Here is a 72,089-nt window from a genome sequence, read left to right on the forward strand (position 1 = left end):
CTGTCGCTGAGACCATGTGAACCAGTAACTCTGCCGCTGAGACCATGTGAAGCAGTAACTTTGTCGCTGAGATCATGTGAACCAGTAACTCTGCCTCTAAAACCATGCAAACCAGTAACTCTCCCGCTAAGACCATGCGAACCGGCGACTGCCACTGAGACCATGCGAACCGGCGACTGCTACCGAGACCATGCGAACCGGCGACTGCCACCGAGACCATGCGAACCGGCGACTGTGTCGCTGAGAGACCATGTGAACCGGTGACTCTGTCGCTGAGACCATGTGAACCAGTAACTCTGCCGCTGAGACCATGTGAAGCAGTAACTTTGTCGCTGAGATCATGTGAACCAGTAACTCTGCCTCTGAGACCATGCAAACCAGTAACTCTCCCGCTAAGACCATGCGAACCAGCGACTGCCACTGAGACCATGCGAACCGGCGACTGCTACTGAGACCATGTGAACCGGCGACTGCCACCGAGACCATGCGAACCGGCGACTGTGTCGCTGAGAGACCATGTGAACCGGTGACTCTGTCGCTGAGACCATGTGAACCAGTAACTTTGTCGCTGAGACCATGTGAACCAGTAACTCTGCCTCTAAAACCATGCAAACCAGTAACTCTCCCGCTAAGACCATGCGAACCGGCGACTGCCACTGAGACCATGCGAACCGGCGACTGCTACTGAGACCATGCGAACCGGTGACTGCCACCGAGACCATGCGAACCGGCGACTGTGTCGCTGAGAGACCATGTGAACCGGTGACTCTGTCGCTGAGACCATGTGAACCAGTAACTCTGCCGCTGAGACCATGTGAAGCAGTAACTTTGTCGCTGAGATCATGTGAACCAGTAACTCTGCCTCTAAAACCATGCAAACCAGTAACTCTCCCGCTAAGACCATGCGAACCGGCGACTGCCACTGAGACCATGCGAACCGGCGACTGCTACCGAGACCATGCGAACCGGCGACTGCCACCGAGACCATGCGAACCGGCGACTGTGTCGCTGAGAGACCATGTGAACCGGTGACTCTGTCGCTGAGACCATGTGAACCAGTAACTCTGTCGCTGAGACCATGTGAACCAGTAACTTTGTCGCTGAGACCATGTGAACCAGTAACTCTGCCTCTAAAACCATGCAAACCAATAACTCTCCCACTAAGACCATGCGAACCGGCGACTGCCACTGAGACCATGCGAACCGGCGACTGCTACTGAGACCATGCGAACCGGCGACTGCCACCGAGACCATGCGAACCGGCGACTGTGTCGCTGAGAGACCATGTGAACCGGTGACTCTGTCGCTGAGACCATGTGAACCAGTAACTCTGCCGATGAGACCATGTGAAGCAGTAACTTTGTCGCTGAGATCATGTGAACCAGTAACTCTGCCTCTGAGACCATGCAAACCAGTAACTCTCCCGCTAAGACCATGCGAACCAGCGACTGCCACTGAGACCATGCGAACCGGCGACTGCTACTGAGACCATGTGAACCGGCGACTGCCACCGAGACCATGCGAACCGGCGACTGTGTCGCTGAGAGACCATGTGAACCGGTGACTCTGTCGCTGAGACCATGTGAACCAGTAACTCTGTCGCTGAGACCATGTGAACCAGTAACTTTGTCGCTGAGATCATGTGAACCAGTAACTCTGCCTCTAAAACCATGCAAACCAGTAACTCTCCCGCTAAGACCATGCGAACCGGCGACTGCCACTGAGACCATGCGAACCGGCGACTGCTACTGAGACCATGCGAACCGGCGACTGCCACCGAGACCATGCGAACCGGCGACTGTGTCGCTGAGAGACCATGTGAACCGGTGACTCTGTCGCTGAGACCATGTGAACCAGTAACTCTGTCGCTGAGACCATGTGAACCAGTAACTTTGTCGCTGAGACCATGTGAACCAGTAACTCTGCCTCTAAAACCATGCAAACCAGTAACTCTCCCGCTAAGACCATGCGAACCGGCGACTGCCACTGAGACCATGCGAACCAGCGACTGCTACTGAGACCATGCGAACCGGCGACTGCCACCGAGACCATGCGAACCGGCGACTGTGTCGCTGAGAGACCATGTGAACCGGTGACTCTGTCGCTGAGACCATGTGAACCAGTAACTCTGTCGCTGAGACCATGTGAACCAGTAACTTTGTCGCTGAGACCATCTGAACCAGTAACTTTGTCGCTGAGACCATGTGAACCAGTAACTCTGCCTCTGAGACCATGCAAACCAGTAACTCTCCCGCTAAGACCATGCGAACCGGCGACTGCCACTGAGACCATGCGAACCGGCGACTGCTACTGAGACCATGCGAACCGGCAACTGCCACCGAGACCATGCGAACCGGCGACTGTGTCGCTGAGAGACCATGTGAACCGGTGACTCTGTCGCTGAGACCATGTGAACCAGTAACTCTGCCGCTGAGACCATGTGAAGCAGTAACTTTGTCGCTGAGACCATGTGAAACAGAAACTCTGCCTCTGAGACCATGCAAACCAGTAACTCTCCCGCTAAGACCATGCGAACCAGTGACTGCCACAAAGACCATGCGAACCGGCGACTGCTACTGAGACCATGTGAACCGGCGACTGCCACCGAGACCATGCGAACCGGCGACTGTGTCGCTGAGAGACCATGTGAACCGGTGACTCTGTCGCTGAGACCATGTGAACCAGTAACTCTGTCGCTGAGACCATGTGAACCAGTAACTTTGTCGCTGAGACCATGTGAACCAGTAACTCTGCCTCTAAAACCATGCAAACCAATAACTCTCCCGCTAAGACCATGCGAACCGGCGACTGCCACTGAGACCATGCGAACCGGCGACTGCTACTGAGACCATGCGAACCGGCGACTGCCACCGAGACCATGCGAACCGGCGACTGTGTCGCTGAGAGACCATGTGAACCGGTGACTCTGTCGCTGAGACCATGTGAAGCAGTAACTTTGTCGCTGAGACCATCTGAACCAGTAACTTTGTCGCTGAGACCATGTGAACCAGTAACTCTGCCTGAGACCGTGCAAACCAGTAACTCTCCCGCTAAGACCATGCGAACCGGCGACTGCCACTGAGACCATGCGAACCGGCGACTGCTACTGAGACCATGCGAACCGGCGACTGCCACCGAGACCATGCGAACCGGCGACTGTGTCGCTGAGAGACCATGTGAACCGTTGACTCTGTCGCTGAGACCATGTGAACCAGTAACTCTGCCGCTGAGACCATGTGAAGCAGTAACTTTGTCGCTGAGATCATGTGAACCAGTAACTCTGCCTCTGAGACCATGCAAACCAGTAACTCTCCCGCTAAGACCATGCGAACCAGCGACTGCCACTGAGACCATGCGAACCGGCGACTGCTACTGAGACCATGTGAACCGGCGACTGCCACCGAGACCATGCGAACCGGCGACTGTGTCGCTGAGAGACCATGTGAACCGGTGACTCTGTCGCTGAGACCATGTGAACCAGTAACTCTGTCGCTGAGACCATGTGAACCAGTAACTTTGTCGCTGAGACCATGTGAACCAGTAACTCTGCCTCTAAAACCATGCAAACCAGTAACTCTCCCGCTAAGACCATGCGAACCGGCGACTGCCACTGAGACCATGCGAACCGGCGACTGCTACTGAGACCATGCGAACCGGCGACTGCCACCGAGACCATGCGAACCGGCGACTGTGTCGCTGAGAGACCATGTGAACCGGTGACTCTGTCGCTGAGACCATGTGAACCAGTAACTCTGCCTCTGAGACCATGCAAACCAGTAACTCTCCCGCTAAGACCATGCGAACCAGCGACTGCCACTGAGACCATGCGAACCGGCGACTGCTACTGAGACCATGTGAACCGGTGACTGCCACCGAGACCATGCGAACCGGCGACTGTGTCGCTGAGAGACCATGTGAACCGGTGACTCTGTCGCTGAGACCATGTGAACCAGTAACTCTGTCGCTGAGACCATGTGAACCAGTAACTTTGTCGCTGAGACCATGTGAACCAGTAACTCTGCCTCTAAAACCATGCAAACCAGTAACTCTCCCGCTAAGACCATGCGAACCGGTGACTGCTACTGAGACCATGCGAACCGGCGACTGCTACTGAGACCATGCGAACCGGCGACTGCCACCGAGACCATGCGAACCGGCGACTGTGTCGCTGAGAGACCATGTGAACCGGTGACTCTGTCGCTGAGACCATGTGAACCAGTAACTCTGCCGCTGAGACCATGTGAAGCAGTAACTTTGTCGCTGTGATCATGTGAACCAGTAACTCTCCCTCTGAGACCATGCAAACCAGTAACTCTCCCGCTAAGACCATGCGAACCAGCGACTGCCACTGAGACCATGCGAACCGGCGACTGCTACTGAGACCATGCGAACCGGCGACTGCCACCGAGACCATGTGAACCGGCGACTGTGTCGCTGAGAGACCATGTGAACCGGTGACTCTGTCGCTGAGACCATGTGAACCAGTAACTCTGCCGCTGAGACCATGTGAAGCAGTAACTTTGTCGCTGAGATCATGTGAACCAGTAACTCTGCCTCTGAGACCATGCAAACCAGTAACTCTCCCGCTAAGACCATGCGAACCAGCGACTGCCACTGAGACCATGCGAACCGGCGACTGCTACTGAGACCATGTGAACCGGCGACTGCCACCGAGACCATGCGAACCGGCGACTGTGTCGCTGAGAGACCATGTGAACCGGTGACTCTGTCGCTGAGACCATGTGAACCAGTAACTCTGTCGCTGAGACCATGTGAACCAGTAACTTTGTCGCTGAGACCATGTGAACCAGTAACTCTGCCTCTAAAACCATGCAAACCAGTAACTCTCCCGCTAAGACCATGCGAACCGGCGACTGCCACTGAGACCATGCGAACCGGCGACTGCTACTGAGACCATGCGAACCGGCGACTGCCACCGAGACCATGCGAACCGGCGACTGTGTCGCTGAGAGACCATGTGAACCGGTGACTCTGTCGCTGAGACCATGTGAACCAGTAACTTTGTCGCTGAGACCATGTGAACCAGTAACTCTGCCTCTAAAACCATGCAAACCAGTAACTCTCCCGCTAAGACCATGCGAACCGGCGACTGCCACTGAGACCATGCGAACCGGCGACTGCTACTGAGACCATGTGAACCGGCGACTGCCACCGAGACCATGCGAACCGGCGACTGCCACCGAGACCATGCGAACCAGCGACTGTGTCGCTGAGAGACCATGTGAACCGGTGACTCTGTCGCTGAGACCATGCAAACCAGTAACTCTCCCGCTAAGACCATGCGAACCGGCGACTGCCACTGCGACCACGCAAACCGGCCACTGCTACTGAGACCATGTGAACCGGCGACTGCCACCGATACCATGCGAACCGGCGACTGTGTCGCTGAGAGACCATGTGAACCGGTGACTGTCGCTGAGACCATGTGAACCAGTAACTCTGCCGCTGAGACCATGTGAACCAGTAACTCTGCCTCTGAGACCATGCAAACCAGTAACTCTCCCGCTAAGACCATGCGAACCGGCGACTGCCACTGAGACCATGCGAACCGGCGACTGCTACTGAGACCATGTGAACCGGCGACTGCCACCGAGACCATGCGAACCGGCGACTGTGTCGCTGAGACCATGTGAACCAGTAACTTTGTCGCTGAGACCCTGTGAAGCAGTAACTCTGCGTCTGAAACCATGCGAACCAGTAACTCTGCCACTGAGACTATGCGAACCGGCGACTGCCACTGAGACCATGCGAACCTGCGACTGCTACTGAGACCATGCGAACCGGCGACTGACACTGAGACCATGCGAACCGACGACTGCCACTGAGACCATGCGAACCTTCGACTGCTACTGAGACCATGCGAGACGAGGAAGACCACTTTTTAGTTTTAGACTTATCTTTTCTTTTCTCTTTGTTTTTACATAATTTCATATGAAAAATACTATGTATCAATTTCTTTAAATGAGATTTGAATTTAAAGTAAAAAATAAATATTTCACCTGAAATTAATATATTATTAATGTAGGCTTATTAAGGATGTTTAACCCATCATTTCAGGACTGTCAATATTTTTTTTATTTTATCCAATGAGACTTGAAGTTTATTATTGTGTTTGTGGTAATCTACATTTGAATGTCATTATAGTTATGTTTTAGAAGATAAAACTAATGTTAATTGCAAAATGAATGTCATTGAAAATAATGTTAATTTCATTGGAAGGCCTTGAAAATCTACCATTGCTTTTTTTGTTTGTTTGATGTGCTTCTCTCTGGGTCAGGAATTGCAAAACTATCGTAAAATTTTGAAGCAACCAAGTAGATTGATACTTGTGTATACAGATAGCTTTCCCCTGAGACACCGGTGTTGGTCTCTTGCATGCAATGTTTAGACTTACCCTCTCCGCCCCCTCCCCAGAAACAACAATCACAAATCTCACAAAAGTTTTGTTAATCTAAAAAGTGACCATCAAGATGCAACCTCTCCTTGGATGGAAGTGCGTGCAATGGTTGGTTAAAAAAAAAAGATGATGTTTAGTATGATTGATTTGCATTAAGTTATGTATTGAAATATACATTTCATGTTTGTGTTTGTTGAAATGGAAGACATACAATGTTTTGTGTATCACTTTGTGCAGAATTAACAATTGAAGAATTTTTTAAAAAGCCTATCTTTTCAACTGGTGAACGGGGGCAAGTGGGTCCAGAGGTCATCCAGCTGTTCTTGGACTGTAGGGGTGTCTGTATTTTCAGAACCAGATGACACACAATACCAAATTTATTCATACATTATAAATACTCAATTGTGAATTAATATTTTATTATTCAAAGGAAGTAGTTAAGACAGCAGATTGTATTATCAAGCCATGTCTGTGTCCACTGTGATGGGGAAAAAAACAAACCCATACCTTGTAGACTGGAGAAGGAGTTGTGGGTGCGTTATCCATCATCCACAGCCGGCTGGTTGACGGAGGTCTTTGAGGTATCCCATGGTCGGAAGTGGTTGGGCTCAGTGGGGCAGGATCTGCAAGGTCGAGACTTGTCCAACGCACTTTCTGAGCGCGGTATCTTGGAAGCAGTGGTCTTCCTCGTCTCACTTGGTTCTGCAATATACAATAGCCTGTACAACAATAACTCACAAAATAACACAATTGTAACAATAATATGCAACTGTAAGTGATCTGAACTAAATTAATTTGCTAACTTAACTGTCCCTAGACCAGCATAAAAAGCTAAACTATACAAACTAAATACTCTACTATAAACCTAACCTAAATATAAATGTGCAAAAAATATGAAAAGTTAGCTTAGTCTGTCTTGAAGATGCTGGACACAGGAAACCTGGAAAAGTCAGAAAATACAGTGACTTCTATACTATATATTGAGGACCACATGCTGAAAAATCTGCATCATGTGAAATACTTATTCTGATGTGAAAAAACAACATGGTGATGGCTTCGGGCGCAGTAATGTGCTGCCCACTGCTCCTTGCATGGTGTGTTCACTTGTGTGTAAAAAAGGATGGGTTAAATGCAGAGGTTGAATTTCCCCATTGTGGGATTAATAAAGTAATCTTCTTCTTCTGCTCCTCAGGTTTTAGCCGACAAAATAAATAAATACATTAATGAGACAGCAATACTTAATTAGATGAGTTTGACCAAGCGTCAATTAATGAATGAACATTATTGTAACCAATTTTTTTTTTACTAGTTACTAGTTTTTGTACTAATAATCTATTTTCCCCCATTCTCTGATTTAAAAATGAATAAATACATGAATAATACTTATAATATTGATTATCCCAAATACACCTTTCCTTCAGATATATTTGTATATCACTATACGTGACATCACAGAACAGTGGTTGAAAGTTCTTTATGAATAATAATTTCAGTGTTTCTCAACATTACAAAAGCACTTTTTTTAAATTGCTTACCTGAAAAGGTGAAGACAAACAACTGAATGCTGAAGGTCAATGAAGAACTGGATACTCAAGTCTCTTAGGTGAAGCAGTGTTTATCTAGAACAGGATGACAACCGTGAGCATTGCAGCAATGTAATAATAATGTGTAATTAATGCTTTAAATAACTGAATTAATGCATCACTTATCCATAAAAATCAGTATAAAGCTGAATATAATCATTAGAATTAAAAACACACATAGCACCTCTAGAAACCTATAGATAATATAAATTTTAACTTTCTTCATACATTTTTACATGTTTTATACATTTTTATAGCACCCATGGTCCTCAGGGGTCAAAAAGGACCTCATGACATAAAACTGGTTTTAGGAAATGTAGAAAAAAATTTTACCAACTTTTTTCTCACCTTTTAAGGTAACTCATGACCAAAAAAATGTATATTTCATTTTCATATTTTTTTCATTAATATTGGTCAATTTTATTCAAATATACAAATATCAAAACATAAGCTTCACTAAAAGTTGACATGACCTACTCCGTGCATTCCCATCAAGAATTATTTTTTTCCATTACTATTGAAAAAAGTATTCAGGGTTTTTTTAAACTTTTTTCTCTCTTGAAATGAGGCCTAATTTAAGACATTAATGGCTATGACTCTGGTATTACAAATACACCTTATTACATAATAACCTCTATTATCAAAATAGTACTGCAGTATTAATATCAGAAGAAAACAGGATTAAAGCCTACAATGAAAATGCTTCACAGCACCACTTGACACACACACACACACACACACACACACACACACACACACACACACAAATTAATCCAAAGCTGTTTAAGCCTACATTTTCAACTTCCAATCTTCCAACTTTTTAACCTCTCATTACCAAGTGACATGAGTTTCAGTTTAATATTATCCAAATACACCGAATGTTCAAATTTAGCCATTGATGAGTATGACATTGGTATTACTATTACACCTTATTACATAAGAATACCAAAACATCCTCACAAAAAACAGGACTATTATAAAGAAGCTACCATCAAAATCCACATACAATTAGCTACATATCACAGTTTAAAAAAAAATTAGTCAGGCCAACATTGTACACAAACCCTACATTAAAAATGGCATTTAGACAACATTAATCAAGGAAAATAGCATAAGATGGCAATTTTTTAGCATTATTATATTATTATTAGCATAATGACACCTTCCCAGATAGACACAAGACAAAACACAGCAATCATAAACTGTTGTGGCCTAGATTATCAACTCACAATGCATTATAGGCTGTCTGTCAGTAGCATCAAATCAGTCAAACCATGCAATGCACTCTTAGAATCAATAGTGTTTGCTAACACCAGACACATCTACTGTTAGCATCATGGTAACTGTAACATGGAGTAACTGTGAAGATATTCTGCCTCGACGGACCATTTATAAATTGCTTCGACATGATGCTAAAGCTAGCTCGCTAGAGAGCGCTAGCTCAGACCTAAGACCAGTAGCCGCGAAGAAATTAGCAAAATAAAATGACAAACATCGTCCAAATGAAACTCAAATAACTTGCAATTACATTTCACAAAATTTTCGACAGTAGTTTAAAAGTTCAAATATGAAAATGCTAACATTATAAGGCACAATTGTAACGGTAGTATGCTAGTAGTATGTCTTCTTACCTCGCCGAGTCCCGCCAGCTTTGATGTAAATCCGACAGGATTTACATCAAAGCCAAAACACAAGAAGCCAATCAGATTCGCCCCATAACTGTGCTCCAATCCTGTGATTCCCAACAGCTGTTCCGCGGCACAAGAAATCATCAGGTGTGCCGTGGAAGATTATCCAATCTCTAAGTGAGCGGCGTGAAGTGAGAGGCAGAACAATTAAATGCTCTTCCAACAGAGTGCAGTGTATCAGTGAATCTCGCGAATTCACGCGTAATCAAGTGATATAACCGGAAGAGAATCAACATCTCATTAATGACTGGAGACAAATCCAGGGACTCTGCTCTATGAAATCTTCCTCCAGAAAATGCTAACTACAGACGCTGGAGTGTTTTTAATTTCACCGCCGTTATAACCGGAGCTCTACTGAGCACAACACTCAGTACAGTACAGCGGCATCAATCCGCCGCAGTGACAGACAGGCAGTGAGACAGGTCAAGTGAAGTCAGCAGGTATTAAGTCATCAACTATGTCCATACTCCAAAACAAACCGTATACACAAACACAATAATTGAAACGCAGCTGTCCGACTCTGTCCCTCTGTGAGCCTCTTATTAAGCCTCTTAACACACCTTTCACCTCAAACAGCAGCCCTCATAAATACCCTCACCACTCTGAGCCTAAACATGAACATATCTGCAGCTCAGGATTGGTCTGAAATGACTGTCAAAAATGAAAAAGTAACCACAATAATATAAAAAAACACCTGTCTTAAAACCCAAATAATTCCACATCAACATCATTTAATTCCTTGGCCAGAGGAGCTCATCACAGCTGATGCAAACCTCTAAAGAAATGATTATTTTTACTTATTATTTCTTACCGTGACTCCACGTTCTCCACGTCAGTCAGTCGGGTTATCCTAAATTCCGCGACCTCCCTCACCACATCTTGCAGGCTATATTCTTGTGATGTGTGCAGTTTAGCATGCGCTATTCCTTTACTTGGCCTAACTGCTTCAAATGCGTCTCCATGTGTAGTGGCAGATTTTTAAAATAACAAAAGCAGCTTCTGCTCAACAGAAGTATTGACAGTAGCTAGCCAAAAAAAAAATCATGTTGTCACCCAGACTTCTCAGACATGTTTTGCATCACACTCTTTCGTCCACAAGAAAACGTGTTCTTTCAACCTAGCCGGCCATTTGATGTCATTGTTAGCTAACGCTAATGTTAGCTACTAATTCGCTATTACCGTTAGCATGGAGCGACATAAACTAAAACGTTTTCGTCTGATAACTATTGAAAATGGAAACATTGTTCGCATCTTCTCCATCATATTCCTGTCTCACGTTTAGCGTTTATTTATTATATTTTACGTTAAACCACCGGCGATTACTGACGTTAGTTAGCTTGACCTAGTTACCTGCTGTTGACAGGACGCTCCGGTGTCTCCGCTCGGTCATCCTTCAGCTCGGACATCCTTCCGCTCGGACATCCTTCCGCTCGGTCATCCTTCAGGGACAGCACGTCCTCTTCCCGGCACAGTACTCCAAATATGCGAACATTTGTTACACATGCTTCACCACGCATGGTATGGTCCAGGTCAGCCTCCTGACAGCAGATTCAGACTCAGGACACAACGAACCCAGGTGCTGCCGAGCTCCGCCCCCCAGACGAGCTCCGGCTCCACATCCTCCTCTCTCCGGACCACCGCTCCAGTCTCTGATCAGAAAGTCTTCCAATGTTTGTGGGCTGTCTGAGAAGACTGACATAAATTAAGACGACCGCCATCCTCTGCTTCAGAGAGACAGCCTGCACCGCTGGACTGCAGGTCTCTGCTCGGTGTCACGGCAAACCCATGGATCTAACACTTTAACTACTGTATGATCATTTAGAAACAAGAAACGGCATTTTTTTAACCTTTTCATTATCAGTGATGAAGCGTAGAGTTGTGGTCGTGAACGTCATGAAACAACCGTTGTTGTTGTTTAATAGATGCCGCCGCTACCAGCTGTCAGCAGTAAACTGAAAAGGCACCCACGTGGAGGGCTGGAAAATGACCAATCATAAGAGGCCTGGGGTCAGCCTTGGCCCCGCCCCCAATGTGTAAAGAGGCCTCGCTCCGCGGGAGCAGAGCTCCACCGCGAGCGAGCACGGAGATGCTTCACTCAGTTGCTGAATATGTGCGCGAAGATCAAACAATGACTCAAATATGACGCTATAGTCCACCTCTGCCTGCTCACTGTGGCGGAACTGTCTCCACCAGCAGTTCATTTCAGTTGATTGCTCTGCTGTGATTGGTCAACTCCATCTGGCCACCTGATTGCTTAGCTACCAAAGCCTCCCTCCTCCAAGACAGACATTCTAATTTAAAGGACATGGCATTTTTTCATAAAGCATGATACCTTATAACTTGACCATACATTGTCCAATCTGCCTCAAACTTGTCATGCATGATGATGGTTCATCACTGACCAGTTCTACATAACAATATTTAATAAATTCCCGCCCTTTTTGATTAGCCACGCCCCCTTTCATAACTAATAAACTGTTTGTCCTAGAAACTTGTATAAGGTGTCAGATTACTCGGCATAGAGTTCCTGTTTAATAGGTGGTTGATTACCCCGCCCCTTTTGATTAGCCACGCCCCCTTTTACTAACTAATGAACCGTTTGTCCTAGAAACTTGTATGAGGTGTCTGTGAACTCAGGACAGAGTCCCTGTTTAACTGCTGATTTAATCAACGAGAATCAAGGGCCAGAGGCAAGCACACAATCAAAATTTCTTTAGAAATTTTCTAGTTCTAATAATGGCCCCATTTAGAAGAAAATAGAAGATAAAGAATCGTATGATTTGGGGTGTGGCTACAGGTCACTGACAAGGGGAGCCGTCACCAGGAGAGAAGCAGAGCAATGCGTATCCACGGCAACATGTCAATAAAGTTATATATAATGTTATATAGATAGAAAAGAGGACGTTTAGCGATTTGGTCTCATAACTTTGACCCTTTCACACTGTATTTTCACCTAATGACAGTTTATTTGAACGTTTTGTTCAGTAAAAATGTCTTGTTCAGTGTTTGGTTGGACTAACAGACACTCCAAGAAGTCGCTGCTCAGTTTTCTGAGGTAAGAAAGATACATTTTGTTTTTATTTTTTTGCTAGCCAAAACTAACATCTCAGTTAATGCTCCAATTAATGCTAACATGAATTAGCAGCGGCTTCTCTCAGTTGGGTTGCCGGTGTAGAGAGGCTGTAGTCAGTGTCGTCAGATCCCTCGCGCTCCGCCACAGTCCAAATATGGTCTGCTCCCCGTATCAGAAACAAGATGGCGACGCAAGATGGCGACGAGTATAACGATGAACTCGAGGCTTCCAACGGGCAGTCCACAAACCAATGGGTGACGTCACGGTGACTACGTCCATTATTTATATACAGTCTATGGATGGGACAAGACAGAAACTGCTGTTGAACTGGTTATAGTGCAGTATGCTCTTGTTTTGCACTTGGGTTGTTTTTTTTTTTTTTCAAATATGTTTAAATAATGTTCTTGCAAAAAAAAAAAGTTTTGATGAATAAATACAGATTTTAAAGCATACACGATCCGTGTAAATATCATTACTCTGTTGTTAAAAGGACTCGAAGCTCAAACTGTAGGACTTGGGACTTGACCTGAGACTTGAGGGCAAAGACTTGAGACTTACTTGTGACTTGCAAAACAATGACTTGGTCCCACCTCTGCTTCCAATACTACTGGTTAGGTTTTTTAAAGATCATAGTTTGGATGACAATACATATGTTTGTTAGGTAATTCGGGTTGCAATTAAACCATGAAAAATGACCTGATGACAATTCAACACTCATTGAATAAGCAGAACAGATTTTTTAGGTATGTTTGATCTGAGAGACTACAAGTGAATTTTTATAAACAATCTAAAAACAGAAGCTGTATATAACTGTTTAGCCGAATTGGCATTTCTAGTAATTCTGTTTTCTCTCTTGCACTGTAATTAAAAGGTACTGTAAAGCACTATTGATAAGGCACCAGGCTGTTAAACAGGATCAATCAGGATGGTTGTATTGATAAGTCCTACAAAGAGTGAATGCTTCGCTATACTCTCATTTTTTTTAAATAACATAAAACATTCAAGCAGTAAAATTACTTTTAAAGAAGTATTGTTATTGATTTTGGCAGGTGTGATGGGAAAACATTTCCTCAGGTACAATCAGAGCATCAATCACTATCACTGAGCACAACTGCAGAGCATAATATTAAATAACGTTATGCAACATAAAAAATGATCGCCGACTTCTTTACTTTCTGCATCAGTTGTTGCCAACTTGTATTGAAAGTTTTACAAAAGGAGAACACTAAGGCAGTTGGTAGCTTTATGCACACTGTATGGGCGTGTGTGCATATCCAGGATTTCTGGGTAGCAGGGGCTTTGAAATTAGATTTGATTTTTAATAAGGAGTTGGACCTGGACCCAGTGTGTCTGTTGTTGGGATTACCACACCCACAAATAAAAGCATCCCATTGTCAAAAATTGTGGAATGTATTAACATATGCTGCAAGAAAACTATATTGCTGAAGTGGATTTCAAATAAGTCACCTACCGTTTTAGATTGGATTAAGGTAATAGTTGACCTCTTACCCATGGAATATTTGACATACTTGTCCAGAGGGGAAATTAGTTAATTTTATCATGTACGGACCCAATTTCTCGATTATGTTGGACCTAGAATATCTAACATGTTTTTGAAGGCGCTTTCCAGACCAAGGAATAAGGAGAGGTTTTGCTGTCCGTTTTGCTCTTTTTTATTTCTTATTTTATTTTCGATATCATTTTTTAATTATTGTCATGTATACTTGTTTCTCCATTTTATATTATTTTTTTTTATTGTCGTTACTACAGTAATGTCATATGAAGTTCTTTCAAGGGGGGGGGGGGATAAGTGTTTAAAAAAGAAAGAGAAAATGTTGTATATGTGAATAAGTTGTGAAGCATAATTACTAATAAAGATATACTACACCTACAACACCTCTGATTACGTTACACCACATAGAGCAGGGAAATAATTGTTATCGACTCCCTGGTTAGTCCTCGCTCTCTCATTTTACTTCTGTTGCTTGCCTCTTTTTTTCTTCTTCTTTCCTTTATTCATCTGTGTTTACCTCCATTTTTTATTCTGTCTTGACCCTTACCTTACTACTTATTTTTCATTTTCTCCTCTCCGTCTCGGCCCGCTATTTCCTCCTCCACCCACGACCATTCATCTCCCGTCTTGTCACATCCTCCCATCCTCTCTCTAGCCATCCATCCCTTCCTCCCTCCCATGCGGACAGGCCGCTCTGACCTGTATCTGTCTGGCATGGATGAGTCCCAGGTTTGGTTTAAATGCCCCAATTATTCTCCTGAATTATGATGTCCTGCTCTGGGCTATGTTGCTGCGTCTCTGCGGCTCTCTTATGAAAGCTGGCACGGCACAACAGAACCATTTACAGAGGCCACATTAAGGGCGCGCTCACATGAGCGGTTCTCCCCATGCACCAGGCCAGGGAAAGCTGACGGTTGGTGTAAACTGACCACATGGAGACACAGGACTGACCTGGAAACACTCTGATCTCCTGCCTTGTACAACAACCCCCTCTTGTTTTAATGGATATCAAAGTCAACATTCCCTTTTATACTTTGGTACAAGGTGGGACACAACCAATACGCTCTCACTATTACTGTTTACACGGCGCAAATAAATGTTTCAGTGTATTTAAAATATGATGTATATGTAACAAAATGAAAGTATATATATATATATAATATGATGGTGGCCTACTGAGATCATTCACTGTGCTGGTACAGCAGTTCAGCCTGGCTCAACAGCAGTTTTGGAGAAACCTCCAAATCAGAAATCTCTTCTACAACTGCATTTACGTACAACAAAACTGCATTCTCAAGTATTGGTGCATCTCAATATGTTAGAATGTCAAAGAAAAATGTATTAATGTCAGTAATTCAATTCACAAAGTGGAAATAACACATTATATAGATCCATTACACACACAGAATGAAACATTTAATATCTTAATTTATGTAATTTCTTCTAATTATAATGATTATGGGTTACATTTAATGAAGACCTAAAGTTCAGTGTCTTAAAAAAATGTAATATTACAAAAGACCAATTTTAAAAAGTGTTTAATGTGGAAATGTTGGCCTCTGAAAAGTATGTCCATCTATATGCACTCAATACCTGGTTGGGGCTGTTTGAATATTCTAATTTATTGAGATGCACCGGTATGTTTTGAGGAAAACATTTTTTTTTCCTGGATTACAGCCCAATTTTAACACTATGTTTTGACACAAAACTACAGTTTTAAACACATTAGTGTTGTGAAATACTGCTTATACTACTTTGTTAAGTTTATTATTGATTGATTGATTTATTATTGGTGACTTTAAATTTTACATTTTTTAAAGTTTTTTAATGTAATTTATTTTTGGTTTTTATTGTTGTTGTCAGTAAATTGTATTTTATCTGATTTATTTCTGTTGTACATCACCTTGTAACTTGTTTTTGAAAAGGTGCTATATAAATAAAGTTATTATTATTATTATTATTATTATTATTATTAATAATAATAATAATAATAATAATAATAATAATAATAATAATAATAATAATAATAATAAAAGATAGTGGTTTGGGTGAAAGGTAACTCTGTTAGCAGTAAAATTAGGCAAAATGCCAAACGGACAGAGCGTGCATAAATGTCACTGAATTTAATCCAAAATCCACAATTCAATAGGTTTTTTAGAAAAGTGCTACACCTGGGACGCTGCATTTTTTTTTTTTTTTTATCTAAAAACAAAAGCTGTATAGAACTGTTCAGCCTGGTTGGCAAAAAAAAAAAAAAAAAAACTAAACAATTTGACAGACTGGCAATCAGCCCATTCTCCCATTTCCAGTATTACATGCTAAGTAGTAGAATTTTATTTATTCTGTTGTTTTTCTTGCACTGTAATTAAAAGCACTATTGGATAAAGCACCTGCCCCACATGTGCAATGTCCTCTGTCGTGTTGTTAAGACATTTGGCACAGGGCTCCAAATATTACTCCCCTCTGTATGAAACCTCCAATAGTAAGGGCTCTACTTTGAAGCCAGTCTGGAAGATTGATCTGAGCCGTTCATTCACAGAAGAGGAGTGGAACAACATTTTAAAGAACTATAAGAAAACATCTTGTGAACTTGGAACAAGATTAGTGCTGTTTAAAATAATGAATAGGATTTACTGGCCCCCCTCGGGGTTACATAGGGTGAATTAAGAGACAGCCCAAACTGCTGGGGAATGCATTGGTGCAGTATTTTATATGCTGTCGTCCTGCACAGTTGTACAAACATTTTGCTCAGCCATACATGAGAACATCACAAAAATGCTTATATCAGACATCATATTTTGCACCAGTCTATTTGTTTTGGGGGATCCTCTCCCATTAAAACCCCTCCCAATAGCACAGGGACATCCCTCATGCTGGGGAGAAAGCTTAGAGTCACAGATTGGAAGGCGTTAACCCAACCACCAACCAGGATTTTCTCAGTTATCGTGGCAGCACACGAAGGCCTCTCTTTTAGGTTTATCATCAACACAAGGACAGCACATTTGAATGTCTAAAACATGCACAATGTGACATATATTCCTTAGAGGGGTTGACTTTATAATGTTTACAGTCAAGAACTGTGGTGTATTTTCTATAAATACAGTCATGGAAAAAAATATTATACCATTGTTTTCTTCAATTTCTTGTTCATTTTAATACCTGGTACAACTGAAGGTACATTTGTTTGGGCAAATATAATTATAACAACAAAAATATCTCATAAGAGTTTAATTAAAGAGCTGATATCTATACATTTTCCAAAATCTAGATAATAACCAAAATCATTATCAATAAAACCATGGAAAATGGCTAGATATCAGCTCTTAAATGTACCTTTAGTTGTACCAGGCATTAAAATAAACAAGAAATTAGAGAAAACATGGGTGGTCTAATAATTTTCCATGACTGCAGATGTGAAGCACGTGGAAGTAATATGACAACAGGATGAACGACATCATCCATATGATCAAGGATATTTAAACTACAAGCATAGCTGCTGCTGACTCTGTAAATTTGCACATTATTAATGATGCATCCTGTCTCAGATACTGTAGACGTGTCTGCTTAGAATCAGCAGCTGTCACTACTTTCTATGCACAAAGAGATTTGATTCGGTTAGATCGTGCAAAAGAGGACACCAAGACTGTTTCAGCAGAAGAAATAGTGGATTCACTGAATAAAAGCCACCAGACAGTGTAAAAACTAGTGTAAAATCTGCCTTAATGCACATTGGGATGTACAGATTCCTGCACCATTAATTTGCTATGGACAGTTACATGTAGCAGTCAAACTTTTAGCTGATTTGAAAGCACATTGACCATATTTTTTAATAGTTGAACCACAACACAATATCCAGAAGTATCCACAAGCACTTGTACAGAAACTGTTATATTCCACTGTGTTTCAGTGTGGCCTGCAGTGCCCACAGTCCCTACTTCCCACGCCAATGGTCAAGATTATATTTCAATAGTACTGATTGATGTAAAGTATACTGCTAATGTAATACCCTATTAAAATTCCACAGACTGGTGTTAGATTTTTTATAAGCTTGAAAATTGGAATAACATATTTGCCTCAAACTGTTGAGCCAAATGAGAGAGCAAGTCACATGCAACAATTGTCACCAGTCAAATGCTCCTGGACACACAACCTGTGTATTATTGCTGCCCGCTCAGTTTAATACTATCCATTTAACAGTGGTGCTTCTTTCTTTCTTTCAAAATTATTTTTATTGGATTTTCCTTGGGTGTATAAATATATCAGCTGTCAGAGCACACATTTTATCCAATACATCCATAGATTTGGCAAGTACAAAATAAATATAAACACCAAAATTACATAGTCAAAATCTATCTATAAAGCAAGAAGCATCTGTGTGTGTGTGTGTGTGTGCATACTTTGCTGGCCGTTAGTCAGACTGACCTGAGATTTGGTATGTGGCTCGCGCATGGCACGAAGGTGTGCATCCTCGATTTTGAAGATTTTTGAATTCATTTTTCAAAATATTATTATTTACGTAGGACTGTCTCCGCCCCATTGTGTGATATTCCTACACCTGGTCAGTAACACAATTCACTCTGGATTTCCACGCCCGACTCATCTCATCTGTAAGTCTATTTAGCCTACCTATCTTTTGGAGTTTTAAAGTGCGCTACAAGGTTCAATTTTCCAATAATATTCTAACAGTTTCCAGCGAATATCAATGTTCAATGCGTATGTGCTGGGTGGTGTGTGTACATTATGAAGAGTGTTTTATGGAGTTGCAGACATTGTAGTGTGGCATGTAATGTACGAATACATACTTCCTACTGGCACTGCACTAGTATACAGAAACAAAGCAAATAGAAAATAAATAAATAAATAAATGAAGATAACCATATATGAGAAAATAAATAATAAAAAAAAATAATAAAATGGAATAAAATGGAGGATAAGACACACATATGTACAAACAGACAGGAAGGGACAACATAAGAGGGAAGGGAGGGATTGGGAATGAGGATGGGTCCAGTTGTGCATAAAGTCAGTCGTCCTCAGCCAGAGTACCTGAAGTAATAATGGATCAGATGGAGGTTTATCTCTCTAAATGAAGCCCATCATGTTGCTTTACAAATCCAATGAAGTCATCCCATGTCTTGTGAAAGTTCTGTAGAGCACCATTAACAGTAAACCTGATTTTTTCTTAGTTTAGGATTGCACATAATACTCCTGATGAGATGTGTGTAGGTGGGTGGAGCAGTATTCTTCCAGTTCAACAAAATCGAACGCTGTGCTAATAAGGAGGAGAATGCCATAACCTTGCGTTGACAGGAAGTCAAAGACTGTTTTCTGAGGTTACACCAAAAATGGCAATAAGGGGGCAGGAAGTAACACATTTTTTAAAAATAGTTTAGAGAATAAACCCAAGAAAGAGGACCACAATCGGTCCAATTCAGGGCAACCCCAGAACATATGATATAGAGTCGCAGGAAGCATTTTGCATCTGTCTCACAAGGAGTCAATGTGTGGTTACATTTTTGTCGGGGAAGTCTTACAGTGGTGCTTCTTTGTCAGTTATTTCCTTGCCTAAAGGAACATTCATCATTTAACGTGAAAGACAATTGGAATAAAGAAGCGAGGCAGGTGGCGTCTCTGAAGGTGACGTGATAGAAAACCCTGGGCGTCCCCACATGTGGTGCACTCACACTGCTCTTCCTGTTGCAAAGTACAGAGCACATTCACAGTTGGATGAGCTCAATATAGCCTTACACTCCCATCTTTTCAAAGCAAGTGTGTAATCCAGCCTCCATGGTTACTCTCCCCATTTTTACCACCAGTGTAATCCTACATTACGACTGAGCCCACTAAACCTCGGCTGACATATGTTCCACACTCTGAAAGGTAGTCTAATCATCCAGCTCTTTTTCTTCACCCTATAATTGATCATATCACATGTGGCCTTGATTAAACACCCACTCGCACTTCAGAATTAATCATGCATTGCATGAACTTAGCATTAATCACGGTATAACCCCCGCTCCATCTCCATTCCTCAGTCGGACTGTAATGGGATATTCATCTCTGAAACAATTAATAACATCGGCATGGGGGCTCCTGCACACTAGCCCCATTCTCTCCGTTCCCACAGTGTTATTTTAGGCTGGTCGCGGGCGATGATTGAGGGGTCGCAACGAGAGCTTAAATGGGATTTATTAGCGTAGATGCCAGGGGTGAAAAGAAAAGAAGAAGTGCAGTGGGCCGACTGTGAGATTGGAAGAAGCGGAGAGAAGGAAATAGAGAGCAAGAAAGAGAGAGGACCTAAAGGTGATGGAGTCATTGGCATGTTTTCACACGTGTGCCCGCTGGAGAGGCATCAATCTTCTTTATCTCCTTCAGATTTTTTTATATCTCTGTGTTTTTCTCTCTGTAATAACCCCCTGCCACCTACCAGGTGATTCATCTGAAACACTCCGCGCCAGAGCTCCTCTGGGGTTCATAGAAAACCTGCCACTACGATCCACAACAGCACATAACGACACACGCGCGCGACGGAATAAGAGAGCTGGAAAATAGATTATTATGCTCTTCTCAGAGATTCACTTGACCGTAACAAAATGAGAGTAGCCTATCATATACTGGAGCCGCTGTAGAGCATAAAAAGCACCATAGAGATGATTGACGAATGCAGCAGCCGCCATCTAGAACTCATTCCTCCGTGTTGAGGTCACATATGTCTGATGAGGTAATGATAGATCACTCTGGAACTTTTTGACTTTTTGTTTTTACAAACTTTAACCTGAAAGTAATGATGAAAAACATTTATTCACTCAATTTGTGGCTAGAAGAAAACTGCAAATGAACACAACAGAGGCAACACAGTGACTAGAATTGGCCAGATATTCCTTCTAAGACTCTACAACAAATTAAAGCGACTTTTCAAATGTAAATTAAAAGTATATATAGGGAAATGCACTTTTTCATTAGTTAAAAGGTCGATACCACTCTTAACAGTGCATGCCATTTGAACTGGGAAATCCACATTACCCAATTGGAAATTTTGCCCCCGTAAAGATGTACAGTACTAAGCCAAATTTAATTGAATAATAATCCCTTTTAATAATCTCTAATAGTGTTGGGAAGATCAAATCTTTCTGCTAACTCGGATAAATGACTCTCAAACGGTAAATAGAACAAATCTTTTTTTTAAGTAATTTTGTTCATTGTAACTAGTGTGGCGCCCACAGCCTTGTGGCTGAGCTGTCTGTCACGTGACAAATAAACAAGAGACTCAAACTTGAGGACGCAAAGTTGAGTCTCAAACAAATAATTTCTGTTTCCTGTCCTGACTGAGCCTATGCAGCTGCCATGCGACGAAGCAACGTACTTGTATTAAAATCATAGACTGATTAAAATGAACGAATCACTAGGCGCATTCCCATCAGGGTAAAAAGTGGCCGGTGGGAAAGTCTCAGGCCACGCCCTCTCAAATGGACGCTCACTCGGTGTGTCTCCATTACATAAAAAGGCTCCATAGGGATTTATGAGACTCCGGAGGTGACACATGGTTTTCGATCGTCGCATAATGGCTTAGCAACAGTCTCGACCGTGATGTCACATACGCGGTGGATTTAACAACGGAGACGTGCCAAATGTAAACAATAAGGAAGGAGACGCCATGATGGATGCTGTGTTTGTTTTGGCTGTTTTCATGCAAATGGCGGCCATGATTATGGACGAGAGGAGACGAATCCTTGAAGTGACTACAAGCTACTTCACGGGCTTTTAGAAATGGCGCGCGTTGATGTGGTGTCGAGTACTACGTCACATCCCGCATAGCGTTCTATCCAATCAGCAACCAGGCTTTTTTCAGCAAAGACAAATGGCCCTGCTCTTCCACAGGGCCAAAAAACAGCCTTTCAAACGGCCACTAGAGCAGCTCACATTCAAAGTTGAGGCGTTTCGGCAAGGGAGACCCACCTCTTTTCGAATATTCGACTATAGTGGAAACACACCTACTAGCTGAGGCTACTCATTACTCCCCAGTTATATAAAAGATTAGTTCAAAGTAAACAAAACGCTGACAAAAGACACACCACTAATCACTAATGACCCACTAGAGCTGTCTGGCTGTCTCTGTTCCTGCAGAGTCCCTGGTTCTGTACTACAAAGCAAGTTCGACACACACAGGTTATGTTCTCGTTATCTGGCTTAACTAAATCTAACAAATGCAATCTGGCAAAGTGGTCCAACAAAGCTAGTTATCATCTCAGTAAATGAATCCAGGGTTTCTGCGCCTGTTCACATGAAAGGGACAGTGTTTACAGCATATGACCAGTCACAAACATTGCAAAGTGTATCATCTTTCACTAATGAAGAGAAAGACTACAACATTACAAATGCAAAGACAAATAAAACTCTTAATCTAGATTTACAGCAATACAGCTGCAGCTTCTAAATGCAGGAAGGAGTGTGTGAATGGATCAATAATATCTGTAATATAGATGCACATACAGGCAAAGGTGGGAAGAAGAACATGTAAAAGACAGGGGGAAAAAAGAAAATGCTCAAAATGTCACTGTATGGTATTTAAATAAAATATATGGGAGTGTCCTTTGGGTAGGATTATGCTACATAAAATAAATATTTTAATATCACAAGAGTAAAATAAGTAGTTCTGTACCTTGGCAGAAGACCTGCTTTTTTGTGTCCCACTTTTAATGCTGTTCCAGTGGCCCTTGCTGTGCTGTCAGGGGTTCTTTCTCCTCTTTCATTTCTTCAGTTTTAAGATAGATGTCTGGACAGCACTTAGCACATTAGGTTGGTCCACAAACATAAAACAAGTGATGCTTAAAGTAACTAAATCAACTCCTGAAGCCCCTAAACTTCTCAGATTCATTTCTTTCAAACCATGCCTTCTGAGCTCTGTCAGTCACTTAATGATGACATCTTTAAGGCACTGAGTGATGAGAATCTTGGGAATTGTAGGAAAATGTACCAACACTCTGTAATGACCACTTGTGGCCACTTTTTTCAACAGTTCATTTTCTTTTTATGTATTTCTATTATCTAAATACCTCTGCAAAGGTTATGTTATCTGTTTTGATGTGTGTGTCTGTTTGTCAGCAGGATTACAGAAAAAATAAAGGCCCTGATTTCATAAAACCTGGTGGAAGGCGTATGTATTGGCCAAGGAAGAACTCATTGTAATTTGTAGCGAATACAAATGACAAGGCAGGTACATTAATTATTTTTCACCTTTGTTAACATTGCAAGATAGGGCATAGCCTTATGGGTAATCTGCACTCTCTTGGCGCCCCTTTAGTTGTTTATTTAATAGGGATGATGCACAATATATTAAATACAGCAGATAGAGCTAAAAGCTCATTTTAAATTCCTGTTTAATATGTGTTGCACAAACAGAGTGACTCACATTGCTGTGGGCTCTCCATCCATTTACATATTTGAAGCAAGTTTGCATTCATAAGTGACATTTATCTAAACACACACATCTGTCAGTAAAATAGTATTTCCATGACATAATTCTCAGATGATGTGAGAAAATTTTTAAACGAAGACATTCATCAGCTGAAAGCACTCAACATGTAACTAGGTCAGTCTCACAAATTTTCACTCACCCAGTTTTAAAATTGTCGTGTTTCAAAGGACACTCCAAAAGAACATTTTGTTGAAATTAAATGAAGAGTAGGAGGATGTTATTATTAAAGCAACCTCTATAGCCAGATATGTGAATATATTAAATAATGTGAGCTAACAAGCACAATGACAAGCACCTCCTGCTGTTGGGACCTCCTCTCACATGCTCCCAGATATGGATGCATCCTCTGGCGTGTCTGCTGTGGCACCTGAAGCCAAAATCTGGATTGGTTCTTGGCGGGAACAGACAATGTGAGCGAGCTTCAAAGGGTGCCAGGTTCTTTGAAGCTTCTTGGCACTGGTCAACTAGTCCAGATGTGCTGGACGGCGCCCCCAGTGGACATGTTGGGAAACTGGGACAGATGTTTCACCTCCTGCTGCGGTGTAAGGGTGAAAATCCAGGACAACATACATCATACATCTTTTTTTAAAAACCCATTATATCCATAAAGACAATGACTAGTAATCAGTGGTGGAAGAAGTACTCAGATCCTTTACTTAAGTTAAATTACTAATACTACACTGTGGTATTACTACAGTAGTAAAAGTCCTGCATTCAAAACTTACTGAAGTAAAAGTACAAAAGTATCAGCATCAAAATGTACTTAAAGTATGAAAATTAAAAGTACTCGTTATGCAGATTGAACCCAGTCACTTTTATATATTCTAAATATATTATTAATTATTTGTATTGATGCATTTATGTTTTATTTATGTTGAGGAATTTCAATTTCCTCAAGATAGTGCTCATTGTAACTACTTAATATACTGTTATGAGCTTTAATTAAAAAAACATCTTATCACTTTAAATTTATCATAAGAGATAAGATAAGACAGAATTGTATTAATCCCGAAAGAAATTATTGTTCAAGAATGCTCCAAGTTACAAAAACCACTATAGGATAATATAAGGAAAACAATAGGTAACTATAGCAATATATAATATACATATGACTATAAATATGACAATAAGAAAGGATTTTCATGTCAGAACTAACTAAAGCTGTCGGCTAAATGTAGTAAAAAGTACAATAATAAGCTTAAAATGTACACTGCAAAAAAAGAAAAGTTGGGTGAACTCAAAATTTCAAGGCAACAAACTTCGATAAAATTTTAAGTTGGACAATTAAACTAAATATTTTAAGTTTTGTTTTTGAGTCTGCTCAACTCTGAATTCAGATTTTTGTCAACTCAACTGTAAGTTGTACTAACTTATAGTTTTACATTGTAATAACTTAATCCTTATTTCTGCTAACTTCTGCAATGTGCTGAATTGGCACGATAGTAACGGTGCTATGAAATGTCAGCTAACGTTGCGACCACAAATTTGAGTTAGCATTGATACGCTAATGGCTACTCTTGTAGCTGTAACAAGCAGCACCGCTAGCATCAGTTAGCTGCTGACATCAGTTAGCCGCTAGCTTTCGCTAATGAATTTCATCGCTTTCCTACGGTGGCCGACAAGGGTCAAACGGACGGCAACGGCCCAATACGTCTCAGTTTGAGAAAACAGCTTCAAGTACAGAAACGATGCAAAATCACAAACTCAAACACAAGTCTAAACGAGGTACAAAACAAGGAACGTGGTGCAAATTAAAAAACGTGCTGCAAAAAACAAAGACAAATGCATCATCATCATCAAACGCGCTGCAAATGGAGAAACGATCTGCAAACCGAGAAACGATCTGCAAACAATACAGCGGGAAAGGTAATGTGACTTTTACTTGATTTTATATATATGTATATATGTGTTTATATGCCTAACTAACGTTATTGAGGTGAGTATTAATACTCTTCACTACCTCTTGACACACAATGGAGATAATCTATGACTGCTTACAAGTTAACTGCTGTCATTAACAAGCATACTGTAACACGTAATGTGCAGCGTTGTATGGTATGGGAGACTGTGATAAGAGGGCTTTTTAATGTATTATTAAAACGGGTGTTTTATGTCAAGCAGGCTAATCTACATGCAAACATATATAAACACATATATACATATATATAAAATCAAGTAAAAGTCACATTACCGTTCCTGCTGTATTGTTTGCAGATCGTTTCTCGGTTTGCAGATCGTTTCTCTATTTGCAGCGCGTTTGATGATGATGATGCATTTGTCTTTGTTTTTTGCAGCACGTTTTTTAATTTGCACCACGTTCCTCGTTTTGTACCTCGTTTAGACTTGTGTTTGAGTTTGTGATTTTGCATCGTTTCTGTACTTGAAGCTGTTTTCTCAAACTGAGACGTATTGGGCCGTTGCCGTCCGTTTGACCCTTGTCGGCCACCGTACTTTCCCGCATTTCACAACAAAGAAATAAGAGTTAGCAGAACTATTGTCCCTTGTTGTGAACCCCAACTTAAAGATATAAGTAACAACAACTCACAAACTTGTTTTGAGCATACAACTGGCTTCCTTTGTTGTGCTAACTTACATTATTGCCCTAAATGTCAATAATTTATATTTCCAAGTTTTACCAACTTAAATCACTGTTTTAGGCCAAAAAATACAAGTTGGCTTTTTTGCAGTGTAGTGAAGTAGAAGTATAAAGTTACATAAAATGGAAATACTCAAGTAAAGTACAAGTACATTAAAATTTTACTTAAGTACAGTACTTGAGTAAACGTTAGTTACATTCCACCACTGTGATTATGTATTTCTTCTTTCCCTTCAGCACAGTGGAGATTTTAAACATCTGAGTCTTAAATGATGTCTTTGTTAGAAAATAAAACCTCCATGACACATGAACCACCACATAAAAGGAACTATCCTCAACTGACCGAGGCCAAACTTGAGCAAAGGCAGACACAGTAAAATAATTACAGACTTGGAAAGAGATGGTGCAAAACTAAATCCGTGTACACTTGAGAATGAGTTGTACACAGTAAATTGAACAAATCAACAGTGGACCCACCAGGTGGGAACAATAAGAGACACGTCTTCTGGTCTTGTAGATGAAATTATTGAGCATTTCTTTAAAGTTTGTGCCAGTCAATAACACATTGTTCCTGCATGCACTTATTTTCCACCATCCGTCTTTTTGCAGAATAAAAACAACTTCCTTACTAAAGGAAAAAAGTTGTTTGAGTTTAACAAAAGATGACTTTTAATATAAACCCATAATTTATCAGCATCAAAGTTTGTTGTATTGTGGCTTCATTTGGCTCACATTGACTGCTTTCATGCCATTTTTCACTCTGTTCATTGTCAATAGACTGACATCATGTCCACAAGTGCTTTTTACATTAGAGCATGGTTAAATATTGTCCAATCCCTGTGAAAGTGTGACTGTGCTGGTCTCTCTTTTTTCATTTCTAGACCTCAGACAGCAAAACAGGTTGAACAAGCTGTCTCATGCAGCCAGGAAATGTATTGTTTCTTTGCCCAAATTTGGAAGACACACATGCATCTTTTTGAGTCCCATAATTCATTGTACACTGGTAAATTATTCATGGCCACCTGAATACAAATATGCAGTAAATATATATGCTACGTTAACTAAGAAGGACATTAACACCACTTCCACTATTTACGTAAAAGTATTTACTGTTTAAAGTGTCTTTTATTATGCCTTACCAGGAAGATTTTGGCCATACTTACAGGTGCATCACAATAAATTAGAATATGATGGAAAAGTCCATTTCCAGTAGTTCAAGTCAAATAGCCCCAACCAAGTATTGAGTCATATAAATGGACTTACTTTTCAGAGGCCAATATTTCCATATGAAACATACTTTTTAAAATTGGTCTTTTGTAACATTAACATTTTTTCGAGACACTTAGGTCTTCATTAAATGTGAGCCATAATCATTACAATTAGAAGAAATTAAATAAATTAATAAATTCATTCTGTGTGTAATGGATCTATATAATGTGTTATTTACACTTTTTGAATTAAATTACTGACATAAATAAACTTTTCTATGATATTCTAATTTATTGAGATGAACCTGTGCGACATTTTAATAATGCTCCGCTCTGTACCGCACACTGTGAAACACGACATATTCTGTCGTTTATTTAGGAGATCTTGTTGGTTTTTTGTGTTTGCAGTGAGCCCAGTCTACTGGGAAAAAAACTGTTGGCATTGAATGATTCTGCAAACCACAAATACGTTGATATGAAATGTTTTCAGTACCCTTTAGCTTCAGTACTACCAGAGGAGGTCAGGATGGGTCAAAGGATGGGTGTTTATGTCCTGTGTAAAACCTAATGTCAAGTGACTTTTACTAAGTTTTTGGTAAATCTGTTATGCACAGAAGTATTTTTGCCTTGTTTTTTTTCTCCTAACCTTAACCAAGGAGCTTTATTGCCTGGAATCAACAATTAGTTACCAAGCAGCTTTAGAATTAATTCTCAATGTTAGCCATGTGTCTGATGCTGCAACCCAGTGCGTCTGTTAGTCTTGCTCACACTATAAACTTCAACTTTCTTGTCTACCAGGGGAAATTTGCCTTGCAGCAAGGTGAAATGGATCACACAGATTTAAACTTAGGATACGTAAAACATCTAATATGCTAAAACACCATGCAAGCTAATAAAATATAACATTTTACATTATGTGACAGCATAACATTAAACAGAACCCAAACATTCATTGTTTAAAAAAAAACCCTAACCCACTATTTGGTAAATTTACAATGGTCAGAGAATGAGAATTTAACAATTTGATTACACAGTTTTTTGCATATGATGTCACACATCAATGCATTTTTCAGATAGGGGCCAGGAGAGTGGAGGCAGGTCCTGAGGCGACTACAAAGCCTGAACAAATTTTAATTTGCTGTAATAAATGATCAAATTGGGAAAAGGCAAGGGCAACTTTTGATTCCCGAAAATGGTAGAACATAAAAAGGAGATGTTTAAAAATGGTTGCCAATCTGGATCAAAAACCTGCATCTCACATCTACAGGAGCAGAGTCATCTACATCAAAGGTAAACATTACCATCAAGCCCTTGCAGTAAACATGCCTCAAGGTGGTACTGCCAATTCATTGGTAATTTGCCTCATTCTAATTCTGAATTTCATGCATCACAATAGTCACGATTGTAAACAATTTCTTACAGGCCTGAGCGAAACAAAGTTATAAAAGTTTTATATTTACACTGACACTGACCTGGACCTATATGAGCATGGTCATCAGGGGTATCCAGCTCCTGAATTGAGATAAAGCTTTTATATGTTGCCGGGTCCACAATGTTTGCTGGGATAGTCTCCAGCCACTTAGACCCTGAAGCAGTGTGGAAAATAAATGCTCACGCAACAGACATTTTATTGAATAATTCACTCTGAGGTCAGGAACACAGCATTGGACGCACATTTGTTGTCTGCATTACGTGAGAGCTATCGTTCCCTCCTTTTCTGCATCTTTACTCTATGCATTATATATGATCCGCTAAGCCCTTTTGTTCATCAGCGCGTCTCCATGGAGAGAGGAAAGACACTGAGTCAAAAGGTAGGGTAAACCCACAAGTGTGTTCAGTATTCTCTGTCGGATGTTTGGCTGTGTGAGACACAGAGCTCCCATTGCTCTTCACTGTGTCGATGGCACTCAGAACAGCAGCCCACGGTGATAGCACTGCGCACTCCTTTTCATGCTTGCTGCTATGCCACAGGGGGAAAAGACATTCCTCGGAAATTAATTCAGCAGAGATTTAAGCGGCTTGAGGTATTCCAATTTAACAACATCATTCCTGGGAGAAAAAAAAAATCAGTGCAGGCGTTTGTGTGCCATAAATCCACACTGCTTTTGACTGTGATAGTAGCATTTTAGCATATCTACTGAGCAGGCATGCCTGCGCTTTATCTGTGAAACAAAATAACACATTTATCAAACAAGTCAGGATTCTAAACTTCAATACAGTATTATTCCTTGCTGCTACATTAGTATTATCCCACTAGACATGAGAGTATTATAGCAATTATAGAAGAGAAGATGTTCTTGCTTTGATTAAAGGCACAGCGTGATATAGCAGTAGGTGTATATGTTACTAAGGGGCAGTCATGCAACAGCAGAACGCTATAGAGGTCTTAGCAACCAAGTCACAATGGCATATAATGCATGCTATGATCAAACAGTATTCATGGTAATTAAACAGAGGCAAGGATAAGGACTGTTGATCTTCATCGTTTCAAGGATTCATCTATATTTTAAAAGTAACCAGAACTTCCCTGCTGTTTTGCAGCATTAGCAGATAAGTGTTGCTTTTTTTTTAACCTTTAGATTTACCCTCTTTCATATTTATGTATTTTCACTCTGTGTGCATTTCTCCCTCTCAAGCAATTCATTATCTAAACAGACGTCAACACAACAGAGATACATTCATACACTACATTCAAATCCAGTTCAATGCATTTAAACATAGACTGTGTGGAAAAAGACGGACATAAGTGATTGTTTCTGTCCTTTTAGGTAGTTGCTGCTGCAGGTTTAATTGTTATACATTTGGTATTAATCAGTAATTTTATATACATCGGGGTCGTAATGCCACGATAAAAAGCTCAGATCATTGCGCTCTGATTGGGTCAGACAGGTTTTTTGGGTGGGAACTCGATATTGGGGTTCATTACTGCGCAGTCTCTGGCTCTAAATGATGTCACCAGGACAAGATGGCGGTATCTGGGATATTTTCGCTTCCCTTTTGTACAGTGGAATGAATTGAAGATCTATCTTCCATTTTTTACAGAGCTGTATGGTTAAAATCAGCCACGGTGGTAGGAACGGACAAAAATTCGCAAGGGTTGTTAGGCTAAAATACATTTATTTGGCATTTATAGATCTTTATTTCCCAATGTGAGTCTATGGGAAAGTCTTTTTTGGGTCCCATGGCATCACGTAACATTGTAATACCACAGTTTGGCCACTAAAAATTAGCTTCAAAGTCTGGCACTCTTCCTGGGTACTTTAACAGGTTAGGGTGTGGCTTAGGCTTAGGCTTAGGTTTAGGCAGACAGTATCCCCGAACACAAAGCTTTTAATCGTTCTATCATTGAGCCACTGGAGTTCAGCAAGTAGACTATATTCTCTGTATCGTTTTTTATAATTTTATACAAAAACTGATCAGTGGAGCCAATTATCTAAACTGGTTAGTTTTCCAATGCATATGGGTTCATCTTTCCATTCTAAAATTTCACATATTCAAATATAGAAGCTTCCCAGTCTAACCATAGACATCTGTTAGCTGCCAAGCAGTTCTAGTGAAGCAGTAGGGTTAAGTGCCATGTTCAAAGGCAATGCAATTTTTGGTTATCAGATCACACGTACTGTTCTGAGATTACAGTAATCTTTTATTCCCTCTAACCCTCAAGTTATTGGCCATGTTCCCCATCCGTCGTGGCTGTACTGCCATTCCCGGTGTCAGTTCTGTTGTCAGCCAGCTCTCAGTAAGTAGGTCTGATAATGTCTGCCGCAGATAACAACGGAGGGATTCCCTGAGCTTGTGTCTCTCATGCCTTCCCAGTCCATTAGCCAGCCATACTGCCTATGTGGCTGACAAATGACTGAATTAGATCTGAGTGCCATCCGATGGGGAAAAATATCATCCCTTTCCTTCTAGATCCTTGTCACATGCTCTCTTCCTCTGTGGTGTCTGAGTTGTGCTCTCTCCCCATGTCTCTCTTTCTGTCTATTTCTTTCTTACATCTTTTCTTGCTGCTTCTCATCCCAGCATTTTCTCATTTCATGACACCCAACCATTATTTGAGTGCGGGCCAGTATTATTTGAAACTTGTTTCAAGTGTGATGTTGGGTTCGTTATGAAACACCACCAGGGCCTACTTTGCTCCTGCATGTTGTAGCTTCTGTATGATACATTTTAGAGTATGCATAATCCAGATGTGAATCGTCTACCATATAAATTCAAAATGTCGAGACATTTCCTATAGATTATTACATGTGTTAGCAACCTGTCAATTACAAGGTAGCTACGCCCCAAATCATAAGCTCCTTTATCATCTATTTTCTTCTAATTGGGATTATTATTCACACAATTAACATTATATTGTATTGGAGAGGACTTGAAACTTGTGATTGAGACCATAGTGTTGCCACAAGATTTTTTTCTGAGGTAATAAATCAAGTGAGAGGCAGTCTCATTTTGTATTGAGATCGATAGGACCGGAGTTCTTTGCAACCGCCTGACTCAGCTTTAAGGCACTTCTGGGTTTGCTTCACTGCTCAGACCAGGAGGTTGCCGCCTGGTTTCATCCTGTGCAGAAATTGTGTCATTGCGGGCGAACAGGAAACACCTGTGAGATCATGAAAATAGCCTCTGATGATTCAAACCACTGTTTGTTCACGGGTTAGAAATAACATTCATTTTTCTCCTAGAGTTTGCAAAGGGAATGCTACGTGATCAAATCCCAGAGTGATGAATGTCATAAATGGGGCTAGCTTTTCGCTAAAACACGTAGTCGATATTGATTTGGTTTAATTATAATTCTTGCATGTTTGAAGTTCTGACAGAAATTCTCGGCATAAGGTCAGAATTTTCTGGGAGATTTGACCCTCATCAGCAGTAGCTCAGTTGCCATGGAAATAATACAGTGTGGAATTTTGTGTGATAACAGGTGGCCATATACGGCGGATAATCATTACTCGGCAATCTCCATCTGCTTAAAATGTGGCGGAAATCTTCAAAAGAAGTGACCTTGTACTGAGGATTTTTTTTTCATCAAACCACTCTCTCCAAGGTCAATAATGAACCTTCAGCTCAAAATATCTTAATAAGAACAAGTATGTGAACTGAGCCAGACTGGAACATTCACACTGTGTGGTCGAGCCTTAAGGGATTTCACACTTCTCTCTTTTACTCCAGACAAAGGTATTCACAAAGCCACCTCTCCTGTCTAAACTCTTACCGGTGCCAGCCTGTATATCCCAAACTTTTAATTATATTTGATGAGCTGCCATAAAAATCCAATTTTCCACAGTGTCTGCAGGCCCTTTATTATTGCTCTGTTACAGGAGACCTCGCATTGCATGTAGACTACAAACGTCCAGCTCTCGGAACAGCACGAACTCCCTCAACATCTCTTCATCTTTATGTCTTTCTCACTGCTCCACTCTTCTTTTCCCTAAAGTTCTTTTCCTTCTCCACCCCTCTTTGATTCTGTTTTTTTTTTTAAACTTCCATATCGTACACTTCTATCAACTCCTCTTATGTTCTGTATATCATTCTGCACATCTCTCTCTCTCTCTCACTCTCTCACTCTCTTGGCCCAGAAGCAAATATGGTTCATTACATTTTTAATGTTGTTTGTAATTGCTTGGCACTCTCAACATGTCAAGAGCAAATCATTTTTCCAGAGCGTTCGTTTATGTTTTCGGTGTGCAGGGATCTCAATCAGCCCTCTGCGAATGTTGCACTAAACATGTTTTCATCGGTGCTAACTGTGAGCATCTCGTATCATTTTAGATCTTAATGCAAGGCGTTGCGTTACAGCTGGAGATTATTCTGCTCTAAGGGAAAATAATATATTCTATTTGTGGATCGTATCTGTATATCTTTAAATCCTATGGCTGCAGTGCTGTATGGTATCCTTTACGTACATGCAGTTGAGAACATTTCATGCATCCAGCCTATCAATAAGCAATTCATGAGTGACAATATAACTGTTTTATTCTTTTCTACAGTTTATCACCTCTGCATCGATTTCTTTTTCGTCACCCCCACAGCTTGCCAAGGTCAGAATTATATTGCATATTTTCTCAATATTACTTTGCTTTAGAGACATGGTGAAACAAAGAAAAAGTTATTGTGGTAGATTTGTGTTTTTGTATACAAAGATAGGTTTGTATTCTATCAACTGCTCTACACTGTGCTTTGTGAATTTGCAAAAATGAACAATATTGGCGAGTCTTTTTGTCTCATTTAGATTCAGACACTCCTAGATCCTAACGTCCATCCCAACTGTGTCTTTAACTCATACTTGCTTTATTCCCTCGAGTGAGAAGAGAACATCAATAACACTACGGGAGCCTTCTCATGTGGACTCGAGTCCCCTGACTTGGACTTGAGTAAGATTCAAAGTCAAAATTTATGATTTGATTGATATGATTTTTATGATATGACCAATGACTCCTGATTTCACCTAGACTTTATACCTTTTCCCAAGCCATGCTCCATGCTATGAAAGTGCATGGCACCACTACTTTTTAATGAATTGCCATTGTTTTCACAAATAAATATGCACTTTAAAAAGCTTTAAATTATTTATTTATATAATATAGTGTTACTCTTGTTAAACTGACATTACATCTGGTGAGGAGCACATTTATGACTTGTTAAGGACTCAAAAGTCAAAGTTTAAGACTTGAGACAAGAGTAAAAAGACTTTACAGTAAGCTTTTTTCCCCTACTCGGTCTTTTGATTGGTGAGCACTCGTTGCTTTTATTGGTTGGGGTTGGTTACGTTAAGGCATGAGAAGGGAGTTTGGTCAGGGTTAGGATAAGTATGTCAGGGTAAGCCAATCAGAGGCAGAGTAGGGCTGCTCATGCCTTCGCCCTCTTAGGAAAAAAACAATTGTGTTCGATAAATATTGAGCTACAGCCAGGAGACAGTTAGCTTAGCTTAGCATACAGACTGTAACAAGGGGTAAACAACAAGCCTGGCTCTGCCAAAAGCAACAAATATGCCACCAGCACCTCCAGAGCTCACTAATTAACACATTAAATCTCATTCGTTTAATCTGTAGGGGGAAGGGTAAAAAAAGAGACACATTGTGGTTTAACAGGGGGTTATGTGCCGAACTATTTCTTCGATGGCTGCAGGGAAGAAGCCAGGAAATGACTGCACCCAGCCAAGATAAAACATATAACTTGCTAATTAATGAGCTTTAGAGGCACTAGCAGGCAGATTTTTTTCTTTTTTTTTTCTTTTTTTTTTTACCTTTGGACAAAGTCAGACTAGCTGTTTCCCCCTGTTTTTAGTTTTTATGCAAAGCTTACTGTCTCCATGAGCCAGCTTACAGTTACACTCAGTGGACAGATATATTTGTGTCCCAAAATGTCAAATTATGCCTTTAACAAGGCCTGAAGACAGTTACCACCCTTGACAGTGTGTGGCTGGCATGGTTTTCACATTGTGTGTATGTGTCACTATGACAAAATGTGTGACACACCTACTGCAGCAGTAACTACCACAGGAGCAGATCTGAGTGTTTTGTCAGGTGTTTATGTCTGTCTGTTGACGGACTCTGTCACTGGGATATCGTCTGATCCATTCAAGATGTAACCAAGTAATTTTACTGGTATTCAGTTTAGATCCAAATAGTAAAGTAGGGTTGGGTGAAGAGTGGAGAAAGAGCCATTGGCCTACCGTAATTTACACAGATGACCCACATTAGTTTTAAGTTGCAGAATTTGAATGTCGGTTATCACCGTCGTCCATTCTAAGACATGAAGTAAAATCTTGTGAGTAAGTGTGTGTGTGTTTGTGCGTCATCATGGCTGAATGTGGTAGCAGAAAAAGTTACAAAATGCTCACAAACACGTATCAATGCCTGCTGTCTGCAAATCCACCCAGCAACTCATGTCCTAATTCTGAAAAACACACGTCAATATTTACATGGGTCATAAGATGAACCTGCACTGAAAAAAGAACCAACTTAATTGAATTGTTTCATTTGGTAACAACTAAATGAATTAAGTTCTTTCAAATTAATTTAAAATCAATTGTGTTAATCTAACTTATTAAATTAATTTGAAAGAACTTAATTAATTTAGTTGTTACCAAAAAAAAAAAAAAAAAAAAAAATGAATGAATGGTTCAACTACTTTCTTTTTTCAGTGTGTGCAGCAATATTTAGTGTGCACTGTGTCATATTCTCTCTAAAAAAACATGTCAAATGGAGGGTAAAACAGTTGATTCCACAATTTGCAGAAATGAGAGTGCTGAAATGGTAACAAAATGCATGCATGCAAACTTTAGACTGAAGCATGTCAAAAGATTGTTCAAACAAGCTAATGTTAGCTATGTGTTAGCAAGCTAATGCTAGCTATGTTTTAACAAGCTAATATTAGCTATGTTTTAGCAAGCTAAGGCCCATGCAAACATAAAACTGTATAGCTTCTGAATTATCCACATTACACTATAACACAAGTTACATACTGTGAAAATGCTTAAGGTTAACTTAAAGAAATATGGTTAGCCTAAAACTGACAATCACATATTTGACTTGGTGACAAAATGCCTGCTCATGTCATGTGTTCCGCTGCACCGTACACACTGATTAAGCATCACAGCAGGCATGATTTGATCACAAGATTGTCCCGAGACATTTCTGCTGATAATCTTTAACTAAAATAGTAAACATTTTAAAACTCTTTCAAAAGGTGCAGTATTTCTATCTTATGCCCTTTACATAAAAGGGTTAAACAGCTTTTTAATATAGCTTTTAAACCGGGCTGAAGGATCCCCGCATGAGACTAAAGTCAAAACATAACAAACTGTTCCCCATGTTTCTGCTATCTACCAACCTGCCCGGGCGTCTCAGCAAAACACAGCCCCTCCTACCCGTCAGAACACAAAGCTGCTCAGTAAGCCCACAAGAGGAGCAGGGCTCTCGCTGCGTAGTGGGCAAAATCTGCCTTTTTTCTCACTACAATAAGCGCTTAGAAACACCCAGCCCCAAACAAACAGATGAGAATCAAACAATGCAGGAAGACAGCCGAAGCATAAAAAAGATGTAAATAGAATGGAGTGAAATTAAGCAAAAGTCAATTTATACTGGTGAGTGTGCTCTCTTATTCACCTGACAGCTCCCATATTTTTCTACTCACCGACATGCATTTGTACTGTTACTTGTGAAGACCCTCATTGACACATTCTTAATACAAATGTCCTTACTCATATCTACAACTCTAATTGGTCCTCCTAAAGATAGAAAAACAAGAATACACACACCTTGTCAGTGCAGTGCTTAAATTATGTAAAAGCTTGCCAATTAAATATTGAAATGAACACACAGGGACGAGGGGAATCATGAAGAGGAAAGACAAAAAGGAAGGGGATATTTAAAAAAAGGCCGAACGGAAAGAATAAAAACAAAAAGAGGAAAGTCTTGAACTGCAAATGATTTGCAGATTTTGTGTATGTTGTAATCACATAAGCAGTTTTCCCTCATATCCCCTCCATACATAATTAAAGTGCCAACACTCAGTCAGAGCTGATTTCTTTTTCCTTGCTCAGCAGGATATTTTTGCATTGGTAATTGTCAAACCTACAGTAAACACCTTGTATCCTAGAAACAGAGTTTGTCTTAGGGACTGCAACATTTCTGACATGAGTCTTCAAACCTTATAAAGGCTGACAAGTCTTTGCTTTCGCTCACTTGGACTGGAAAGTCTCAATGGACATTTTCTTGGGACAGGCGTCATTTCAAGTAGTCTGTACAACAGATGATTGACAAATGATGTGAGACATCTGACTGAGACATCCACAAGAACCCCGTATACACAATATTGGATAAATATGGTGCACATATATCTTTTTTTTGGTTCCAACATAAACCCACACTTATATTTCTACCTCATACTGAGGTAGAAATTATCCACCAAAGTCTCATTACATGTTGAGCAGCATATTTGCAGAATCAAATGTAAATAATACTTGCAAGTATAGGTTGACAATTAAGGAAATGCATCTGTTTATTGCTACAGCCAGCAGATGACTATGTTAGCTTAGCTTAGCATAAAGACTGGAAACAGGGGGAAACAGCTAGCATGACTCTATCCCAAGTCTACAAATACACAGCATCTTTAGAGGTCAGTAAGGCAGGGATTCTCAAAATATGGTCCGGGGGCTCCCAGGGGTCCCTTAAAATGTATGAGAAATGATATATGGATGTAAAGTTTGTTACAGCTTGAATTTATTTAATGATTAGACTTTTATCAATTTATAAACTACATATTCAGGACCCAGACTAGGACTGTTGGACTATTTTATACTTTTTACTTTTTATTTCTCAAATATATCTCTATTTTTTAAAAAGCCTATACATGAACTGAGAGCAAGAGTGACGCCGGGATTCCACTGGATGCGTAACGACTCCGAAAGTGGTCCGTCCGCAACGGCTGCGTATCTACGCAGTCCGTCAACACCCACCGGATCCGTCTGTGTCGGAGCTGTTGCGGACAGCAGAGTCCCGAGGATACACAAGATCTCGCGAATTCACGCCTAATCAATTGATATAACTGGAAGATAATCAACATCTCCTCGTTAATGACTGGAGACAAATCCAGCGACTCCGTCTTAACGAGCGCTAACGAGGTCGGCGGGCTTGTTAACAAGAGCCTCTTGTTAACAAGCCTTAGTGATCTCTGTTTGTTTACAACAAGCACCGGAGTGAGCGGTGTCAGTGGGGTGAAAAGACGAGTGAAAACCTCTAACCTGTTGATTTCAGGTCTTCAAGTTATGAAATACGATCCGCCGTGAACCCGAGGTACTTTATTTTGAAAATATACCGGATGTTTTATTTTGTGTCTGTGCATGACTTCCTGTCCCGAACGATCTGCTCTGTGCTGAATTTATGCGTAGTGCTCCGTCGTCCGACAAAAATAGAAGCTCTGCGCAAGTGTTGCGAGGGCTGTCGGATGGCCATGCGTCGTCGGACTCATTACGCAGCGGATCTGCAGTCGGTGGAATCTCACACATTGATTATAATGGGTGCGTAACGGCTCCGACGACGGATCTGCAGCCGTTACGCATCCAGTGGAATCCAGGCGTTAAACACTTGATATGTGTGTGTACAAGTGCATGTCAATAAATTTGAATATATTGGAAAAGTCCATTTCCAGTAGTTGAAGTCAAATAGGCCCAGCCAAATATTGAGTGCATATGGACATACTTTTCAGAGGCCAACATTTCCATATAAAAATATACTTTTTAAAATTGGCAATATTAATATTAATATTGGTAATTGGTAATATTGAAATTTTGAGACACTGAATTTTAGGTCTTCATTAAATGTAAGCCTTGGGGATAAATAAAGTCATTTTGATTTGACTTGATAATCATTTTAATTAAAACATTTAAATACATTTAGTCATGAAATGTTTCATTCTGTGTGTAACGGATCTTAATAATGTGTTATTTCCACTTTTTGAATTGAACATAAATGAACTTTTCCATGATATTCTAATTTATTGAGATTCAGCTGTATGTTCTAAAATGCCATTTGGCTACGTCAGTTATTCCAAGGGACGTATGTACGTGAGAGGATCCCTGATATATTCTCTGTCTTGTAAGAGTTGAACAAAGGTTGAGAACTTCTTCAATAAATTATTTATCATGTTATATTTCGATGGAGAGACTGAACTAGAAAAAAAGAGAAGAAAAAAGACAGTTTTCATCCAAAAACCAACAAAAAAACAAGAATCCAGGATCAGACCAGCACCCTATGTTGGTTCTAGATGTGAACCCAGATGAGACTTTAAGCAATGGTTGATCTCCTCCAACAGGCTTGGGGGTGGTCAACTACGACAACTACAACAAAAACACCCACATCCCTTATTTTACACTAATAAGAAAATCCATAAATGACTCCACTAGTACGTAGTTGTTTACTGCTATTTTTTTTCATCATTTTCAGCATCATCCAATTGTCCCGTGTCTTTTTGTTATGTTACACCAATTAAAAAGAGAAGTTACATCTTGTTTCTTTAATCCCTACACAGACCAAAGTATGAAATAACAACTTGTAGATTTATGAGTAATTATCTTCCAGTCAACATAGAGTGTTGGTGTCACTATTTTCTCAAGTTTTCTGTGTTTATATTGCACAAAGCCAATTATCACTAAACTGTAGTCTTTCATTTAACAGGCCAGTTTGTGAATGGTATCAATGTTCTCATCCAACTTTTGTTCAGAAGCAAATAAGTGCATTTCCCAAATTGTCAGATGATTCCTTTCATTTAAAGTTTTTTCCACCATCTATAGCACGCCATACTTTTCCAGCTTGGCATAGCCCAAAACCTCAACCGATTTCAGTCGAGATTTCCAAGAAAATCTCCTGCTAAAGTAGGAATTTGCAGGATTTAGGTAGGCTTTGTAAAATGTGTGGTCACTCAAACCTGGGGATCCTGAGGGTCTTTTCTCCAAGACTTTCCAACATCCCAGTCCTAACTGCCCACATACAGCTGTCACACACACACACACACACACACACACACACACACACACACACACCAAAGGCTTCAATAAATATTTAGTCACATGCAAATTTATGGCCTTTGTAGAATTTAAAGCTGATGTACCAGTCTGATCTCATGACAAATTGGCACTTGTTTGTATGAAATAAATGTAAAAAAAGATTGTCTGATATGGACATGAAGAGATGCTTTTAAAATAAATCAAGCAAAAACATGTCTTAAACCTTACTCTTACATGAGCCAAGGTAATTTAACACAACATTAACTTAAAAGAAAAACAAGCCAATATAATAACATTTTCTGTACCAACATAATTAGATGAAATCCAAATAAGTTCAAATATTATTACACACGGCAATATCACTATGCACAGTCATTACTGTATATAGAAACTGGGGGTTTGGCCACAGAAAGATCTTGAGTTCACAAGTTCAGTATTCACCCATGCAATTAAAGTGGTAACATTTGGGAAGATGTCCCCGGCCTCTACTTAACCCTCCCTATTTCGAGCGTACGGGTCCAGGTCATGTCCCCTCCGCTGCATTACACATGCACATGTCCTCAATATCACACTCAAACACATGGCCCAGTGGGACTGTGGACGCTAGAGCAAGGAATAATCTGGAATAATCAGCTAATACAGTTCTTACGTTCATGTAGAACACGGGTTACAGTTTGGCAGAAGGAGTGGAAGTCCCTTACCTTTATCGAAATATAGTACAGAATGCTATTTAAGGAGATATATGCAGATTTTTGTGCAAAAGCTTTGTTCCAGGAATATTCTCCAGTGCTGTGAGTGTGTCTGTCAATCACTTCGGGGAGGTATGACAGCTTTTGACCCACTCTAGTGTTGCAGCTCATATAACCAGCTTACTAACAGGGAGATAATAACATTGAAGCCTATCTTCTACGTGTTAGCGGGCCTCCATGTGTGAGCCAAAAGAGAAAGAAGACAGAGATTGGACGGTGGGGTCACAAGGCCCCGAATATCCACTTAAGTCTCGTGAAAATGAAAATTGTTCAAAGCACTCAAAGAACCCGCCTCACGCATCCTTCACCGGTCTGTTTTTCCAGCATTGGCAGTGACTCAAACTTGGATTGCCAGTCATTTTTTTCCTCCTCAGTCGAATATAGTTCTAGACTTCAGAGGCAGTCGCTTGATGATCACTGACATTGAGAGAACCCTGCTCACTGACCCCTGTGACCCAGAGCCTTAAATCTCCAAACGAAAAGAATGGAGAAGAAAAAAAGAGGAGAGGAGGAGCAGTTTATGATATCGCACTTCAGTGAGCAACGGAGAAGAGAAAAATAAGTATCAATTTTACGAGGGGCTCTAAATCAGGATGGGTTTGCAGAGACGACTTCATCGTTCAATCTGGCCGCCTGCTCTGGAGGTGTTAGCGAGGTTAGACAAGCGAGCGGCGAGCACGCCCGCCTCGCCATAACAATAATCATCGAGCTAAGCCCGTGGCTCACGACCTGTAAATTGATTAAGGAGAGGATGGTGACAGAAAGATTCTCTGCGAGGTTCTACGAGACGTTGCGCGGTGAATTTGCGGGCCTTCATTAGATGGACTGTCTGTCCGAGCGTGCCGAATCCAGAGTGGAGATGATGAGAGGGTGTGAGGGGGTAATGGGAAAACTCCAAACTCATTGGCAGTGTTTATACGAGCTGTCTACCATGAAGAGAAGGGCCATGGCCCGCTTTGTCCCGAGATGAATAAAAAAATCATCTTCTCTGTCTGTTTCATTACGGGGAATCATTTCTCCCAAATCAGAGCAGATAAATCATTTACTGAAAAACGAGGGAGGGTGTGTGAGCATTCTGAGCGCCCTTTTGTGGATGTGTTACAAAGCCTGTGTGCGTGTCTGCCTATTGTGTCTATCCACATGTTTTGTGTGTTACAACACCCATGTTTGTGCATGTGTCTGTTTGTGTGATTGTCAGCTTGAGAGTCAACAGAAGGCATGAAGATTATGTATTGGAGGGGGCTTTGCCCGAGGAAGCATGAGTAAGACGCTGAATCAGACTTCCTGCTCAAACATCACAGCAGAATCATGCAACTTTAACTTCTTCCGACCCGTTGACACAAACAAGTTAGACATGACTCCATCCAACATTAATCAGCCCCTCCAGGAAACTCCAGGATGCTGCAACAGAGGATTTTTTTTATGTCAGATAAACAGTTTCCATGCAAATATTGCAAGGTCTTGCAGCTTTGGCCCATCTTTTACAGCACAAGTCATCATTTCACGAATGACGAAGGCTCTACCTTTTTCATTAATTAATGACAGTCAGCTATTTTTAGCAAACAGTTACGAAGCAACAGAGCTGTATCTCTGTTGCTGTATCTTTATTATAAACACCAAGGTTCAAAATATGCAATATGTATAACACAAGGTATATTTTTTCTACTGCTAAGTAATACATATGGTCAATACTCCAAATACTCCAAAGTAGTATTGGCATAGAAGTAAATAAAAGTAAATGACTAAAGGTTTTACCAAAGGAAAGAACTTAATAAAACCAAAACAATCACACTGACTGACTTTTTATTGATGGCAGTTGGGCAGTCCACCACTTTGGTTTCCAATCTTGGCGGCCATCAGCTATCAGTCTAATGATTATTTAGCCTCTGGGGACATGGGCCATTATTTCTGGGGTGCTGGTGTGTGTGGCCAAGACTTCCTCTTCCTCTGAGATTGCATTTCTGCCAGTGTGTTAAGCCTCTCTTGCTCCCCACACAGACATGCACCCAACATGCACCCAACATGCACCCAACATGCACCCAACCGATGTAATATTGCTTATTAGCAAATGTTAGCTAGCTAATCTGCTAGACTAAAATGGTAAACATTATTTACTAAACATAAGTATGGTAGCCTTGTCTTGTGACTCATGACTAATGTTGGGGAAACGCCACTTTTGCCAATTTTATCCACACACACACACACACACACACACACACACACACACACACACACATTCTTGTACTTCTGTCTTTATGAGGACAATTGTCATATTGCATCCACTAGCCACCTTAACAACCACAACTCAATGCCTAACTCCAACCCTAACTTAAACCTAATTGTACCCTAAACTTCAAAACCAGGTCTTAACCAACAAAAAGGCTTGGACTGGCCAAAATGTCCTCACTTCCCCGAAATGTCCCCACTCTGTTGGTTAAAAACTTGTTCTGGTCCTCAATATGTACAAAGTACAAGAACACACCCACCCACACACTCACCCACCCACACACACACACACACACACACACACTTAATTCTTTGCATTTTCTTGCTTCTTTGTGTCTGTCCTTTCAGTTTGAAGTCTAATATGACCCCCAGTCCAGTCCATCTACTGCAGCCTTTCAACTCAGCCTAAAACTTCTTTCACAGCTACACGCAGTGGCCAGCTAGCATCCCCTTGTTGGCCTGATTAGCTGCACCTGTAGCACACACCTCCGCCACCTGATCATTATATGAACACATGATTTTATTTTTCAAGCTACGTTTGGGAGTAAAGATGTAAGGCTCATTAAATACTCATATTCCGCTCTTCAAAAAAGTATTTCTCCCTCTCTTTTAATAACACCTCTCATTCCACTTAGAGTAATTACTTTCCTCCAGCACACAGCCTTTTAAAGGCTGTGCTAGCTGAAGCCACGGATGAAAATATCAAAACAAAAGTTGTGACTTAAAAACCATCTCCAGAGGCGACCCTACCCTCAGGCAGTAAACTGAAAATCCCTAATTTAATCTTTTACCTACAGACATGTTTCCTTTGATTCCTTGTCCTCCCTGCACACCAAAAGACACAGCTTTTTGTTCGAGAAGAAAAACGAAACAACAGGCATTGCTCTGTTCCTACAGGTTTTTCTTCCTTTGTTTGTTTTTTTTAAATATCCCTGGGGATGTCGTGTTGCGCTGTTACAGTTGATTCCTAGTGACACCGAGCCACAGGAGCAAAAGAAGCGCGTAGGGTGGCTGAAGAGGAGCTTGGGGAACAGTTCACTCTAAATTCAGCCATGTTTCTAAACCATATCAAAGGAATTTCCAAGAATTTCCTCCAACAATGTTAAAATAGTGTTTTTTCACAAACACATTGCCCAAAAATACATTAAAATGTAAAATGTCATATAATGTGTAATTTCTCTAAACAGCTTGTGCAGCATAATCTCAATGTTCTACCCACAGTGCTGTAGTTTGAGTTATTACATTGTACAAGCTGGTTTGAAAAAATTTGCATTTGACATTTAATACTGTGAATAACTGGTCCCTGATAACTTCATTAGCTGGGGAAATGGCTGCAATGAAACTACAGGGAATAACTCACTGGTAGGTGATCTTACAACTTGGATTTTCATGGAGATTCAAGTGACATCAGGCTACTTACTGAATAAATCAGTGGTGGAAGAAGAAGGGAGATCCCTCACTGAAGAAAAAGTAGTATACCACAATGGAAAAGTAATAAATTCATAATTTAACTCAAACACACAGTGTTTTTTCCTTTCCTTGGATGTATTTTCAGAACTGGATACTGGACCCAAAGATGGCACCTATTCAGTTTATTGAGAGTTGTTTGCCTGGAGCATATGCTTAAAAAGGTTTTATGGCTTCAGGGTTTACAGTGAGCTTGTTCACAGTTTGGGGCACCCTGTCAACAGTTTTATTCTAGTCTATGGGGAAAATGCTTCCTGGGCTGCATGGGGATTTTTAGTTACAATACCCTGAGTGGCAGTGGGAAAAACTGTCATCAAGTCTGAGTGGTGGAGGCTATGCAGTTCTTATAATACATTCATGGTCATACTTTCCAAATCAAAACAATAACAAAAGACAGGCTTTGATGACATTGTGAAGCTGCATGGGATCATGGGAGTTGTTGTCTTCATTGTTAAAAAACTTCCACTGCAGATAAAAATCTATCTGACATGACTCAGGCAGTTTTAATGTTCACAGTTGAGTAATAATATAAGTATGCAGTTCAACTAGTCACTTTTAATGTGGACATTTTAAACACTACAGTTTTAAATAGAAGTACAAAAAAGTTAAAGTAGAATTATTAGTATTATAACTTTTTACTTAAACATTCTGTATCAACATTGTATAACTAGCCAGGTATGGTACTTCACATATATTTCCTAAATATGTTAATAGAAAACAGGCAGCATCACATATCCCCCAATTGTGTTGGCTAAAAAATCAATATAAATATAATTTCTATGATACAGGGTTGATCCTTTAGCCCTAATAAACATGATGCATTTCCTTTTTTATCAAACATTTGTTAGGCCGATTTTCTTTAAAATTCTTAACCATCTTCACCGTCTTTTTCTTTCCTGCTGTCACTGGGGGTCGTGCATCTTTGTTTGCATGCACAGAACAAACTTAACTGGGTCCCAGTCATAAAAATACTGCTCCACAATGCTACTAGTGATCAAGAACTCCACAATGATGAACTTGTCCATCACCGCATCATGTTACAAGATTCAAATGTATATTATTAACACAGAATCAAGTAGACAAAGCATCATATAAGTAAAGAACCCCAAACAATCCTAGCCAATGTCATCCTCTAGAACTTTCTTACAGTAATCTCAAGGGTAACCCCTTAAACAGAAATGCTAAGAATTCAACAAAATATTGCTTTTCCCCCAACTTGGAAAAATGGAATGTGGCATATGTCGATATGTGATTAAAGTGCATTGATAAAGGGCATTTTAATCACACACTCCCAGGTCTGAATCTCTCATTAAGTGATTGATCAATGAGAGCATGCAGGGTTAATCCAGTATTTTCTCTGCTCTCCCTTTTTCTCATTACACTCACATATATTCCCACTTTCTTTAATGCTTTATTTTTATTAAATTTCCTTAACTCTTCACTCGTTGACATCCTATTCTTCCTTACTGAGTTTATAATCTGTTATCCAATTAAACCGCACTCCTGCTTGTCATCTATTTTTCTTATTTTTTCCTTTGAGGTGTTTTCTTTTTTTGAAATGCACCTACACAACTGGAACTTCTTTCATGCTTTGTAATTTTTTATATGTGGGGGAAAAAAAGATCCACACAAGGCAAAGCAGATGCTGTCACACAACATGCACATGCACACACACACACACACACACACACACACACACACACACACACACACACACACACACACAAATAAAGAGTCATAAATACAACCAGCCCTGCACATGCCCCTATTCACACCCTGTGCACCACATGGACCAATGGAAAAAGGAAACCTGAGCAGCCGGGCATCTCCTCCACTTAAGGACTGTATTAACCTTTCCACAGATGTCAGTATATAATAGGTGGTACTGTGTGCAGCACACTGACATTTGTCTTGGATAAGGTGCAGAGGTCCCGCTGCTAAATGCCACCAGTAATGAAGCAGCTCTCTGTATGTGCCTGTGCTTTCTCTAATCTGCAGTTAATGTCCCTCTAGAGTATATGTATGAAAATGTGTGTATGCACCGTACTATGCGAGTGTGTGAAGATAGCAGGAAAAGAATGTGTGAATTTGGGATGGGATGCATATATTAACATGGGTCATCAAAGTGAGTTTATATACTGCAGATGGCTTCTGTTCTACACAGTGAGTACAGTCAGGGCGTTTTTATACCAGTGGTCAAACCGGATTTTGGGTAGTTTTCCTTCTTGCTGCGGTTCGTTTAGGCAGGCGTAAACACTGTAATCACTAGGGCTGTCATTGACTAAACAAATTCTAAGTTAACTTTTACTCTTACATTTTTTTGTCAACTAACCGATGAGTTGATTTAATCTACATATCTGTAAAACTGGGTTCTTTCTCAAAGGATCATGCAAAAACACCACTTCTTCATAAATCTTGTGTTTACCAAAGATGTGCGCATAAGTTTCATAGTCACAAAAAAACATTTAAAAAATGACAAATTGACTGAAGACATGTTAGTCTACTAACACCAAAACCACCAGTTAGTTGACTTATTGACTACACATGGGCAGCCCTAGTAATCACACTCAGATGCGGATCAAAACAACTGTTTTGGGAAGGTTGTATCAGTCCAGTTCCAGCTCTAAAGGAAATCCTGCCCCATGGCACATCTGACTAATAAGTGTGCATCTTGGTTTGCTGGGATTTTTCTCTGTACACTGCAAAAAAGCCAACTTGTATTTTTTGGCCTAAAACAGTGATTTAAGTTGGTAAAACTTGGAAATATAAATAATTGACATTTAGGGCAATAATGTAAGTTAGCACAACAAAGGAAGCTAGTTATATGCTCAAAAACAAGTTTGTGAGTTGTTGTTACTTATATCTTTAAGTTGGGGTTCACAACAAGGGACAATAGTTCTGCTAACTCTTATTTCTTTGTTGTGAAATGCGGGAAAGCGGTGAAATTCGGTCATTAGTGAAAGCTAGCGGCTAACTGATGCTAGCGGCCAACTGATGCTAGCGGTGCTGCTTGTTACAGCTACAAAGTCAAAGTCAAATTTATTTATATAGCGCATTTAAAGACAGCTGAGCTTGCACATAAAAGTGCAAAAAGTGCAATAAAATACAGAATTGACAAAGGTAACAAAAAAAACAAGCTAATGGCTACAAGAGTAGCCATTAGTGTATCAATGCTAACTCAAATTGTGGTCGCAACATTAGCTGACATTTCATAGCGGCTTTTCAATCGTGCCAATTGAGCACATTGCAGCAGTTAGCAGAAGTAAGGATTAAAAGTTATTACAATGTAAAATTATAAGTTAGTACAACTTACAGTTGAGTTGACAAAAATCTGAATTCAGAGATGAGCAGACTCAAAAACAACTTAAAATACTTTGTTTAATTGTCCAACTTAAAATTTTTATCAAAGTTTGTTGCCTTGAAAGTTTGAGTTCACCCAACTTTTCTTTTTTGCAGTGTATGAAATGGGAAAATGCCCCAAGTTCACAAACCCAACTACTGAATCAGACCAGAGTAATGGAACTATAAGTGTAATTTTTGGTGCCATTACTTAACATTTCTCAATAGCTTGATCAGTTAATTCATTCATATCTAAAACTTTTTTTTTTCATTTTTCTTTCTAAAATATAGCTATATTGAGATAAAATACTACCCCCCATCAGCTGGTCAAAGCAGTACATAACACACATTGCAGAAGATTATGGCTGATGATATACTGGCTTTTTAACCACGTAGGTAACTGGCTGTGTTGTGAACAAAATTCTTCTACTGGAAGATTCCACCAAAGGGCATCCCAGAGACATATAGAACTACCAGATTCACAGGATGCTAACAATAAACATGGCAACACTTGAGGATTCTATGTATACGGCAGAGAAATAATATAGTCGCGCCATCATATATGGTATGTAAGGCCCCTAAATCAAGCATGTTTCGAGTACTGCTCCTACAATGCCTCTACCATTAATGACTTTTGCAGCTTTGAGTGAACTATTACCCATTAGCTTACTGCTGTTATTATATGAAAGAAATCAGACCTGACAGAAAATAAAGATGAGAAATATTGTACCTCCACAGCATAGTTGCTCAAACCACCACATTCCCTGACATTTCAGATCTTTCATCAGAGTTAAAACACAACACCACAGGTTATTACTATTTTCTAGTACTTCTCTCTAGTACTACTCTCTTTCTGTATGCGCCTCTGCTTTGAGCTCTGTTTCATCCACAGCGCTCCCCAATGCCATGCGAACTTATTTTTGAAAGAGGTGAATCGACTTGACTCTTCGCCCTCAACTCACTGGATCATTATTGATTCTTCAAAGCTCTGAATCAAGTATGCGTAGTCTCTGAAGCCAGTTTGCTTCAGCTGGTGGGGCGGAAGATTGATTGAGAAAGGGATAGACAAGTTATTATTTAAAATAAAAATCATCATTAGATTAGATTAGATCACTAGAAGTTAAGACTATAGCACAATTCCCAATATAATACAGTGATTCTCAAAAAAATACAACATGCAAGATTTATTCAATTAAGACCACAATTTCCTGTGGAAAGTTTACAATAAGTTAATAATTAGAATTTCAAGCAAGATGTTGACACTAATTAATTCTTTGCACAGTGCAATCAGTTCTCTCAGAACAAGCATTTACTGGCCATTAGACGGACTGTGGTGTAGGCGCTCATGCACTGCCTTCACCACTCAGCCGTGGTAGCAGGAGCCGCTTGGGATGAACATACACAGAATACATTTTTTATGGTTCCAGCTGTGTCAGGCATGCAGAACACCCCAGGAGGTTGGAAGGTTTGAGCGCAAAATCAAAGGCATGTGATTCTGGGGTAATTTTGAATGGTGATCATAGATGTTTTAACACAGCTTGATATGAAACAGAAAAAATAACGGATTAGACCTGGTAATAAAACTATCTGAGTAGGAGAAAACGTGTCTAGTTTCTTAAAACCAGTTAAGGGAATCGTATCATATGGACGGACGTTTTATGTGGCATTATATGGATAAATGTTGTCTCACATGTTTGTGACCAGTACCCCGAGGACCCACAAAAGAACACTTAGGCTATGTGGTGAAGGTCTTTTCATTATCAACCACTCTTTCCTCTCGCTGTCCTGCTCCCTGGTTGCTCAGCTCTATTGACCAGGCAGAGCAGAGGAGAGGACCTTGTGGGGCTGACCACGCACCGCATACGCACTAAATAGGCCAATTCTGCTTCATACAAGGAGGAGCTGCCCATAAAATACTATGTGAAAGAAAAACACCTTGGTCACACACAATGGTGTCAAAAGATTCCAAAGGAAGGTCAAAAGGCTTGACCCAAGCTAGTAATGTGGTGATGGGATAGTGAAGAACCTTGAATTAAAACATGTCCTCAATGGGGAAAAAAAGCTGTATTTGTACATTTCAATTGGATAGCACTTGACGGTAAAGTACAGGTGTTAATGCCCCTGAAATGTTTTAAGTTAGGACTGTGATCCGATTGGCCAAATCCCCTCCCCCAGGGCTGATCTAAGTTTAAATGCATTTACAATCTCAATCCACAAACAACAACCAACCGGTACCGACCTCCGTAGGTCCGGACGCCGGCAGCAGGTATTAATTTAAGCTCCGTGGAGATGAAGCGGATAAGCCTGATGCTCAGATACTTGTCTGCTTTATTACTCAGTTTTCACATTTTTATAACGTTTAATTGATTGATCAAATCAAGTTCTACCAAGGGAAACACTGAGTTCAGCAGAAGAAATCAGCAATGAAGAAAAGGTCATTTTCATCAGGTTGGCCCACAAACACCTTCTGATAACCAAGATATCATATTCATGGTTAGTTGTTCCGATAAAGCTGCCTCTAACTACTATATAAGTTCAAGGGTGTGATGGCATTGTAGTTAAGGAATGCTTAGGTTTAGGCACAATAATCACTTGGTTAGGGTTAGGGGAAGATCATGGTTCGGGTTAATATGATCACATGTTTGCCAAAATCCACTATGAAGGGAAAAAAACATCCTGGGAGGATGTGTATATTCGCTGCACTGGTCTTTCAGGTGGTTGTTTTTTTCTTTATTTTCTGGATAATGACAAATGGGATTTCAGCCACAGGGAAGGTTTTCAGACTATTGGTCTTTGTAAGGTGATGTGTGTACTAGCAGTCACGCTCCCCATCGTCATTCTGGGACAACAGAGGGGTAGCGCAGTTTGGAAAGTTCAGTTAGCATTATCGAAAACGCCCAACTGAAGAAGCACGAGAAAAAAAGACAAAATACCATATTGAGACAAACTTAATAAGGATGCCAGCGATCTTTATTTGTCTAAGTTGTCAACAATCAACGACAGATCCATACAACCTGACAGAAACAACTGGAGTGCTGACTCAAGACTACTGCCTTCAACTTGGCTCTGGATATAACAAACTACCCTGTTTATGGTACGTCCAAAGTACACCCAAAATGTCACCGTTCCTATACAGTACACTCACCTGACTGAGAAAGACCGATTGGGCCATCAAAACAATGGCATGACACCTAGAATCTGACATGCCCGCTGTGGTTCGCACTCTATCTTTTGGTTACTACAAGGAACCAACATTCGGTTCAAAATTAGATGCGCAAACCTGAATGGAAAAGTGAGAAGAGGAAGAGATTGTAATAGATAAACTACAGTATATTACAAAGTGCAACCCTATGTTGTAAAATAACAAGCCATTTAACCTCATAAAGACAGTGAGTAACCTCATTATCGCCCTACTCACCCCCTCTCAAAATAAATTTCATCTGCACCACAGGGGCAGCATATTGTAACAGAAGATTAAAACTACAAGATTCAAGCAATCCTTGATTTCTGCCATGATCACATTGTTTTACAATCACGGGGCAAAGCGACAAGAGCAATTTTTAAGATGTAAATATGAAGATGTAGAACTTGTACATTGAACAAATAACAAGACAAAACAATTTGCTGAGTGACAAGAACTCCTGCATTATTCCTCATTTTGGCATGCAACAAGATAAGAGTAGAAGGAACAGCATTGTGCAATTAGTGATTGTACTTGCAGCATCATCTGCTTCCTCCACTATGCAACAGCATGAGAGAACAGGAAATAATGAGACACAATGAGAAGAGCAAGAGAGAACATCCTCCTTCTGTCTCTAAATATACAATTAAAGACTGCAGGATCATGTTATATTACAGCACAGTCAGAGTATCTTAGTAGAGAAATGTGGCAGATGCAAGAGTTCACTGGCAGGGCAGCAGAAGCTGTCAGTTCAGAAACACAGGAAGCATGAAGAGGCCACAGTCTGGTTCTACGCGCCAGCCCCGGCTCTGATGCCCACATAGTCTCAAATCTTTTCCTCCCAGCTTCTCTGGAGGTGAAAGCTACCCAGTCAGTAAGAGCTGCACAGTCAACCCCCATCTGCATTCGTTAGCAGAGATTTTTATTTTCCATTTTGTATGGATGTTTAGATAACACGCCAATAGCTCTCCCATATTTTACTGCTCTGTTATGATGAGTGATTGCGCACTGAGATATTATATGATTTATAAAAAAAGACATATTAATAAATCAATTAATTAATGATTAATTAATGAACTGTTAATTTAGTAGTTTGATGAACTAAGAGTGTGAATAGGGAGGTTCACTGATTTGATTTCCCACAAGACAACTACATTAGTTCAATATTTTGTCCATAAATGCTACAGGGGCTACCTCAGAGAAAATCTTTTCTGATATACATTTTTTCTTTTACCTGATGACATTGTTTGAAGAAATAGTTCAACATATTGTGCCAATGCTTCTCCACTTCCCCTACCTGTATAAAAAGAAAGCCAGAATATCTCAGATACTCTATGTTGCATTTTTTATATAACTTGAAGTCACATATCACAGTCCCATAAACTTCCCTGACTAATCTTGAGTCAGTCACTACTGTTTATCATGTCCTTATTATACCGTCAGAATATAAAGTAATAAAAGTAAAAAGAACTTATTAGAAATATAAATCTGGTCATCACTGGAACATAAAAGTGATAATAACTACCTAAAATGACAGAAACTAGTTTGACTTTTATTTTTTTATTTTGAGGCGGTGGGGTTTACGACCTATCCTGCAGCCAGCCACCAGGTGGCGATTGTGATGTTTTGGCTTCACTTTTGTGAAGCTGTCATGTTGGCCAAATTTAAATACAATCTATGCTAGAGTGAGAATTAGCTTAGCATAAAAACTTGAAGCAGTTTCCTCCTCCTCTGAGCCGACTGTGCTTTATATCTAAAAAAAAAATGTTGAGATTTGAGAATGGTATTGATCTTCTCATCTAACTCCCAACAGGAAAACAAATAAGCGTATTGTACAAAATGTTGAACTCTCCCTTCAAAAACCAATCCTATGCAGACATTTACTATTTACAACTTAACTTAATATGATGTCACACTGTTGACTAGTTTTATATTGAGGTCAAAATTAGCTTAGCTTAGCTTAGTGTAGCATATAGACGAGAAAAAAAAAAAAAATGAAACCAACAATATGTAATAGTCTTAACAAGCTCCATTAATAACAAAGTTGTTGTGTTTTTTTTTTCTATATTAGAGCTAGGCTAGCCATTTCCCTGCTTCCAGATATGCTAATGTGAGCTAAGGGAAGCTAATTGCCTGCTGGCTCCAGCTTCATATTTTTGGGGTATACATTTTCTTGCACTTTATTTGTAGTCTTGTTAAGAATTGGACGACAGGACAGATATTTTAAATATTACATAAATCATAATAAGAAATCAGCCTTGATAGTCACTCTCCACCTGTGACAACAAGATATTAATGTACAACACATTTCCTCAACCTAGATGTGGACTTAATTTCATGTTGGTGAATGATCACGTAACATTGTCTACCAAACACCAAACTTGCCCTTTAGTATTTATGTTGCGAGGATGAGAACAGCCTGAGAGGAAAAGACTCACCAGCTAAAATGCAGTGAAATCTTGACAGGAAAGAACATGAATAGCCTCCTCCCTCCGGTCTCTCAGCAGCTTCTATCAAGGTGAGAAAGGCAACAAACTCCCTCAACAGCACCAGTGGAGCATCACTGTGTCCAGCAGCACAACACCGCTGTCACACGGGGCAGCTAGCAGCTGTGCATGCCTGTAACAGCATTTAGCATGGTGCTACTGAAAAAGAGAAATGGTGCTCAAACAAACCAATATTAGGGAGGAAAAAACACCAGAAAAAGTAGTTGATTTTCCCCCAACTGCTAGGCTGTCCATTATTCCTATCCTGTGGCAATGAAGGGAAGCCAGCTGGCTAGAGACCTCAACAATAAACAAACACAACATTGTCTGGCTTGAACAAACAACCTGCAGTTTCCCCAGAGCCAACCTTTCCTCCCAAGCGATGATGAATATTCTCTGTCTTCCGCACGCAGTCATATTTTTCTGTTGGCTGTGGCGGGTTTTTTGGCTGCAGGGCCGGATATTGATAAAGCTGGAACAGGATTTTCTGCACTGTATAATGTGGCTATCGCTCAGTGGTGTGTGAGGAATGCTCTGTGCCACTGTGGATATAGATATCCAACCTCCGGCTTTGACATACAGGGTGACGGAGGTTTATGTGTAAACAGTAAAGTGTGTGTGTGTGTGTGTGTGTGTGTGTGTGTGTGTGTGTGTGTGTGTGTGTGTGTGTCACTCAGCAACCACTAATCTCATACAGTCTCTGACCTCTGAGCTGTCCGGCGAAGGCACATGTGTGTACTGTATGCGGTCCACATTTACACACAACAAACAGGGAAAAAATGACAAAGAGCCCAGCTCACACTGCTCTATTTGAGCTATTTACCCATTTAATCCCAGTGTGTGTGCTGCGCTCCATTTCAACCGGCAGTAATGAGCTGTGGCTCGCACCTGCTGCGTGTGTGTCTAAATGCGTCCTGCAGCGAGGTCTATAGTCTAAACCATGTCAAGTCACCCAGCACAGCTCAGCATAGCGGCACCTCACTGCGGTATGCGTTTGTAGCGTAAGAGCCCACTTTCTAGCTCTCCTCCTGTGCCTCATTGAGTCCATAAAAAGCAAATACAAACACACACATGCACAACTACAGACACAGTACACGCACACAATGTTCCGCTTTTATTATTTCAGGAGCACAGGGCTACCAGTACTGCTCAAACAACATCGCTTTCGCTGCTGGAGGTTAGTAGCAGTAAATAAATATAATTACTGTATAAAGCAACATTTTCACCCAATACACAAGCTAAGTTACTGTGGGGGTAATGTTCTGTATTAGTGCCTCCTTCATTATTAAGTCACTTAATATAAATGCTGCAGTCAACAGGTTTAAAACTGAAATATGAAGCTAAATGGCCCCAAACTTCTAACGCTATTCAAAGAGTAATACGCCACAACTATCAAAAAAAGAAAAAGAAATTGTGCTTAGCTTTTAAATAATGCTTTAACAATTTAAATAGGGATGTATAATTGGTACATATTATAATAAAACTGGAATTACCACCCCATGGTTGTATGCTTCAAACACACAAGTTGCAGTTTACAACCATTTCCGTCCAGACTCATGTAACCATGACTGTGGACGATACTTCAACCATGGATGCAAAGAAGCTACAGATTCTAAACGTGGATGCCTCCGACACATCTTCAACACGGCAGCACAGAAGAGCTATACAATCACCATAGTTTCTAGGTCAACAACCAAGATTAGTGTCACAAAATCAGTGTCCGACCAAATGTAAAATATGGTCATAATCATCCTTGAGTCAAAGAGTCATCTATGTTTGTGGCAAATTTGAAGAAATTCCCTTCAGGCCATCCAGGAGATATGGTCACAGTCTCTACTTCTGTTTCTGAGTTATGGTGTTTAAATAATGGTCTGAAAAAATAAGTCAGTCTAAGATGACATTTTTGAAGAAATTTCCTCAAGGCGTTCCAGCGATATCACGTTAAAGAGATTGGGAGGTAGGAACAGATATATATATATATATATATATATATATATATATATATATATATATATATATATTGTATGTTGTATGCGGTTTGTTGTACTTTCCTTGAATGTGAAAACCTACTTGCCAATAAAAATTATTCTGATTGTGTTTATACATATACACATTTATATATAATGGGTGATATTATTCTGAGCATAGTTCTATATGGTAAGAACTGTAGACCTGCAGCAGTTAAATGTTGCAGGCAGGCATGGTGCAGTGCCCTGAAATACCAGCAGTAAGCTGTCAACCTCTACAAAGTCCTTTCAGGGGGTAATTGTTATGCAGGAAAAACTTGCTTTTCATCAGCTAACATTAATCCTTTATCAGAAAACAATGAGAGTGTGCTTCCAGAAATTATCTGTGTGGATCTGTGTATATGCAGAAGTGATAATGTTTCCACAAAGCAAGAAAGTTCAGTGTGAATCTCATGAGCTGTTTCAGGTGTGGAACGAGGTTCTTCTGGGACTGTAGTCTAAATGCTAACAAGCCAAGATAGAAGCATACACAGTAACATTATGCAGCCAATACACCTCAACACGTTCAGTGTTTGACCCAGGATTATCTAAGAGGGGGGTAAAGCTGATTCCAACGTGATAACTCAACAACAAACAATGAAACAACAACTTAAACACAACTAAAACTTCATATAGACAGCAAGAAACAAACAAACTATAAAGCTGTTAAACACAGACTATCGTTCTTAAACAAAGCAAATTTACAGATTATTCATGCAGTCCACGCTGTTTAAGGAAGGGGCTTCCACATGAGGCCTGCTGATTCTTTGCTCAGCCACAAGTGAACTGGTTCCTGCACAGATTTTGGGGCTCCACCCACACAGGAAGCAATTCAGGCCAGGAAAGGAGGGTTAGTGTGGGAGTAAAGTTTCCACAGAGCTAATCAATACTTTACGGTACAGTATTAAACAGTGTGAAAACTGTACACTGGTTAAAGGCTATAAAATAATTTTAAATTGATGAGAATGACATTACACATTTTGATTTCAATTATACTAAACAATTGAAAACTGTAAATAATATGAACCACAGATACAGCAACAAATTATGTACCTTTGTTTCCCTTTGGCCTACGTTTACAAGGTAATAATTACTTTAATTGTGTAGTTTGGCTCAAAATAAAAAATCTTATTGCATCCTAGTGGAAGCAATGCTTTGAGCAAAATGCTATTGTTAGCATGTTAACATGGTCACAGTGACAATGTCAACAAGAAAATGCTAAGCCGATATAGTTCTTAGCATATTAATATATTTCCTAATTAGCATTAAATACAGAGTACAGCTGTGTCTGATGTGAATTAAATTAGTTGCAGTTATTGGACTATGTCCTGACTCCTGTCAGTGTCTAAATAATGTTCAGTGGCCCCCTAGTGGTGTGTCAGGGTTTTTGCGTATGAAAGGTCTGGCTTGAGAAGTGGCCTTCATAACACACGCAGGCTGTGCTCCACCAGGTTGTTGTCTAGGCCTTGGAGTAGATCCATCAGTAAGTATGGCTTTTGTTAGCTCATTTAAGTTGTTAAAGGTTACAGTAAATAATTAAAGTTACAACCTTTTATGTTTAGTTGGTAAAATAATGCTTACAATGCAAATGCTAACGGTTTCGTAGCTATTAACATAGGCGGATTCAATTCATTGTCAGGCCTCATTCATGTTATACGTTATGTTTATGTGTGAATCATTATCACCATTTACTGTGTTTACACTGTTACTTACCTGTAAGAGCATACTGTAAGAAGATGTGTGTATGCCTTATGTAATATTGTGTTGTACTTACCCGGTTTATAACCTGAAAGGAAAGAAGAAAAGTGTGACCAGTGTTGTTGCATATATTTAATTTCAATTGTAACATTTTGTGTATTTTCATTGTGTTGCAGTTTTACAAAAAAGTCTCAGAGGATTTCAGTAAATCGTTCTCAACCTGGAATCACGCCTACTGGGTCTTTCTTGTTAGCTATCTGTCTACAAATACAGCTCACGTATAAGCCAGGACAGAATAGTAAAATGATGACCACTCAGCAGGAAAACGCGACAAAATACCTGTGAACAGCACGCGGAAGCATAGAACTTCAGACGCTGACAAAATATACGGCAAGATGAGCTACCGCGAGGAACGTCGGTCTCAGCTGGAGACGAGGTCTCGAGAGACAGCTTCGCACAAATCCTCCAGAGCTTCAACCCGGACATCTGTCAGCGCCGCTGCGACAAGGGCCAGAGCTAAGGCGGAAGCAGCAAAAATTAAGGTATCCTTTGCAGAAAAGGAGGCAGCCATGATGAAAGAAAAGGCTATTTTAGAAGCAAGTCTTCACGTGTTAAAACAAGAGAAAGAAGCAACTGCAGCATCAAAAGAGGCAGCAATATACGAAGAAGCAGCAGCGGCAGTCCAATATGAGGAAGAAGACTCTCTTGGTGAGTTACAGGATTTAGCTCTTGAAGATCCAATAAAACGCACTAAGGACTATATAGAAACGCAGCCATTTGATAAACATGCTCCACAGGAGCTTCAAGATGCTACGCCACTTCCACCAATCCTACAGCATAAAACAGTGAAAACCCGACCCCCAAGCCACAAGGGACAAGATTCACTGTATGAGTCATTTAAGGAGGAAGATGAGCACAAACCCATTGCTCGGGAAGGCTACGCACCTCCCCCTGCCCCAAGGGTATTTTTCCGAAAGCCAGAATACTCATCTGTGACTCCTGACACCCAAAAGAAATATACAGATGCTACACTTCCATCTCCTCACCTGGCACAGAGTGATAAACACTCGCCTTCAATTCCTCAGACCCCTGATTTAGCCCAGTATCTTATGAGAAAAGAGATGGTGAGCTCTGGACTTCTTGCCTTTGATGATTGCCCAGAAAATTATTGGGCATGGAAAGCGTCTTTCCTAGCAGCCACAAGAGAACTAAACCTATCAGAGCAGGAAGAGCTCAACCTTCTGGTCAAATGGCTGGGACCCGAGTCATCAGCTCAAGCCAAGCGGATAAGGTCAGTACATGTAAATAATCCTAGAGCAGGTGTTTTTATGGTATGGGAGCGCTTGGAGGAAACATACGGAAGCCCAGAGGTGATTGAAAGTGCTCTACTGAAAAGAATAGATGATTTCCCAGCCATCTCTAACAAGGACACACACAAGCTCAGGGAATTAGGAGACTTGTTAAAAGAGCTTGAAGCTGCAAAGGCAGAGGGGTTCTTGTCTGGACTCATGTATCTAGACACGGCAAGAGGTGTGAATCCAATAATCGAAAAGCTTCCTTTCTCTCTGCGGGAACGCTGGATCACACAGGGATCCAAATATAAGGAGGATTATCGTGTCCCTTTCCCACCATTCAGCTTTTTTGTCAACTTTGTATGTTCCCAGGCTAAGACCCGCAATGACCCTAGCTTTGCATTTAACTTCTCCTCTCCCTCCAACCAATTCAAGGGGGAAAAAGTGCCAAAATACTTTCCAAAATCAACTGTGACAGTTAGAAAAACTGAAGTCAGTGCGCCACAGGCTAACACAGCCAGCAAGAAAGAAGAGCCGGACAAGCAATGTCCTATGCATAATAAACCTCACCCGCTGTCAAAATGCCGTGGTTTCCGAGGAAAACATCTCGATGAGAGGAAAACATACTTAAAGGAGAACTCAATCTGTTTTCGATGTTGTGCCAGTACCAAGCATATGGCTAAGGATTGCAAGGTCACACTTAAGTGCAAGGAGTGTGAAAGTGACAGACATACCTCAGCGATGCATCCCGGTCCAGCTCCTTGGTCGTTTAGCCAGCAGGCTGAGTACACACCTGAGGACAAGCAAAGCGGGGAGCGTGAAGACCCTACACCCCCTATAGTTACTTCCAAGTGTACAGAAATATGTGGTGGCGCCCCCAAGCCTAGATCCTGTTCAAAAATCTGCTTGGTCAAGGTTTACCACGCCGACATTCCAAGCAAGTCTCACAGGGTGTACGCAGTACTAGATGACCAAAGCAACCGGTCTTTAGCAAAATCACAATTCTTTGATCTATTAGACATTGAAAGCAGTGCATCGCCCTACACTCTAAAAACATGCTCCGGCACAGTGGAGACTGCAGGGAGGAAAGCAAGTAACATCATAGTGGAGTCACTTGACGGGAAAACCAAGGTGACACTTCCCACCTTGTTGGAATGTAACTACCTGCCTGACGACAGATCGGAGATCCCAACCCCTGAGTGTACCCAATATTTTCCTCACCTCAGACCTGTGGCTGACAAGATCCCTCCACTTGACACCAGTGCTCCTATTCTCCTTCTGTTCGGCAGAGATATTTTGAGCTTGCATAAGGTTCGTGAACAGCGTAACGGGCCTCACAACTCACCGTACGCCCAGCGCCTTGACCTTGGCTGGGTCGTAGTTGGAGAGTTGTGCTTAGGTGGTGTTCACCAGACAGAGGAAGTCAGCGCCTACAAGACACATGTCCTTCAAAATGGACGCTCCTCTTTCCTTAAGCCATGCACCAGCAGTATCCATATAAAGGAGAAGCTTAAAGGTCCGACCCAGCAAAGTCTTCAAGTGCTGTCACACAACAAGGAGATCTTTAAAGAGACGTGTCGAGATGGTCTAGGGGAAAGTGTATTTCAGAAAACACCTGAGGACGACAAATTAGCCATGTCAGTGGAGGATAACACTTTTCTCAGAATTATGGGAAATGAGGTATACATGGATGAAGAAAATCACTGGGTGGCACCGCTACCTTTTCGTTCACCTCGCAAGCCCCTTCCTAATAACAGAGAACAGGCCTCCCAGAGACTCCTCTCTCTCCAGCGCTCATTTAAAAGGAGACCTGACATGAAAGAGCACTTCTTTGACTTTATGACAACCACCAGGCAGAACCAGCTCCTCAACTACAGCCAGGGCAGGAGTGCTGGTATTTACCTACTTTTGGTGTATATCACCCCCAGAAACCTGGAAAAATAAGAGTGGTTTTTGATTCCAGCGCCGAGTACAAAGGAACATCACTGAACGACACGCTTCTCAGTGGACCCAACCTCAATTGTAACATTTTGTGTATTTTCATTGTGTTGCAGTTTTACAAAAAAGTCTCAGAGGATTTCAGTAAATCGTTCTCAACCTGGAATCACGCCTACTGGGTCTTTCTTGTTAGCTATCTGTCTACAAATACAGCTCACGTATAAGCCAGGACAGAATAGACTAAATGAAATTTGACCTGAATATGGCGCTTGATGCAATCTACAGTTCATCAAATGGAAACATAAATGCGTGTACCAAATTCCATGGCAATTTAGTGAACAAATGTAAATGTTAAGTGTTAAGGACTTATTAGCAGCTAGTGGTGAATCTGCAGATTGTAACTAACTGCATACCCCTCCCCTCATCCCTTACAGTGGCCTTCGGGTAAAGTAAAAACTAGGGCTATCAAGCAAAAAGATGATCTTATTAAATACATCAGCATGTGCTGTTCAAGGTCTGACCTATGAGCTAACTGCTAAGCTCATATTTCAGGCTTGAAGTCCTCCAATGCTACGAAAATTCCTTGTTGTAGAAGTTACACATTACAGCGCTCCCATTAACAATTCCATCTCTGTGCTTTTTAAATGTAGATTTTTCCATTCACTGGGCCAAGCAACATTTTGTCATCTGCTTCCATCATATTTACAAAGCTACTGTGGATGCTGGTTGGTTCAGTGATGTATTCAAGGGGCATCACAGAGTGTGATTGATCTGCAGTATGTATTTTGATGCATTAATGCATTATTTTTGCAAGACACAAAAAGCCTGTCACTACCCAAACCATACCAGAAACCCAATTTTATTCAGGACCTACCCTCTGACCCATTGGCCCTGATCTCAACCGCTCAAGGTCAATGCCGAACATCAACCATCTGTGGGCATGTGTAGAACATGACACCATCACATCTAGCAAGCAATAGGAAGAGGCAGGGAAGAAATAGAAGTTCAGCTCTCAGGTCAAATAAACTGTAATATGAGGAACACCGCCAGTTATCAGTCATCTTCCAGGAACAAAACTGTAATGAGTGATTGTGAGCGAACCAGCAGGTGTTTGCCTTCCTTTTGCCCTTTCTAACCTTAACTCCAACATGCCCTCTGTGCTTCAAATCCTGCATTCATAATGCAGCTGATGTCTTCTAATGACGAACACGTATATCTAATGTAGCACAGCAGTGGCCTTGGACCAAATAAATATTTAATAACATATTACACTTAATGGGTGACTGGCTGCTCGCTGATGAGCTACTGGAACGCGTGGCATAACGAGCTGTTAGCCGAGATCTCCCCGCTCACTTCTTCTCTGCTCTGATCACCCAGACTAAAACCATTACATTATGCATGAAAGGGTGCAATGAGAAGCTGCAAATTGCTCCAAAACAGACATGTTGCTTTACTAATGGTGGGATTTATGACGCCTAATGGTGCCCGTGCTGTCTCCGGTCACTCTTTGAATGGGTGATATGTAAAAATAGAATTGTAGAAATAATGAAAAATAAGGAATAACATTAAATTATCTTTCTTTTAATTTTGTGTTTATAGTACCTGTTCTAAAATAATACATCAGGAGCTAAGGGCTCTGGCTCCACCATTTTCTTTAGAGAATGACTTCAGCCATGAACAATAATGAATAAAAATGGGTTAGATTACTTTATACACATTATGAGATATTTGCCCTTTTTTCCTTTCCTCCTATTCATATCAATTGAGCACTTCACACAAGGCAAAGAAAAACTATACTTTTTAGATATGTAAAATGTATTTCCGATGTAATTTGTTAGACTATAGCTAGCTAGGCATCCCGCTTTGGCTTGTCTGTTGGCTTCTCTTAACTAAGTCACATGCCTCAATACTGTGTAACCACACAGAATTACAACTAATTGGTTTCAAAGTCTCATATTGGAGAGGGAACTGCAGTAATTAGAGGGGATGGTAGAAGCAGGAAACCAGCTCCTGTCTTATGTTGGCACTTGTATTGGAAGTAGAATATGTGAAATGGGCTTAAATAAAACATCCTTTAGCATTAGCATTCTTGAGCCAACTTTACAAAATGCTACTAGCTGTCTCCTTATAGAGTTGGATTATTTTTTGAAAATACACATAGGCCTATATGTTGTGTTCTTAACTATCTTAAATATGAAGCTAAGGCCAGCGGCCGTATAGATGATTAGCTTAGAGAGAGGGAGCTTCAGAAGCCTGCCAGCATCTATAATGTCAATGATTTTTTTGTAAAGAAACTGGATTACTTCCGCGATTTGCGGCCAATAAATGTGCAGTAGTGTTTGTCCAGCTTGTCCTGCCCGTGAGTCCCTGCATGACCCATAGACTTCATTTTGTGAGGATTCTAAATAGCGTTTTTCAGCTTGAGGAAAGTTTTATAACTATAAACCTCTATGGGTCAAAAACTCATTATAGAAAAGAGTCATTATCTACCTTGTTGGCGGTTTAAAGAATCCTGTTTTACAGCTGGGATTTTTGTAATTGTGAAAAATAGGGGAAAAAAATGTTGGTCCATGATTGCGCTGTATCCAGTTTTGTATACATCCTTGTTTTCCACATTGTGTATGTGGATGTAGTATCATGAAGCATTAAGTTGTTATATTTTACTCTCAGCTGGCTACAGTTAATTAGCTAGCGATATTGCTAATCACATCAAGCTTTTCATGCTACACTGGTAACTCTTCTGGTCATAGCAACGGCTTTCTACGAGGACATATTAAGTTGTTAAATTTTACTCATTTAAGTGGCTAGTTAGCTAACTAGCTTGTTAAAGGTGTGTTGAGGTAATGAGTAATCAATCCCAGCAGAGTAAGACTAGCTGAAACATGGAGGGGAAAAAACAAAACAAACAAGTTCTGTTTTGTTAGCTTTACAGAGCCTTGCTAGCTGTTTCCGTTTTTCCAGTTTTTATGCTTAGTTTACAGACATGTAAGTGATATAAATGTATTCATTTCTTCACTACTGGCTAGAAAGAATGTATTTACGTTGAACTACCCTCAACTTTGAAAATATCTTCAATAGATATATTTCCTAACATGAAACACCAGTATGATAGTTTTAACCCTAAATTAACCTGGGAGCCATTTATCTCCCATCTGAAGCTAATAGAAAAGATGAAAGGTCAGTTCACAAAATACATTCACCAGTTTTGACCAGGGTGGAGGTAGTATGTTCTTTATGTGGTTGTCCTCACAGTTTTGTCCTTTTATCCTTGTCCTTCACTTTAGATTTCAGTAACTCTCTCTCGTTCTGCTGAATGCATTTACATATGTTCTAGAAACAGAGCTCATACATTTGATAAAAGCATTACTTTCCAAACCTCCCAGCTGTGCAATCACTAACTGTTGAGCTCATGCTGAGTGGGCCACAGTGCAGAGACCTCTTTCTGAGGCCCTAACTCCCCCTGGATGCTTCTGGCTACATACACTCATTCAGCAAAGATTATGCCCAGAAGAAGTAAACGAAACAACATGCAAAGCCTAAATCCAATTCCTTTGGTTATTATATTGGCGAGAAATGTAAAAATATACAGTGTAATGATACCAACAAGAAACTGTTGATTTTCATGTGCTGCTTTCACACATTTTTTGATGGCATAAAATGTAAAGTGACAATCATACAATGTCTTGTTGAATCATCACACTGTATATTTTTACATTTCTCGCCAGTATAATGACCGAAAGAATTATGCATTTTGCTGTGTCATAGAAAGCCATATATACTGCCATGTCAACACTTAATATTAACGTCTCTTCTGAATTATGCCCATAAGGACAAAGTGTGACATTTTTATTGTGCGACAAAAAGTAAGGGTGTGGTAGATTTGATGGTGTACTTAAAGATGATAAAATAAATGCGTACCTTCATCACCTGTGACATTGGATTTGTATCCCATCTCATTCGAGACGCCTTTGACGTTTTTATTATGTAATAAAAAACGCAGATTTCCACACGTCATCCTTACTCTTCCCAAGTGTAACTATGTCAGTAAACTGTCTGTGTTCTGGTCTGTCCCCTGTGATTATGGCAGCTGAAGTCACCCTGTAATTAAAGTGAAATTAGCAGCTTTCTTCCTGTTAAGTGACGGGAGACTTCAACACTTCCGGTCATACTATGGATGTCAAGCTACTTCACAGATTGTCACTTCGGGCACTCTCTCTTGTATTTACAGCTCCTACACCTCATCATGTACCCAGCATTATCTTTCATTCCTCATATCATGTAATAACATATGGTTTTTGCAGCTACTTAAATATTTTTCTCATATGATATCAGTTTAATATTATATGATGGGGACTGTCAGTCTGTGCGTCCTGTCCAGAGTCTCTCCAGATAACAGGAAAATATTTGTCTGCCAGTCACAGTTGCTACAGGAGCCAAATCTGAACAGGGTAGGTGGATTATTAATAGAACACCGACATCTGGATCACCACTCCCAGGCTCATGTTACTGGCCGTTACTACTAGTTTACCAGCAAAAAACATGAGGCCATGCAAGCAGTAATCCACACAGAAAAAAAAAAATCAATATTGCTTCAGTATCAGGGAGTGTGTGCACCATGGGTATGACTTTATCTATAAACAACATTCAGAAAAAAAGATTTGACTGCAACACAGTCAAACCAACTATGCTTGAAAAAAAAAAAAAATATATATATATATATATATATATATATACACATGATTTTCCCACAGAAAAAGTAAAGAAAAAACATTTTAAAAATGCTTGATGCATATCTTCTCTTGCTCACTGAGGAGTTCGGAGTCTGGCCTCATGCACCACCCCCCGCTTCTTGTTTACTAGGTTGACCGTTGAAAGAGCAGCGCGTGACGGCCCTATAGTAGTATCGACGTCTGGTCTATTTTATTTGTTATAGAATATCGGCAAGCCTTAAATTCTTAAAAATGTATTCCAATACAATTACTTATTACCTATAAATAAGAGGTCAACTTACAGTACTTCAAATAGTAACATAACTCTACTCAGTGTTTCCATTGGACTACCTCAATATCAAATATGAATGTTTAATCAAATTAGATGTTGAGTCCCTGGATGATTTTTACAGCTGTAGTAAAAGCATTTTTTTTCACTCACATTAGAGGGCCTGATAATGAACTGGCAACTGATTTTTTTTTGTAAGTGTATGAAATACAGTAACGTTTTTTTTTGTATCCTAATAACATAAAACCGTTTTTTGGTTTATTTTGTTGCTGCCCAAGCCTAACTGTTTGCTAGATAGCATAACTGTTATCATAATTATTTTCTTCTGCTGTTTAAGTTTTAAAATGTATATTTATTATTTATATTTAATCTGGATTTTACTCGTTGACCTAAACTTGATATACCATTTGTAAATGGGGCCTAGCATTCTCCTCCTGCTAATAAAATGTTTCATTAAGTCAATAATTTTACTGATTACATTGTGAGAATTTAGCCCTTTATATTCCTCTTGAAAACACGCAAGTTCACTTTTTGTAACCTATCTTTAATATGGGGGGTAGCTAGTTTAGCTACCAGATAGCTTAGCATTAGAGAGGGGTGCTGTCAGAACCCTGCCATTACCTCTAATATAATTTGTTTTAATCCAAGCAAAGGTGAAGGACAAGAAGTTAGTATTTGGATGAATATGTGCTTCTTCTGACATGATCTATCTTTAACCTTAGTTTTGCGGTTTTGATTATGATATATTTACCATATTTTAGCTACAATTGTATTTAGAATTACATGTAACTGCATCTATACTACAGTAAATCTCTCAGTAAAAAGTATATTTATCCAACACAACTGATCCAAGTTGAAGGAATACCAGGGAGATTGTAAAATAATCTCCCTGCTAGCTGCGAACAAACATCATTGACTGTAAATGGCTTAAATCAATCCTTCAATGATGCACATAGGATTGTGTGGATAGACTTTAAGCTGTTGTGTGTATGTATCTCTGAGAGTTTCTGCCCTGCGTCTGTCCACACATTTGTACTTAAGACGGGGCAAAGGCGTACATATCACCAACAGGAAGGAGATTACAACTCGCTCACCTGTGAAGCAACAAAGAGGCGAGCATCAAAGTTTCACCCTCGGACTGATACTGTGCTCGGTCACAGGCGCACAGCGAGGGAGTCTCCATGGTTACTGCAGTTGCTGTCATCTTCAATCCTGTGACCTTTTACACAGTGCAGATCAATAATAGCGAGGTATAGTCTCCTCGGTAAACAAGGGAATAGGAAGATGGCTGACAGGAGTAATTGCTGACATTTCTCAGGCAGATTTCTTCAGTCAGTAAAGCTGCTGGCTTCAGAATACAGTGGAGACTAGTGTAAAAAAACTTGGAACATCGTTTCTCCTCTCCGTCTGCTCCAAAATCTCCCGCCAGACCAGTCAGCAAACTTTTTCTGCTCGATTTCAGTGCTATACAAATTGGACGAAGGTGTAATAAAGTGACAAAACTTTAATCTGCTGTCAGTTGTGGCGCACCATCTCGGAATTAACTGTAGTTTTCGAGGAACTAAGCTCACAGTGTCTGCGAAGGAAACAAATCCACAGTCAAATGAAAGGGAGATTATAAATGTAGCCATACTATCCTTCTTTATTACTCCTAAGGACTTCAGATGGAGCTCGTGCTTATTAAAACTCGTCTCACGGGCTGTCTTAGAGCGAGCGAGGCAAACCCTTGGCAGAGGAGTAGGGGTTGCCTTGGTGAGGCTCCGTTTGAAGTTGTGAACTCCTAATTTGTTTTCCGTCCTAGGCTGCCAAGCCAAGCCTTTTCAAGATGCCTTTTCAAGCTCTCCACGGATGACGTTGCTTTGGTGCAGATGCTAGGCAGAAAAGAGGACAAAGCGGAGAGAGATGGAAGGCGAGAACGGGAAGGGGGGAGAGGTTATGGATGGGGACAGCCAAGACGGAGACAAAAATGGTCAATATGTTAAAATGGTCTGTAGAGGAAACAGAAAAAGGATGGCAGGGAGAAAAAGTGTAACTGGAATAGCTAAACAGCAAGAAAAATTAACCGAATACCTGGAAAGGGTTTTTGTGATCAAAAATGAACTTCTTTTCTTTCTTTCTGAAACTCTTATTAGCAGATAAGGGACACCATGACTTGTAAAGTCTGTAAGGCTGTTGTGTAATGGCAGATTAATTGTAAAAGCCAATATATATCCCAGACTATATGTAATTGCTAATCTCTACAAAACCTCTGCATATGAAGGTAGCATCTGTAGGCAACAAGACCAAATTTTGGTACAGAAGTGTTATAATTTCTAAGTCCTGATATCTATTTTTCAGGAGTAGTTAAGACCAATCATATCGCGTGCAGGTTAATAGTCTGTAGAGAGCACGTAAGAGGCGGTCGAAATGCAATCTCAGACTTCATCAGCTATCGTCTGACAATCTCTTGGCTTTTTAGTAGCTTGGCTAATTTAGCTAAACTAGCTACTTTGGAAATAATCCAGTCATTAACTTCATCTCTTAAATCCAGCTCCAATCTTGCATAGTTGTAAAAGTTGCAAATCAGACTGTAATCGATCAAGGCTCACAGAAGTCTTGGCCCAGATATCCACTTTCCAGATATCTGCTAGCTATACTGGAACTCCAGAAATATTGTCCCTTTTCCCCAAAGGCCTTAATCAGATATTTGATGGCTTTCAAGATTGTGTAACTGCTAATTATATATATTAGCTTTTATCCAAATCAATATAGTAATTTTGGCAACAACCAGTTTTTTGGCTCTTCCTTCTTCCATTGGAGAGTGTTGTATTCAATGTTTAGGATTTAGTACATCTCTATACTATTGTTAAGTATTTTGATGTCTATAGCCAGGCGGCTATGTGCCACTGTAAAGCAGGTATAATGTTCACAATGTTCACCAGTTCAGTTTATCAATTTAAGCACGCTAACATTTGCTAATAAGCACTACACATAAGTACAGCTGAGGCTGATGGGTTCATAATTTCAGATATTATAAATAGTAAATAAAAAGTGTTGAACAATGTGACATTGTGATCTGAAAATGTAAGGGTTTAACAAGGTTATTATAATCAATTCAGCAGGGGACATGAATATCTGTACCAAATTCCATTAGTTATTGAGACAGTTTAGTCAGAATGACAAATGTAAACCTGATGGTAGAGGAAAACTCATCCTCTGAGGACCATGAATGCCTGTACTGAAATTCATGATTTCAAATCAAACTGTTATTAAGATATTTCAGTCTGCACCAAAGTGTATATTAATGTAAGATTTTATTAAAATGACTACCCACTGTTATATACATGGTTTTGGTGATAAATTAGGAGAAGAAAAAAAATCCCACCAAAAGTTCCCCAAGAATGAAAGACTGCAACAAACAAACAAAGTGTTCTTGTATAGTTCACACACAGAGCATTAGTACTTTTTGACAGAATCTGTGCCAACTCACTGCAGCCCTCTGACAGCACTTTCAGCAAACACCAGACTACTACTTGTTCATGACACATATCCTCGACTTTGGTACAGAAGTGTTGTAAGTCCTAATTTCTATTTATCAGGAGTAGTTAAGACCAATCATATTTGAGCAGGCATTGGTTGCATGCAGGTTAGTAGTCTGTAGAGAGCACGTAAGAGGCGGTCGAAATGCAATCATGACACTTCAGTCCAACACTGTAATATTGCCAATCTCTATTATAATGGACTCAAAAAATTAATTGCTAGCTTGAATCTATTGCCATAGCAACTGGTATTAAGTCTTTTAGCCGCTGTCATTTCTTCTGATATCCCCCCGCCACTTGCTTTGTATGCCTCTTTTTCATTTCCTCAGACAGCAATGGAACATATAAACCACAGGTATTGCGCACATATTCACATTCCTACACACAAGCCACCAGCACAGCATGAGTCCTATCAGCCAGGAGCACAAGTACAAAAGAAAGAAAAGAGTGAGAGCGTGAAAGGTGGGCTTATTCTCGAAAGTGTAGGTTGAGGCCAGAATAGAGTTTAATATCTCATTTCAATTTCAGCAGTAAGACGGGGACTCGGCAGGGAGCCGGAAACCAGACAGGAAATAGAGGATACAAGAGAAGCCGAACGGCTCGCCGCAGACGGAGGGTCAAGCTGCTGTTATGTTCCACTCCTGAGCTCTTCTCAGTGAGGGGGGAAGAGCGGCTGCAGACACAGCCAAAGAAAATACTCACATAATTAGTGCTGGAGTTAACCAGAAAGGTCAAGTAACTTAAGGCTGCTTTGATGAAATATAACTCAAAAGAAATGCCATACTTCGTTACCAGGAACTTTGCAGTAAAGGACAAAAAAGCAATAACCATATGCTACTGTTGTTGAATGTTACAGCTTCAGTTACCTTCACCTTCAACATGTATTTTCTCAATCACCTTGCTAGTTCTAAGAGCAATTCTTGATATATTTCTTTAGAGATTTAGTTTGTGATCTTTTTTCGCTGATTTAAAGTGGATGGGATTCAATTGGAAAAAGTTGATTTAGCAACTTGAGCATCAGAATCTCTTGACAACTGTGTGGTTATTTGGAAGAGCGCCCTTTCCCCCAAAATGACCTCATAGGTCGCTTTTACAAGCTGCTTATTATGACCCATAGTTACCTCTATTGTCAGACAGCGACCTCTAGTGGCTGTAGTAATTATGTCGGGAGAAAAAGAGGAAGTTATGCAGCATAGTATAAAGGGTGACAAAGTCCGTGAGGCGGCAGGTCAGAATGGATAGATGGATGGATGGACAGACGGGACGGATGGATGGATGGATGGATGGATGAGTCAAACAAACACAGGACTTTGACCAAGGTGATCATGTGCCATGTGAAACCTAAAGTTAAATTGAGAAAATATTTATTTGCAAATTAGTTTTGACGTAAATTCAATTAAATTCAGTAAGGTTCAAAGTAATTAACTATTGCTTTTTGTAAATATACATTCTGAATGCAAAATTTGATGCATTCTGTTTCTAACACTTATAAAAATGCTCAGATGACTGACATTTTATCATCTTATAGCACTGGTTCCCAACCTATATTGGTGATGTCACCCATAGATTTCTAAAGAGTCGAAATGATCTTCAAAGTGGGAGGCTTTTTTGCTTGTTAAAGACCACATGTTAAAAATGATGTGGAAAAAAATCTGCCAAATTATTAAAATTAAACATGGCACACAATTAGGCTGCTTTTTGTTTGAACTGTTGATAACCCCAACACTTCTTTCATGATTGGTCAAACTTCTGGTTGCTCTTCTCACATATCTGCTCGATTTCCTTTCATGGAAAAAAATTGAGCTTGGGGAGTTATTTGCTATGCTGTGTGAAGTCAAGTATGACTGGCTCATGTTGTATTTTTGTGGTTCTGCGTGGGCTCCATATAAACATTCCTCGAACACAGACTTATTGGATGATTGGACTCAAAAAGCACAGCCTTCAACACCTAAAGACACATGGGATAAAATCAAGGGCAAAATAGGGTCAAGGCTAAAAAAGAAGTTCTCTCAATTTAAGAAATGAAATGTTCATTTGAGTGAGTGACTGGTAACTGAGGCAGTGGATGGGGCCACATTTTTAAATACGTGGAAAAATGGATTGCCCAAACTCTTGTGCAACCCAGCGTGGTGCCTGAACAAATCGGCCTCTGAAGTGTGGAAATCTTCGGTACAAATGAATAGTGTTAATCTTGTGGGTTGAGTGCTGCACACTTGCGGAAAGGAAGTGCTGTGAAATCTTGTTTGTTACCCTTTGCTCTCCCTCACTCTGAACCACCTCTCTAACACCCCGTCCTCACTCTACGTTATCTTCTCTTTTAGCCTGCATTCCTTCCTTCTCCGCCTTCCTTCTTATTTCTCCCACTCTCTCCGTCTCACTTCATCTGTCTCTTTTTCTGCTCGCTTCTTCTCCAGCTCGAGTGTTTCGAGCCTGAAACGAAACAGGCAGCGTCTCGGCAGGAGGCTGCCGGTGGTGTTGAAATCTGCCCAGCTTCCTCCCACAATCTCCTCCCTGCTCCCACCTTCTCCTCCCTGCAGTCATCCACAATTTACACAGCTCACTGAAATGTTAATTCACGGATGTGATTTTGCATGCAACATTCATGGGGCCCCCTACCAAGAACAGAGGAGACAGCTTCCACATGACTTCATAGTATATGTTCAACTCTGTTGTTTGATGAATTCTTCCAAGAGCAGATTTACTACTACTGCTAATAATGCATGTCTGTGTATTCATCCATATGGCCTCATTTGTACTGATTTATATTACATAAAGTCTGCTAGTTTGTTCCATAACAAATTTCTCAAATAATATAATCCTTCAAATGTTTTCCCTTCAGAATATTTTTTTCTTTTCTCCAGAATTTTCTCTTTTGTCATATAAGAACTATGTCTGTGTGAGAAACTGGTGTTGATAGATAGAGGGATGATAGATTGCCCAGTGTCAAACAAGCACCAGGTTTCGATCAAAAGCTTTGTGCTGGTGGTGGAGTTACTCTCCACTAACAGCGGGTTCCATTCCTGCAAATAGTCTTGGAGTCATACTTGAGGCAATATCCTGTCATGTTCTCAGTGGAAATGGCAAACAAAAAGGTTCTGAAGGCAGTGGGGGGACTGGGAATTTGTGGCG

This window comes from Centropristis striata, chromosome 22 (genome assembly GCF_030273125.1).
Source record: "Centropristis striata isolate RG_2023a ecotype Rhode Island chromosome 22, C.striata_1.0, whole genome shotgun sequence".
NCBI classification, from domain to species: domain Eukaryota; kingdom Metazoa; phylum Chordata; class Actinopteri; order Perciformes; family Serranidae; genus Centropristis; species Centropristis striata.